This window comes from Helianthus annuus, chromosome 6 (assembly GCF_002127325.2).
Source record: "Helianthus annuus cultivar XRQ/B chromosome 6, HanXRQr2.0-SUNRISE, whole genome shotgun sequence".
NCBI classification, from domain to species: Eukaryota; Viridiplantae; Streptophyta; class Magnoliopsida; order Asterales; family Asteraceae; genus Helianthus; species Helianthus annuus.
Genome location: NC_035438.2, coordinates 61,335,288 through 61,407,376, shown reverse-complemented (window position 1 = coordinate 61,407,376; position 72,089 = coordinate 61,335,288). Strand labels below are relative to the sequence as shown.

The following is a 72,089-nucleotide window of genomic DNA, read 5'->3' as shown; positions in this document are numbered from 1 at the left end:
TGTAATTATTTTTTAGGTATTAACTTTTTTTTGAATATGTGATGAAGTTATTTATTTTTGCATACATGTGATATGTTTCGTTTTTATTAATTTCATAATTTTTATATGAATCTACTCATGTACATGCATAATATACTATATGTTGTTAATATACATATATGTAACCAATTTTGAATATAATACACAGATGTATAAAGACTATACACATGTGTATAAACTAATAACTATGTGTCTTGTATAAACTGATAGGTAACGAGACCTGTACACATATGTATAAACTAACAGTTGTGTATCTTTTATAAACTGATAGTTTTTGGCCCTGAGCCGTTGCCCACCCAGACCATTTCTGAAAGGGTAAATAATGGGTCCTAGGTTGTGTTGGTTTACAAAATATTTACAATATAAATAATATAGTTATGATATTATAAAGTGATAGATACGTATATTGTAAAAGTTCAATATGATGCACATTTATTGAAACAAAAGATACGATGTAAATATTAATTTTGTCCAACATGACATCAACTCAAACTCCAGCAAATAACCTTTAAAAAATACCAAATACAGTTCTACCAAGTAGTTGATAGATTTAAAACTTCAAGAGAGTAAAGTTTGGAGACCCCAATCTTCTATTCCTCAATCGTTCGTTCTGAGATGATGAAAGTTATAAATTAAAAATTTCCCCTTCTTCAATCTTCACGACCCACCAACATTTTATGACAAACATTACAAGTTATAAATTAAAAATTAAAGAATACCAGATAATTTAGTTTTAAAAATGCGCACATAGGACGCATAATGCGTAATGCAGTGTTGAGACTGTATCGTTGTAGTTGATGCATGTGATTCCATTATGCAGTCTTATATAAGCAGCAATTGAACATTTATAAAATCAAGTAATTGCTCCATCTGTTCATTAGCCCAACACCAAATGTATGTTTCCTGTAATTATTTAATTCAAAGCAACCATCACATTTGACTGCATTTATCTATCAACTGTAACCAGATGTTGACCATATTAGCCGCGACTCCAATATGATCACCTAGCCATCACTTTACAACATGTCGATTTGGAACAATTAAATGAAATTCCACAACCACTTCGACCATATCAACACAATCAAAATTGAAACAAATATAGGACTTAATTCTCACCTGGAAATTTCCCACCATCTATGCTCTCTCCATGACTTCCTGCAAATATATATCAGAAATGTTCTGCGATAATCCTATACAACTTTTTTTACCTGAAGGTAATAAAATAAGAACATGATAAAAAAAAGTCAAGAGGCAAAACGTACATACCATCACATTTAAAAATCACAACCCTGCAAAACAAATACTAGAAATTAGTGCAACTATATTAGAAATTCATTGCATAAAGCTAGACTTGTATGATATCTACAGAATTGTTGTCTGAGGATATTTAACCAAGTACCCAATAAGTACAACCTTAAAACTACATCACAAGAAAAGCAGTAGTGACCATCATTCCTGTATCCTACGCTGTAAACAAGCATAGCCGACTAAAAGACAGACCACCAAGACTTTTAGGAGAAGAAAGAATCAAAGAACTAAAAAAAGGGTAAATGCACGGTACCCCTGACCGCAGGAGGGATCCCCTCCCCAGTTTGATACCCGACCAAGCGCCCTGGCGGTGAATTCCCCAGTCTGCTCAGGGTAAGAATCGAACTTGCGACCTACCCCTTGCAGGTTTTAAGATGGGTGTCGGTGGCCACTGGGCTGACACCCAGTGGTTAAGAATAGGTAGAAAATAAACTAACAATGTATAATTTATTAAAGTAATTATGGTGTACATGAGTACATCTTACCCAGGGCCGTCCCTGAGAATCTTTAAAATTTCCGAGGCCAAGGAGAGTAAAAAGACGGCCCCTAATCACAACCGATCCAACTCGAGCTTGGCTCGTCAACAAATTTGAACTTGAAACTACTATTTATAGAGTATGAAAGCCATTAAAAACAAAGAAATGTATACATGATTCTAAATAAAGTTAAAAAAAGGCCATACCAATAATGAATATGTATATATTTTTATACTTTAGTTTACACTTATGGGCCAAATCTTAGTGAATCTATCCTCACTTAATAAGGAATCTACCATGCATAAAAATATAAAAACGCCACTGCTGGGTCTCGAAGCAAAGACCTATGCAGTGTTTCGAGATGGTATTTCCAACTAGACTACAGACATTTTATCGTATGGTATGCGGATGTATGAGTTAAATGGACATATATTTTTTTCATTACATCCCCGGCCCCTCGGGAGAGTGGGCCTTCGGCGATCGCCCACCCCGCCCCTCCATTGGGCCAGGCCTGATCTTTCCCGCACAAAGTGCCCGAAAATTCTCTGCGGTCTTGGGAACAGTATCTGAGAAGAGCTGCAAAACCATATAAAACATCCGAGTTTTCAGCAATATAATATAATAAGTGATGTGAACATCTACAGCAGATCCTTCCCTTCGTAGTAAGAATATATTTTATATCAATGCTATTTACAATACAAACCAGACATAAATATATACCTGCCAACAAGGTGTAACATAATGAGCATTTTTTTCATTTTCTTGGTGATCTCTTACATGCCACGTCCCTAAATCTAGTCAAATATGCGTTGTTAATTCATGTAAACTTGATTCTTTTAAGTACAATCATGAGCATTTTTGTCATTTTTAGAACTCTACATGTGTCAAGAGCTTTAACTAACAACATTTTGTCTAATTACGATTTCTTGGCAACAGAATTACAATAAACGAAAACAAACTGATACTTAGATGGCCTCTAAAACTATCATAATAGTTTGGTGACCTTGATGAAAGAAAACTTATACTTAAGTTACCTATATACTGTATCCTAAAAGAAGCGTTTTGAGTCAACTCGCCCTAACCGATTTTGTGCTGAGCCAAAGAATTGCTCATTGTGAGTTACAATAATATAATGTGCACAAATACCTGATGGTAGACTGAGAGCAACAATATGTTTATTAAGCGCATTTTGATTTTAAGCTAATATAATGCATTGTACTTCAATTAAGTCTTTTAGAATAGATTTATTTGCATTAAAAAATAATTAAATATATTCTTAAATCTTACGGTCAAGTCTGGTTTTCTTCCACCGGTTTTCAGTATAAACCATATACCAAACCGTTTGATACAGTTTGATATTTTTAAATAGATCGCGAACCAAACCAGTGACCGGTTTGAAACCAAACCATGAACACCCTACATCTAACAAGATCCTGAAACTGCATGAAAATTAAACACAACAAAATAATAATTCTCAGATTTTATATAGCTTAGGCAACAACGAAATTGAAAATTTCATAAACCAGGGTTTAGTTAAACAAGTAACATCATATCAATAGTGAGCCAAATCAAGCCCTAATTTTCAAACTTCAGAGTAATTCGACCAGGCGACACCAAATTCAGGAAAACCAACGTGACCACATACGAAGAACTAAATTCATAACCATAAATTTTGGTTATAAGATTTCTATAACCTAATTTTCTCAAAATTTTGGTGTAAATCACCTACCAAACCAAGATGAGCTTCAATCGATGTTGATGAACTGTGGAAATTATTATCAATTTTTTTCTCAAAGTTGGCTAAGCGCTGAAGCTTACGTATGGCAGAAAGATGATGGATTAGGGTTCCAATAGGGAGATGGAGGGTTATGTTCTATTTGTCAAGACCATTTGTAACTTTTAGCCACGTATAAAATTTTAGAAGTGGCTAACAAAATCTACTATTTGGTCACACAAATTCAGAAGTGACTATATATGTATATTGTATTTTTGCCCCATCAATAAAACTTACTATGGCAGTTAGTAATATTTAGTCACATTTTTTCAAAGTGACAAGTGATTGTCATTTTTTTTATTAAAAATGTGACTAAGAGTTTTGAAAGGATGTGTTTTCATTACATGAATTAAAAAAATTACACAAATACTGTGGCAGTAGTTCACATTTTTGCCATATTTTTGGGTTGTGGCTAGGCTTGTAAGTAAATGTCACATTTTTTTCAAAAAGTGTGGTTAAAGGTTTTGAACTGTTATACAATAGTCACATTAGTATATAAATGTGTGGCTAAAGGTGTTTTAAAGTATAATTAATGACTTTTCGCCACACGTTTTTCAAATGTGTGGCAGGCCGGTTTTGGAAAAAGTGTGGCCGTAGGCCATTTTTCACGTAGTGGATGTTGTTCGTATGAAACCCGTGGTCAGAGATAAGCAAATTGTTCTGGGTACTGGTACCAAATTTGCCGAACCGAAATATCTTAAGTACCAATTCGGTACCAACTTTTGGCATTCCTGGTACCAGTTCACTACCATTTTTTACCTTTATATACCGTAACCGTAACCGGTATTTTCGGTATCAGTACCAATTCTGTATCGGTTGGCACCGAGCTCATCCCTACCCCTGAAACTAAAAAAAGAAAAAATTTAAAGTTGAAGAAAATCAACAATAAAAAGTTGTACGATACCGTTGTTCGTACGGTAATCGTGATCAGGGATGAGCAAATTGTACCGGGTAGCAGCACTGAATTTCCCGAACCAAAAGATTTCCAATATCAATTCGGCACCAACTTTTACGTTTTCTGTATTAGTGCCGGATTTTACCTTCATGTACTGATATCGAACAGGACCGTCCCGGTATTTTCGATACCAATACCGGTTCGATACCAGTTGACACCAAGCTTATCCCAACCCCTGATATGAAAAAAAAAGATTAAAGTTAAAAAGTAAAGAAAATAACTATTATTATAATCATAATATTACAATAATAAAAGTATTAAAAAAGCTATATATTATTATAATATTAAAATCACGATTCATTTCCTTTATTAATATACAGTAATAGTAATTGTAATTGTGGCGGGTGCTTGTAACACCTCAAAATTTTGTGTCCAGTAATGTGTTAACACGTGTCATGAGTTTACACGTGGCATTTGATATTAAATAAAGGACTAAAATTGACAAACCTTGGAAGTATGTAAATTCGAGGGTTATAAATGTCAACAAAGGGTAAATATACTGTATAGTAACCCTAAACGATGCTCGTACCTTCAAACGAATAAATCATGGATCGTACGGAAGCGAAACGCGGAAGAAAGTGAGAGATTACAAGCTGCAAGGGTTAGCTGTGTCAACATGTTTAATTATACCTCTGAGTGACCCTTTGACAAACCCGAAGCTTTGTAACAGTAAAATACGCTCACTAGAATGTACTATATAAGTTTCGCGAAGTTCCGTTTTAAAACGAGAAAGTTATGATCAAATTCGTACGAGAGGGGTTAAAAGCGTCAACAATGAAAGTTAAGGCTTTTCGGATAGTAATTAAACTAACCGCGGGCTTGACAGTACGGGTAAATGGCACGAGGCCCTTAATTGTAATTAACCGAGGGCCATATCGCAAAGTTACCCCTTCGAACCCGAAAGGTCAGGATATTAATTACCAAAGATTTCTTTAGTCATTACAAAAGATTCAAAAATCCTGAAAATTAGACCTAACGCGGGCCGCGTAAAGGTCAGGGGTTAGTTGATGCGGGCCGCGAGCCACCTGTTAATCCGGTTTCTGACTTAAGGATCCAGGCGGCCCGCGAACAAGTCGCATGATTCTCCATGCAGGCCGCGTGGGATGCCGAGTAACAGAAAACATGGGCATATTCAATGATTTGGCTTGTAAAAGATCTTGTGAGCAATCCATGAAGCATGGGCGCCCTCTACCTGACCCCTAGCACCTTAGGACACTTGCTGATCATCCATGAGCAATGTAGGATGTGTTGTAATGATCTTGTGCACCAAACTTTACTATAAAAAGGCCTACATTGTGCATAAGTTCACCACACCTCAAACACTACTCTCAAGATCATTCCTGGAGCTCTCAAGTGTTCTTCTATCATCCTAAGTCGTGCACAAGCTTCTGTAAGTTGTCTAACCCTTTTATGGCTTAGTTTTTGCTTAGTTTAGCTTAAAAGTCAATCCGTCGTAGTTAACGATTGACTTTGTGATAAATCACGAATGGTCCAGTGATTTGTCGAATCAAAGATAGTTATGTGTTGGTATTTATGTGGGTAATAAACCCTTAAAAGGGTTCCCCCTGATCACCACTCTAACTAGGTCAAATGTCGAGTCAAACGTGTACTTAAAAAGTCAACAGAAAGCCATTTTGCGATTTTACGCATAATCTGTAATGTAGATGATATGCAACCTGTTTAAACACTCATAAAATATGATAATAAGTGTATTAACAGGTCTAAGCTTGTTTCATTCGGCCATTTGCTATATTGACCCGGTTCGGAGCCGAAAGTCGCAAAACTTTGACTTTTGCTTTGACTTCAGTTCTGACCCGTTTTAGTGCAATGTAGATATGCCTTAGGACTCTCTTAGGACCAGGTCACATGATGGTATCACCCTCTGTGACCGGTTCGTCGTTTGTCCAAGTCTTTTACACATTTCCGTTAAATGCTTAAAAGTTGACCGTAACGCCCTTTTTAAAATAAAACGAGAATTTCGGACATGTGAAAGGATCATAACCTTGATTACTGATTTCTAAGCATATCCCTAAAATTTCACGTCAATCCGAGGTCCAGAATATGAGTTATGCTAAATAGCGCATGTAAAGAAAACTTTTGTAATAAACGGCGCAATTAGCATAACGCCTATCCAAAACCGGATTTCGACACCAAACCTTTTACTCACTGTTGTAAAATTATATTTTGGGATTTTTAAAGATTTTTAATTATTTTTAACCTGCTCATAACCTGCGGTTATGGCAACGGTTCGGTAAATACCGAATATGCCCTTTTCGGCCATAACTTGAGTTCTACAAGATCTTTTAACCCGATTCTAGTTGCTACTGATTTTAAATAATAAATAAAGTATTTTAGACTTTATAAACTGTTCGGGAAACTCAGATTTCCTGTAGAACTCTAAAACCTCTTTTATAATCTTTAAAAGGACCGAAATACCCCTACGGGGCATAATAACAACTTAAACTCGTTACGGGCATTATGGAAGGTATCCTACTGATACCACAACCTCTTTAAGGCATATTGACTTAGGAAACAAGTGTAGGACTCTTACGGTTACCCGTTACGCCTTTTGCGCGCACGGTTCGGCTTATGTAACTAGTTTACATAAATTAGCCGAAACGGGTCAAACCATATTGTTTTGACCCCAAAATCCAGAGTATGATTATTATACCCATATAAAACAAGTCTTCAAACTTGTTGGGTCAAAATCACACTCCATTCATGGTTTTCACCTTTCACGCGATTAAACCGTAACTATACTTCAAAACTAACCGGTCTAGGCTACGGCAAATATAAAGACCCGTTAGGATTCTAATAGGTTATTTTAAAACCTTCGTTCCAGAATAGGAGACCAGTAAAAGCTATCTGTGATTTACTCAATTAAGGATTATACTTGCAAAGGTAAATACTTTTAACTTATTTTCCGTTATACGGGCTTGGGTTACGGTATCTAAAATACCGCTTGGTCGGGCAATTGACCCCAACTCATTAGTAGTTGGGTATTATCAATGTGGCCCGTTTAAAACTTGTTTTGTTGACTGAACGCCTTTGGGGGCTTAATGACCATGTCCCGGATATCCTTGGCAGCATTTATGAATGGCCACGACCTTGACATCCCGGTGTAGGCGTACACCCGGCATTATGTCTATAATTATAAAAGTGTAGCCGTTGGTTACCCGCCACGGTTTTATACTATGTGGTGTGTCTATTAAACTTTAACCCGATACAACTCGGGCGACCGAACGCATAGTGAACATGTAATTCTTTACAAGATTATATATTTAAATAATTCTCCCAAGTTATAAAAGAGTTTGTGCCTTGTGCATTCAAATCAATTTTTAATAAACATTTTATAAAAGTGTCGGTTGAATGTATTTAACAGTGTAAACTGACGTATTTTCCCAGAAAGATTAAATGCAGGTACTAAACGTAATCGGCTGGCTATAGCTCCTTAGCATCTTAAAGAGTCTCGTAAGCTTTTGATGCCTTGTCTGTTGAACAATACTTTTTATTATTTTGATCCCCCTGTGGATACCATTCGACTATTTGTGATACATTCGATATTACAATCAATGGTTGAATTATAATTATCTTTATACTTCCGCTGTGCATTCATATATTGTGTGGTTTGACTATAATGTTGCCAACTACGTCATGATAATCCCCCACCGGGCCCACCGGTGAGACACGTGGAAATCGGGGTGTGACAGGTTGGTATCAGAGCCAACACTGAGTGAATTAAACACTAGCCTTTGTGATTAATCTCAGTTACACAATTGCACATACTTGAGTCTAGACAAGAACATAGGACAAATTCGAATTTTGTTATTCCAGTTTGTCTTTTTATTGTTTATTGTTATTTAAAGTTTTAAAAGCAGGAAATATGCCACCTGCAATCAGACGAGGAAGAGGAGGAAGAGGCAGAGGAACGATCATTACTCACCATGATCACGAAGCTGGACCTTCGAACACGCGAGCTCCTTCCAGTACAAGGAGTGAAGAACCACAGAGACGAAGAAACCTTTTTGAACCTGCGAGATATTCTACCTCGCATAGCTCAACACCCTCATACCGTCATTCGTTTGGACCAGATTCGGAAAATAATCCCAATAACCCTCAACCATCCTTTTTACCTCTACAGCGATCTGCTTCGCACCATTCTTACGGCGATCCATCACCTTTCTTCGTAGGACAGTTTAACCCGGCGGATTATGTCCAAGAGCCTATAGGGTATAACCCTCTACGACCAGAGGATCACTTTTCTGAAGATAATGCAGTGGATATGGACGAGGATACAGACCCCGTCGAGCCTGCTAGGGGAACTCCCACACATCCAATCGAGATCTCGAACGGGTCATCCTTCCATGGAACGCCCTATCAAGGTCCCGATAGCTACCAGGCTAGGTTTGACCAATGTAATTAGTACTTTACACCTTCACATAATTACTCGCCCCATGAACAACAGCAACAACAAGATCCTTCTGAGGATTCGCGGTTTGTGGCCGTTATGCCACCACCACCGCCACAGGTTCAACCAGTAATCCCAGATCCGCCAAGGCGTAGAAGATCAGGAGCACGGATGTCTACCCGAGGAGGGGAATTCCATTTCAGCACCCCTCGCCACTCGAGTGCTAGTCACTTTCCGTCAGTACCTGAAGAAGGACCTTCCAGTCCAGTACAGTAGGCGAACTCCGCACCAGTTGCACCATCTTCGCCACCATTTGGGTATGACCACCCAATACCTGCGTACACGGGTCCAACGGCATACAACCCGTTCAAACCGTCGTCGCACGCGCATTACAATTACAACTATGAGCGCGACCCATATTTGATAGCGGCTAGGTATAATGCCCGCTATCCCGACGGAGCTTTTGGAAACATGGGGATACCGGACTACTCAGCTCATGGGTATCCAGCACCTCCTAGACCTCCAGTTCCGCAACTGGCGCCACAACCACGTTTCTCTCCTCCTGAGCAAGAAGAGATCCTCCACCGATTAAGTCGTGTGGAACAAGATTTCGAGGAAGAACGAAAGAACAACAAGGGATTCCTTAAGGGTCTAGCGAACCTGTTGAAAGGCAAGAAGAAGAAACGAGACCATTAGTCTCCTTATGTATTGTTGTATTAGCAATTTAGTCCCTGCGTGGACATTTATCGTATTTCAGTCCCTATGTGGACTTATCTTTTAGTCCCTGCGCGGACATCTATCTTGTATTGGTCCCTGTGTGGACTTGTTTTTCTATAAATCTCTGCGTAGGTTGTTATTTAAATTATAAAGTCCCGTTTAGGGCAGCGTGTAATCGTAATTAAAGTTTATGGAATGTTATGTTATGAATTTCATTTTTGTTATTACTGTATATGAAATAAATCAAAATCATTCCTTTTAAATTAAATTTGCCTAAACAAAGAATCTTAAGAGTGAAACCTAGCCATGTGTCTTTTTAGACCCGGCCAAGATGGTAAGACCTGATTAAAAGATTCAGTATTCCAGTTAACCTCTGTAATCATGTTAACGTTCGTGGCAGATGTGATTCGTTAAAATCGCACGCGTCATTCTTGTATAAGAATCCTTCTAAGGATTCCAAAGCCCAAATTAATGATATAATAAATCATGGGTTAAATCATCCATGAAGATGATCACTTATTAAACATCCATTAGAGGTGTAGCGCCTACGGGCCAAACTTGTTAAACATCCATTGGCGATGTAGTGCCTACGGGCCGAATGATCAAGCATCCATTAGAGATGTAGTGCCTATGGGCCATAACTATTGTCATATAAGACAAACGACATTGGTGGTTTATGACTCCCTGTCAGAAAGGGTAAAAGAACTACGGTTCAAACCTTTATACCTCGATTTTCTGTAATCTCGGCTAATATTATAATAACGTCCTCGTGACTAGGATTTTATGCCACTAGCAATATTAATTGTAATTAGGATAAGTATGTTCAAATCCTAAATAAAAGTGAGTAACAAATTAACCAGATATGGTCTCTGTTACCATGGTTAATGAATTGCCATAAAAGATAATTCCATAATAAACTCTTAAATAAAAATTTTCGTTATCTTCTGTAACAGATTCAAGTTACCATGGCTGACGCTACTGGAGAAAATAGCCACTCGAATGAAGACGAATACAATAACGCCCAAGTTAATTTGACGGGCGCTCAATTAAAAGCTCTTGTCGATAACGCTGTCAAGGCAGCTCTGGATCGACAATATGAAGAATATACTGAATCTCGGAGCCGAACTATATCCAAACCACCCTCAAAGCCGAAAACCCACTCAAAATCCCACAGCAAACCGCTGTCCAAGTCTAAAAAGGACGATGATAACCACTCGTCCAATGAAAACAGTGTCCGTAAAGAAAGGGTATATACTGATGCATCTCGCGCCAGGGGCTGCACCTACAAGTACTTTGTATCTTGCAAACCCCGAGACTTCACTGGGGAGAAAGGAGCGGTTGATTGTATGACGTGGCTTGACGAGATGGACACTGTGGTGGATATCAGCGGCTGTGCAGAGAAGGATGTGGTAAAGTATGTGTCACAATCATTCAAGGGCGAGGCCCTGGCTTGGTGGAGGGCGTTGGTTCAGGCCTCGGGAAAGGCTGTGCTATACAACATGAGATGGGAGGAATTCATTTCTCTCATCAAAGAGAATTACTGCCCTCAACATGAGGTTGAGAAGATTGAATCCGACTTCATATCGCTGGTGATGACAAATCTTGACTGCCAAGCTTACCTAACGAGCTTTAATACAATGTCCCGGTTGGTTCCATATCTAGTAACCCCGGAGCCGAAAAGAATCGCTCGTTTTATCGGGGGGTTAGAACCCGAAATAAAGGCAAGTGTGAAGGCCTCTCGGCCAACGACCTTCAGGTCTGTAACTGACCTCTCTTTGTCCCTCATGATGGACGCGGTCCGACTAAGATCGCTGAGGAATAAAGAGGCTGAAAAGAGAAAGCGTGAAGATGATACTTCACGGAGGTCGAGCAAGAAGCACCGTGGGATCGGTGATAACAAGAGAGGGTCGGAGTCAAGGAAGGATGGACAACAGTCTGGTGAGAAGCCCAAGTGCAAGAATTGCAAGAGACATCACTTTGGAAAGTGTAGGCTCGATTCAAACTCGCAGACTCAGTCGAGGTCGTGTACTTGCGGGTTGTGCAAGTCCAAGGACCACAAGACCGTGGACTGCAAGAAGATCAAAGATGCGACTTGCTATAACTGCAATGAGAAGGGGCACATTAAAAGTAACTGCCCTAAGTATGCCAAGAAGCCTGAAGAGGCCAAGAAGAACAATGCTAGAGTCTTCCGGATGGAGGCGAAAGAAGCAGTGCTGGATGACAACGTAATCACAGGTACTTTCCTCGTAAATGATATCTTTGCAAGAGTACTTTTTGATTCGGGCGCTGATAAGTCTTTCGTAGATCATAAATTTTGTAAATTGCTGAATATGCCTGTCAAAACCTTAAACGTGAAGTATGAGGTAGAGCTAGCAGATGGAACCATAGAAACCGTCTCCACTGTGTTAGATGGATGTGCGATATCCATTAGGAACCACTCTTTTCCTCTATCTCTACTTCCCTTTAATTTGGCTGGTTTTGACAGAGTTCTGGGTATGGACTGGTTATCTCACAACCAGGCCCAAATCGTCTGCAACAGGAAGCAGATTGTGATAAAGACTCCGGCTGGTGAATCGCTTACCATTCGGGGAGATACCCAGTACGGATTGCCTGAGCAAGTAACTATGCTCAAGGCCTCAAAATGTCTAAAGAAGGGTTGTGTCATTTACATGGCACAGGTGATTATTGAAGAGCCTAAACCGAAGATAGAAGACATCCCCGTCATTGCGGAGTATCCAGAAGTTTTCCCTGAAGATCTACCTGGCTTGCCACCAGATAGACAAGTGGAATTCAGGATTGATATCATCCCTGGAGCAGCACCTATTGCTAGAGCACCTTACAGGCTAGCGCCAACCGAAATGAAGGAGCTAAGGACCCAGCTGGATGAACTACTAGCTAAAGGTTTCATCAAACCTAGTTCGTCTCCATGGGGAGCCCCTGTCCTGTTTGTGAAGAAGAAGGACGGATCGATGCGTCTGTGCATCAACAATCGCGAGCTTAATAAGGTCACGATAAAGAATAGATATCCCTTGCCGAGGATCGACGATTTGTTCAATCAGTTACAAGGGGCAAGTTATTTTTCGAAGATCGATTTAAGGTCAGGCTACCATCAGCTGAAGGTCAGAGATGAAGACGTGCATAAAACAACATTCAGGACTCGCTACGGTCACTACGAGTTCCTAGTGATGCCTTTTGGGCTCACAAATGCACCGGCTGCGTTCATGGATCTCATGAATCGCGTCTGCAAGCCGTACTTGGACAAATTCGTCATCGTTTTCATCGACGACATTCTTATATATTCGAAGAACCAAGCTGACCATGAGAAACACCTTCGCTGTATTCTCAAGCTGCTATATCAGGGGAAACTCTATGCCAAATTCTCCAAGTGCGAATTCTGGCTACGAGCAGTCCAATTTCTAGGACACGTCGTCAGCGAGCGTGGTATCCAGGTGGATCCCGCTAAAGTAGAGGCTGTCATGAATTGGCAAGAGCCAAAGACGCCTACTGAGATTCATAGTTTCCTGGGTTAGCAGGATACTACAGGCGATTCATTGAAAATTTTTCAAGGATTGTTGCGCCCTTAACTTCCTTGACCAAGAAGAAGGAAAAGTTTGTTTGGGGCCCTAAGCAGCAAGAGTCCTTTGATATTTTAAAACAAAAGCTAAGTAACGCCCCTGTGTTGACACTACCGGAAGGTACCGAGGAGTTCGTAGTTTACTGCGACGCATCACACACTGGCATGGGGTGTGTGCTCATGCAAAAAGGCAAAGTTATTGCCTATGCTTCAAGACAGTTAAAGGTGCACGCAAAGAATTACACCACTCATGACTTAGAGCTGGGTGCCGTTGTGTTCGCACTAAAACTGTGGAGGCATTATCTATATGGTATCAAGTTTGTGATCTATTCTGATCACAAGAGCCTTCAACATCTGTTTAATCAGAAGGAGCTAAACATGAGGCAACGTCGTTGGATGGAGACTTTAAATGATTATGATTGTGAAATCAGATATCATCCCGGCAAAGCGAATGTAGTCGCTGATGCCCTGAGTAGAAAGGAATGGGTGAAACCCATCCGAATCAATGCCAAGAGCATTGAAGTGAAGAATAATTTGATTGAGAGGATACTAGCTGCACAGCGAGAGGCTGTGTTGGAAGCTAATTATCCTAAGGAAAAGTTAGGAGTAACTGAGAAGCAGTTAACTCTTAGCAAGGATGGAATTTTACGTTTGAATGGACAAATATGGGTTCCGATTAATGGAGGACTACGAGATGTTATCCTCCAGGAAGCCCATAGTTCCAAATATTCTGTTCACCCGGGAGCTGATAAGATGTATCAGGATCTAAAGGCAAATTATTGGTGGATAGGCTTGAAAAAGTCTGTAGCCGCTTATGTAGCGAAATGCTTAACTTGTGCGCAAGTCAAGGCTGAGCATCAAAAGCTATCTGGCTTGCTACAGCAGCCTGAACTTCCTGAATGGAAGTGGGAGTGTGTAACTATGGATTTTATTACCAAGTTACCCAAGACAAGGAAAGGAAATGACACAATATGGGTTATCGTTGATAGGCTGACTAAATCAGCGCATTTCTTACCCATCAAGGAGACTTATAGCTCCGACATGTTAGCCAAGTTATACGTAGATAAGATTGTAGCCTTGCATGGCATACCTGTGTCTATTATCTCTGATCGGGATACTAGATACACGTCGCATTTCTGGAAGAGTTTCCAGCAATCTTTGGGCACCCGTTTGAATTTTAGTATGGCTTATCATCCTCAGACAGACGGTCAGAGTGAGCGTACTATTCAAACGTTGGAAGACATGCTGCGTGCATGTGCTATCGATTTGGGAGGTAGTTGGGATAAGAACCTACCATTAATCGAATTCTCCTACAACAATAGCTACCATACCAGCATTAAGGTTGCGCCTTTCGAGACATTATACGGTAGAAAGTGTCGATCGCCTGTTTGTTGGGCGGAAGTTGGAGATGTCCAGCTGTCAGGACCAGAGATAGTCTTCGAGACGACGGACAAGATTGTCCAGATTCGAGACCATCTCAAAGCTGCCCGGGATAGGCAGAAGAGTTACGCAGATCCAAAGCGTAAAGATTTTCACTTCGAAGTAGGTGAAAAAGTGTTACTTAAAGTATCACCCTGGAAAGGGGTGATGCGTTTCGGTAAGAAAGGCAAACTAAGCCCGAGATACATAGGACCTTTCAAGGTTATCGAACGGGTCGGGTCAGTTGCCTATAAGCTAAACTTACTGGAGGAGCTCAATGGAATTCACAATGTGTTCCACATCTGCAATCTAAAGAAGTGATTCGCTGATGAATCAATGGTGATCCCACACACAGATGTGCATATAGATGAGAGCTTGAAATTTGTAGAGAAGCCTTTGTCGATTGAAGATGGACAGGTAAAGAAGCTTCGAAGGAAGCATGTACCTATAGTAAAGGTCAAGTGGGATGCCCGTAGAGGTCCCGAATTCACGTGGGAAGTTGAAGCCACGATGAAAGAGAAATACCCTTATTTGTTTGAGTAAATCTCGGGTCGAGATTTATTTTAAGGGGGTGAGGATGTAACACCTCGAAATTTTGTGTCCAGTAATGTGTTAACACGTGTCATGAGTTTACACGTGGCATTAGATATTAAATAAAGGACTAAAATTGACAAACCTTGGAAGTATGTAAATTCGAGGGTTATAAATGTCAACAAAGGGTAAATATACTGTATAGTAACCCTAAACGATGCTCGTACCTTCAAACGAATAAATCATGGATCGTACGGAAGCGAAACGAGGAAGAAAGTGAGAGATTACAAGCTGCAAGGGTTAACTGTGTCAACATGTTTAATTATACCTCTGAGTGACCCTTTGACAAACCCGAAGCTTTGTAACAGTAAAATACGCTCACTAGAATGTACTATATAAATTTCGCGAAGTTCCGTTTTAAAACGAGAAAGTTATGATCAAATTCGTACGAGAGGGGTTAAAAGCGTCAACAATGAAAGTTAAGGCTTTTCGGATAGTAATTAAACTAACCAGGGGCTTGACAGTACGGGTAAATGGCACGAGGCCCTTAATTGTAATTAACCGAGGGACATATCACAAAGTTACCCCTTCGAACCCGAAAGGTCAGGATATTAATTACCAAAGATTTCGTTAATCATTACAAAAGATTCAAAAATCCTGAAAATTAGACCTAACGCGGGCCGTGTAAAGGTCAGGGGTTAGTTGATGCGGGCCGTGAACCACCTGTTAATCCGGTTTCTGACTTAAGGATTCAGGCGGCCCGCGAACAAGTTGCATGATTCTCCATGCGGGCCGCGTGGGACGCCCAGTAACAGAAAACATGGGCAGATTCAATGATTTGGCTTGTAAACGATCTTGTGAGCAATCAATGAAGCATGGGCGCCCTCTACCTGACCCCTAGCACCTTAGGACACTTGCTGATCATCCATGAGCAATGTAGGATGTGTTGTAATGATCTTGTGCACCAAACTTTACTATAAAAAGGCCTACGTTGTGCATAAGTTCACCACACCTCAAACACTACTCTCAAGATCATTCCTGGAGCTCTCAAGTGTTCTTCTATCATCCTAAGTCGTGCACAAGCTTCTGTAAGTTGTCTAACCCTTTTATGGCTTAGTTTTTGCTTAGTTTAGCTTAAAAGTCAATCCGTCGTAGTTAACGATTGACTTTGTGATAAATCACGAATGGTCCAGTGATTTGTCGAATCAAAGATAGTTATGTGTTGGTATTTATGTGGGTAATAAACCCTTAAAAGGGTTCCCCCTGATCACCACTCTAACTAGGTCAAATGTCGAGTCAAACGTGTACTGAAAAAGTCAAAAGAAAGCCATTTTGCGATTTTACGCATAATCTGTAATGTAGATGATATGCAACCTGTTTAAACACTCATATAATATGATAATAAGTGTATTAACAAGTCTAAGCTTGTTTCATTCGGCCATTTGCTATATTGACCCGGTTCGGAGCCGAAAGTCGCAAAACTTTGACTTTTGCTTTGACTTCAGTTCTGACCCGTTTTAGTGCAATGTAGATATGCCTTAGGACTCTCTTAGGACCAGGTCACATGATGGTATCACCCTCTGTGACCGGTTCGTCGTTTGTCCAAGTCTTTTAAACATTTCCGTTAAATGCTTAAAAGTTGACCGTAACGCCCTTTTTAAAATAAAACGAGAATTTCGGACATGTGAAAGGATCATAACCTTGATTACTGATTTCTAAGGATATCCCTAAAATTTCACGTCAATCCGAGGTCCAGAATATGAGTTATGCTAAATAGCGCAATTAAAGAAAACTTTTGTAATAAACGGCACAATTAGCATAACGCCTATCCAAAACCGGATTTCGACACCAAACCTTTTACTCACTATTGTAAAATAATATTTTGGGATTTTTAAAGATTTTTAATTATTTTTAACCTGCTCATAAACTGCGGTTATGGCAACGGTTCGGTAAATACCGAATATGCCCTTTTCGGCCATAACTTGAGTTCTACAAGGTCTTTTGACCCGATTCCAGTTGCTACTGATTTTAAATAATAAATAAAGTATTTTAGACTTTATAAACTGTTCGAGAAACTCAGATTTCCTGTAGAACTCTAAAACCTCTTTTATAATCTTTAAAAGGACCAAAATACCCCTACGGGGCATAATAACAACTTAAACTCGTTACGGGCATCATGGAAGGTATCCTACTGATACCACAACCTCTTTAAGGCATATTGACTTAGGAAACAAGTGTAGGACTCTTACGGTTACCCGTTACGCCTTTTGCGCGCACGGTTCGGCTTATGTAACTAGTTTACATAAATTAGCCGAAACGGGTCAAACCATATTGTTTTGACCCCAAAATCCAGAGTATGATTATTATACCCATATAAAACAAGTCTTCAAACTTGTTGGGTCAAAATCACACTCCATTCACGGTTTTCGCCTTTCACGCGATTAAACCGTAACTATACTTAAAAACTAACCGGTCTAGGCTACGGCAAATATAAAGACCCGTTAGGATTCTAATAGGTTATTTTAAAACCTTCGTTACAGAATAGGAGACCAATAAAAGCTATCTGTGATTTACTCAATTAAGGATTATACTTGCAAAGGTAAATACTTTTAACTTATTTTCCGTTATACGGGCTTGTGTTACGATATCTAAAATACCGCTTGGTCGGACAATTGACCCCAACTCATTAGTAGTTGGGTATTATCAGTGTGACCCATTTAAAACTTGTTTTGTTGACTGAACGCCTTTGGGGGCTTAATGACCATGTCCCGGATATCCTTGGCAGCATTTATGAATGGCCACGACCTTAACATCCCGATGTAGGCGTACACCCGACATTATGTCTATAATTATAAAAGTGTAGCCGTTGGTTACCCGCCACGGTTTTATACTATGTGGTGTGTCTATTAAACTTTAACCCGATACGACTCGGGCGACCGAACGCATAGTGAACATGTAATTCTTTACAAGATTATATATTTAAATAATTCTCCCAAGTTATAAAAGAGTTTGTGCCTTGTGCATTCAAATCAATTTTTAATAAACATTTTACAAAAGTGTCGGTTGAATGTATTTACCAGTGTAAACTGACGTATTTTCCCAAAAAGATTAAATGCAGGTACTAAACGTAATCGGCTGGCTATAGCTCCTTAGCATCTTAAAGAGTCTCGCAAGCTTTTGATGCCTTGTCTGTTGAACAATACTTTTTATTATTTTGATCCCCTTGTGGATACCATTTGACTATTTGTGGTATATTCGATATTACAATCAATGGTTGAATTATAATTATCTTTATACTTCCGCTGTGCATTCATATATTGTGTGGTTTGACTATAATGTTGCCAACTACGTCACGATAATCCCCCACCGGGCCCACCGGTGAGACACGTGGAAATCGGGGTGTGACAGTGCAGCGGTGGGTGGTGGGGGCGACGGGTGGTAGCGGGTGGCGGCGATGGATGGTGACGGGTGCGGTGGTAGGTGGTGGGGGGTGGCGCGCGACGGTGCGGGGTGGCGGGTGTGATGGTTTAACATTATTCATAACAAAGAATTGATATTTATCTAACCAGAGATCTAAATATTAATCTGACAAGAGATCTAACATTACCTAACAAATCGATCTAACATCATCTAACAAGTAAATTGAACATTATATGGGCATATGTGTTATGAGTAAAAAAAAGGTATATATTCATTAATTTGTAGTACTGATCACAAGAAAATGCCAAGTGCTTAATACCCGGTAGATATCAATTGAGAAAACATAAATAAAGGGAAATGAGTTGCAGTCCTTAGATATCACTAGATATCTGCCTAATCAATAGTACAATGTTGAAGGATAATAATGCATGTCTTTAAACAATGTACCTAATGACCCCCCAATGCATTTAACAAAGCTAATAATGTTAAAAGGATACTCAAGTGCGTTATGGCATATACCATTAGCTATTTAGCTAGATAGATTATCATATCTAATGCCAAACAATAATTGATGGCAGTTGTAGCCTGTAGGGAACGTCTTCACAAAAAAACGAGGTGCTTAAAATAATTATGGTGGGATTAGTGGCCACCAAAATCATAATTAACCAATGTTAATTTTGCTGAAGGCATCTTATTAATAAGTTTCTGGATATCCCACTTAAGCATTTATCAAGATTTGTATTCTCAACTTTGATAATTAGCGTTTTAGTTGAAAAGGCATTTTATTAGTACAAATTTTATTATTAACTAGCAAAATTCCTTCCAATGTTGCGGCGGGAATTCGCTTGCTATTGGTACGGTATCGACATTCGGTATCGTACACAAAAAATAAAGGCACAATATGCTCTGGATGACATAGACACTTGCTTTCCTAAACCATAAACCGATACTAGTACTGATGTTGGTCGATCGGAATCGGCGTGGTACCAATATTGTTGGGAGGATATCAGTTTGGATCGTCATGATACCGGTACAATACCAACAATCGCTGTAATTTACGATATAATAAAATACTCTATTGCGAATAAAACTCTGTTTTAAAGAAACTAATATCAGACTCCTTCACAACGAGTTTTATTTAACAAAAGATAAAGCCATTAAACACGTGACCTTTGTTTTTATATATTACTTAGCAAAAATGATATTGTATTATGTAATATAGATATATCTAATAGTTTTAGTTCTGAATTTTACTTTGTATTCAATCATGTAATGTTGATAGTTTATAATTTATATTGATATAATGGATAAAATATTATATATTCTCATAGTGCTATGCATCTGATCATTATATATTCAACTAAGTGCTATGCATCTTAATGTCATAGCTTCAACTAGTAATGTTAATATCATAGCTTCAACTAGTAATAGTAACAATTTGACTGATTTGGAATTATGGCATGCTAGACTATTATAAAATAATTAAGGAAATGTCTAAAATGAGCTTAATTCCGCCTATTAACATAAACAATGATAAATTCCATATTTGCAAGTTGAATAAAATAACTAAAACGGCTTTCATGCAACATGTTCATATGGAAATATGGAAAGTAAAATGTTAGATTTGATACATAGCGATCTATGTGACTTTCATGCTACACCATCACTTGGTAATAAAAAGTATGTAGTAACATCTATAGATGATGTTACTAGATTCTGCTATGTTTATTTGTTGCATGCTAAGGATAAAGCTCTTGAAAAGTTTAAGATCTATAAACAAGAAGTAGAGCTTCATCGGAGTGGGTTGATCAAAACCCTACATACAGACAGAGGTGGTGAGTATTTTGATCTGATGTATTTCCAATCGATTGAATAATACACCATACCATAGCTCCTTACACACTGGAACAAAATGGAGTGGCGGAAAGGAAGAATATGACTCTAAAGGAAATGGTCAATACCATGTTGTCCTATTCGGGCCTAAGTGAGGGCTTTTGGGGTGAGGCTATGTTGACAGCATGCTATTTGCTAAATAGGGTTCCAAATAAAAGGAACTAGACCACCCATTTTGTGCTTTGGTATAAAAAAACCACCTGAGCTACATAAACTGAGAGTTTGGGGTTGTAGAGCCGTGGTAAGGCTCACTGATCCTAAGATAAGGAACATAGGGGAAAGAGATATAGACTGCATTTTCATTGGGTATGTTGAGCATTCATTTGCTCACAAGTTCTACGTTATAGAACCAAATGACTACGTGTCTGTGCATACAATAATTGAGGCAAGAACTGCAGACAATGATGAGAATAGATTCTCTTCAATACCAAGGCCTAGTGACATGGTTCGAAGCTCTAGTAACTCTCAAATGGCTGATCAAGTGATTGATACTCCTCTGGAACCTAGGAGGAGTGGTAGAGATAGAAAAGCTAAATCATTTGGTGATGATTTTTCAACTATATTTGGTTGAAGGATCTAGAGATGAAATTAAAATTCAATATCGATATTGTTTCAATATTGAGGAAGATCCTAGAACCTATAGTGAAGCCATGGCATCTCGGGATGTAGCTTTCTGGAAAGAAGCTATAAATGATGAGATGGACTCTATTATTTAAAACAACACTTGGAAATTGTGTGATCTACCCCTGGGTGTAAACCACTTGTTGTAAATGGATCTTCAAAAAGAAGATGAAAGTAGATGGTTCAACTGATAAGTTTAAAGCCCGATTGGTTCCCCGGTTAGCACTCCAATGGATCCTACTTTTAAGCTCTCACCTAATGAAGGTGTAGTTGTAAGCCAACTTGAATATTCAAGGGACATTGGATCTCTCATGTATGCCATGATTAGCACTAGACCGGATATAGCTTATGCTCTTGGAAAGCTTAGTAGGTATACTAGCAATTCAGGTGCAAGTTATGGGCAAGCTATGAATCCAGTATTTAGGTACTTGAAAGGAACCATGAAATATGGTTTGACTTATACTGGATTTCCTTCAGTTTTAGAAGGTTATTCGGATGCAAGCTGGATTAACAACAAGGAAGATCATTCTTCCACAAGTGGATGGACTTTTCTCCTTAGAGGGGGTGCCATATCTTCGGCATCTAAGAAACAGACTTGCATAACTGATTCGACGATGGAGTCTGAGTTTGTAGCATTAGCCGCAACTGGCAAAGAAGCTGAGTGTCTAAGAAACTTGATTTATGAGATTCCATTGTGGCCTAAACCTATATCACCAATATCTATTAAATGTGATAGTGCTGCTACCTTGGCTAAGGCCTACAACCAAGTGTATAATGGGAAGTCTAGATGCTTAGGTGTTAGACACAACATGATTCGTGAGCTCATTATGCATGGGGTGATATCGGTGGAGTTTGTTAGAACTCAACAAAATTTAGTTGACCACTTAACCAAAGAGTTATGTAGAGATCTTGTGCACAAGGCGACTGTAGGGATGGGATTAAAGTCCACATGAAATTTCTCGTGTTATGATAACCAATTCCCACCTAATATGACGTTAGGTGCTAAATTCAATGCGGAAAGCTTAACATCTAGAAATTGGAACATATTAATAGCGTCATCCCAATGTATGTGTTCAGACCTTCAAGTTAAAGGAGGTTGAAGGTTTTCTTCTTAATAGTTCTTCGAAAAATTGCATATGCAGTTGCAAGAATAAAGAGCTACCTATATGAGCATGAAGTTTAGCCACTTCAAGAAGCTAGGACTTGGCTTTGATATGCTCATTGAAGGATGGGACACATGCTAGTAAAAATAGTGTCAAGAAAGAACATTAGAGTATGTAAACTTGTGTGTATATTATCTTCATGTATTCATTGAATAGAAAGGGTACAATCCTTAGCGACACCCCTATATTCGAATATTTCGAATGTGTAATATACTAATGGGAAATTCAATCGCCGCGATATTTCATTTATGCATAAGTTTGATTGTTGTGAATTTGTTTAAGTTAATCAAGGATTACGCTAAAATGGGGGAGGGTTGTTAGATATTTTAGTGTAATTGGGATTAACCTGGTGATCAAAGTGAATAATAATGCACATCAAGCAAGTTAAGAGGTGCGGGAGTGCATGCTTGAGTTATTATAATTCAAAGTGTATAAGCAAAGCCCGTACACTACGGGGGTTCCAAGGGGGCAACGCCCCCTTGGCGGGGATCCGGGGGCAGCGCCCCTAGGAGAGGGTCTAAGGGGCAGAGCCCCTGGCTACCATTATTTTAATTAAATTTCTTTACTAAAACTGCATCAGAAAATTTATTTTCTAGAAAATGCAATTATTTTCGATACATTAAATAATGGTAGTTTAGTTGCGGTTTGTCTTAAAATTGAGATAACTGCCATTAGGCAGTTAATCATCCCCAACCCAAAATTCGTATACAGTTTTTTATCTTAATTTCCTGGTTCAGACAATTTCTATACACACATACCCTTGTTCAATTTCTCGAAAATCAGAGTTGCATCCGATTAAATTATTCGGGAGAACCACCGAAATAATTTGATCTAAGAGTGATTACACGCCTTTATGATCGTCTAGTTTTCTGAAAATTCCCTAACAGTTTTGTAGTATTTTGATTTTGAGTGAGGACTTTAGTAAGTGATCGCTCACAGGGTCTCTTTTCTCACGTTTAGTCTAGTTTTAACAAACAGAATGTAGATACAAGTTTTGGCCAATGAAAATGAAAAATATTTTTCATTTCCTATACAAGTCGTCGCAGGTAGTAAAGCTAGGTTAATTTTTTTGAATGACAAATTTGGATCATTGGCGTACCATCGTGCTCTCAGTGGAGCTGTCACACCCCCAAAATACCACATGCGGAATCACCGCGGGACATTGAACTACGCATAATATTTAAATAAAACATTCAATTCATTTCAAAATATAAATCCAAGTCATAAGTTTAAACCAAAGTAAATGTTCAGCGGAAGCATATTGTAATAGTTAATCAATTGTTTCAAAACAAGTGTTCAAGAGCCAATGTAACATGTATCCAAGAGTCTCGATCCATGACCACTCCAGCGCTCCCAGATAACAAGTCCATAATCAAGAATCTAACGACCTGCAAGCATGCAGACAAGTGTGTCAGACCACGCTGGTGAGTTCAAAGTTTGTTAACACGTTTTAGTTACCAAATTTGAATATAAGTCGATTCAATGATTTGATGTTGTAATAACTCGTTTACCGCTGATGGCTTAAAGTTGTTTTGCCCAAACCCTATTGCCTCTATCAAAGCAATGGTCAAGACTGGGATCATTAGTTCACTCCTGACCTCCCCGGTACGGTGTGAGGTTGCCAAACCTAAATAGCGCTATTAACTAATACCCCGTTGCCTCCGTGGCAACAATCGGTAGATGGGACTTCGGTGATAGATATGCGAGTATTAACAAACATCCCAATAACCCAGCATTCCTCCCCGGAACGTTTACCAGATGTCCCTCCCTGGGACGCATGCTTGGAAAAAGAGCAGTGAACTCACCTTGGTTTGCTCGGTTTGATTAGTTACTTGTTCACAGTTTATCACTCAAGCCTATGGTATTCATGTATACAAAAATCAGTTTATGTTCGCATAGTACACGTATAAGTTTATAGTCACAGTGTGCATTTAGAATCACAATAACTAAATAACACACAACAGTTATTCAAGCCTATGCAAAACCATACTTCACATATATGATCATAACAACACATATCAGTTACTTGTGCCATCCATCAAAGTTAATTCCATGTTTCTCAGTCTTTACTAGCATCATCAACAGACAGTGACATAATTATCCATTATGTTACATGCTCAAAACTACAGTCTGTTGTGCACTACTCCTGGGTGGCGAAACTTCCGATGACGAAACACCGAGGTGTTTCTTCGATATAATAGGTGGTGAAACTCTAAGGAGTTTCGTCGATAATGCGAGTGATGAAACATCCAGCGTTTCGTCTGCAGGGTAGTTTCGTCATGTTGCCAGATAACCATGTTCACACAGAAACCCTAACTGTCGTCGTTTCGTTCATGCCAAAACGATCAGTTGCAATCATCGCTTAATCATTCCAAATCCTTAATTAGTTGTGAAATCTATAATACCAAATCATCATCATGTACAAATCCAAATCACATATTCACTTATCATTCATAAACAACTGATAACACATAATACAAACATCAAACAGAAGCATGGACTCTGATTAGTGGACATGAATGATTACAGTTCATTGAGTTATCATCCTGTAGTTTCTAGACTAATTGATTTGCAACAGAACATCAAAACCCTAATTGACAAACTATGAGAGCACAGTCTTTTCAAGACCCTAAGTCCACAATATTTCTCAAACATCACACAAAACAATCGAATAGTGAAACAAGCAGGCCTTAATCAGATGTTCGTATACTAACCGGTTACGGGATGAAACTAGCAAGGGCTTCGAGAGGGATGGTGATTGTCGTCGAGTGCAAGGGAGAGGAAAAGAGTGTTAGGGTTTCGCCGTTTGGGATCCTACGTGATGTTATGAGGTCATTATAACTGGTTCGCATCTGGGCCTCATCTGGGCCACAGGCCTATATGGCGAAACACCCTAGTTTCGTCGTAATGTGCATGACAAAACCCCTAGGTTTCGTCGAGTGAGGGTTGTGGCGAAACTTCTATGTTTCGTGGGCATAGTTTATAACTCAAACTGTTCATAACTTCATAAGTTTATTACATACTAAACTATAATACAATACACCAACATATATCAAACATGAATAAGTTACTGTGCAAACGGATTACGAAAACACTTTGTGAAACGAGTAACGTGCCAAATAAGGATCTTGAAAACTTGAGTTGTCACAGGAGCCATCAGATCATATCCATCTACACTAGGCTATAATGCTTATACACCAATTCAGGAAAAACCCAATAAATCTGAAAAAAACCTCTTGTGGAAATCAAATCCAAGATCTAATGGTCCTTAAGCCTTATTTCACCTACAACATACCACTAGGTTATAATGCCACTAGCTAGCTTAGTGGATTTAAAATTTGTTACACCCCTACATTCACTCGTGTTGACTATCAACAATACAAACTTCTATACAGTTCCCTATGTATAGGATTTGTAAGATTAAATATATCATGTATTAATATTTAATCTATAGCCATTATAATCATTTACATAATATAGATCAAAATATATAATAACCTATTATTTAATTAGTTGGTAATTGTTGATGGACCATATTACCCTTATTAACTAATTAGGGTTTCCTCCTGGGTGCTTATATGAGGAGAATTATGTAGAGGTCATTAGGTTACACACTTAATCAGACAACCTAATCATAACATCGTCATCATCATCATCGACTTCTCTCTCCCATAACCGATTCCCTTGTCGGTTTTCTTAGTCCCCATCATCAGTCAGCACCCTAAGGAGGAACCAGATCACACTGACAATTATGTCGAACACGATGGGATCATCTCTGACTGGATTCTCCATTGCACTGTCTGCTGTAACAGGTATGTTTATATGTTTTCCATTATGATTAAACAGAACTGAACCAACATGTGGTATCAGAGCATATGTTGATTAGTCAGTTCTGTTTTCTATCCGTAAATCTGGATTAAAACTGGAAAACAGGTTTTAAAACGATAATTAAAATTCGTTTTCATCATCCGAAATCATTACTGTTCGATTTCTGTCATCCGGAATGGCATCTCGGATGACATGTTCATTCATAATTGCCATTCCAGATCCATCTCGGATCATAGGCTCATTCTTATGTTACTGTTCCAAAATCTGAATGTTCAAAATATGTTTAAATGTGTATAATGATTCCAGATTTCGGATGAATGTTTGAGTAATTTTATTTAGGGTTCATCATGTTCTTAGTTAAAATTCAAATTTTCCTTTATGTTTTGGAATATGATTTGAATTGTGGAATGTTTTCTTAATTTTGATCTAATTTTATCTAATAAGTTTTCGAAATCTGTTAATAGGATAAACAGATTATGATTTTCGAAATTTACTGATAAAATTAGATATATGATAAAATAGGAAACTCTATCACAATCCCAAATTTTTCGAATTTTCAGTTATGATTTCGCATTTAACAGCTTGCAGAACACATTTCGGATGATCATTACGGATAAACATTGTTCACCCATTACGGATCAACAACTGACCATTTCGGACTAAGCATTATGGATGATCAAATAACTGACCATTTCGGATGAATTTCGGACTAAACATTACCTGAAATCATCCGAAATCCATCACAGATCATCAAGAACTGTCCATTTCGGATGAATCTCAGACTAAGTATCATTATCCGAAATCATCCGAAATGACTTGACTTACGCGTCTTGGACACATCTGAAATCATTCGAAATCATCCATTTCGGATAATCCGAAATGATTTGAAATTATTCATTTCGGATGAATCCAAGACATCACCTATCCGAAATCATAAGTGTTCATAAATCACTTATCCGCGCTAACGGGTGGTTTGCTATTAAATAGTTGGTTTTGTAATTACTTAATTAGTTAATCAGAATCAGATAATGCTTTACAAACCAAAATGGCTTAACTTTAATGAGTTTTTTGATGTATCACCTCTGGCCAAAACTGACTTGATACATCTACTTATCATCCAAGTATTACGAAAGCTATGTTAAGTGTGCATCATAAACATGAATGTCTTAATATCTAGCCAAAGCTGATTTAATTCTTTCATAGATGGCATACTCAACAAGTGCATAACTAAAGTGATTGTCTCAATTTCTGGCCAAAGCTGATTTGTTACAACCACTTTGCACATATACTTAAATGATTACACTTCTGTCCAAAGCTGATTTGTCTTCGTTTAAGTAGAATTTTAACTAAGTCTATTATTTTGATGTTAGTAATAGACATTATCACAGCTTCATAATGTAAAATGGTCATTATTTATGCCTGCCTTAGTTTAACATGCCCTTAGATCACATTAGAACTTCTTCCCAAGTATCATAACTTGCTCATCTTATTTCCACTATCAGCACCAAATCAGGGGATTCCACCTTTGACTGGTGATAACTTTGCTGCATGGAAGGATGCCCTCATGCTCATACTTGGATTGCTGGACTTTGATTATGCTCTAAGAGAGAATAAGCTAGCAGACCTTACCACTCAAAGTACTGCTGCTGAGCAGATAGTTCATGAAAAATGGACTAGGTGTAACCGCATGTTCATGAAGCAGTCCATCAGTAATGCAATCAGAGGATCTATTCCTGATTCTGAAGATGCTAAAACCTACTTGGCTTCTGTGGAGGCGCAGTTCAAAGGGACGTCTAAAGCACACGCTAGTACCCTTATCCTCAAGTTGCTGACAACTAAGTATGATGGGAGGAGTGGCATTCGCGAGCACATCATGATGATGAATGACATGGCCAATAAGCTGAAGGGGCTGGAAATGGAAATCAGTGATGGTTTTCTTGTTCATTTTATCATCACTTCGCTTCCTTCATCTTTTGAAGCATTCAAGATCAATTACAACACTCAGAAGGACAAATGGACGATGAGTGAGCTGGTCGCTAGGTGCGTACAGGAGGAAGAGCGTATGAGGATGGATCGCACTACCGATGTTGCTAACTTCACTACTTCCAACTCTAAGAAGCGGAAGAACAATCATCAGAGGAAGGATGCTTCAAAAATCCAAAGGCCTAATCCTAATACAAGTGCACCCTCCAGCTCTAAGAACTCCTTAGGCAGAATCCGCTGCAAGTTCTGTAAAAAGACAGGACATATGCAGAAGGAATGCCCTGACTTTAAGGAGTGGCTGGCTAAGAAAGGTAACGATTATTTTATGATACTTGAGTCCTATAATTTAAGTGTTCCTGCTAATTCTTGGTGGTTTGATTCTGGTTCGATGGTTCATGTTACCAATTCAACTTAGGGATTCCTTTCAATCCGGAAGCTAGAAAGAAACCAAAGAACGCTTAAGGTTAGGGATGATCGAGAATTAGAAGTGAAGGCCATTGGAACATTACAATTGGTTATGAAAACTGGTTTATGTATTAAACTTTATGATACCTTATATGTTCCTGAGGTAACTCGGAACCTTGTATCAGGACCAAAGTTAGACATGGACGGTTTTATTGTTTCCCATGGTCATTGCAAACTCTCTATCCTCTATGATTCTGTTCTTTATGGTACTGGTATTCTGGATGGTGGTCTCTATAGATTAGAACTAGATGATGGCTTTTCCAAATCTTTGTTGTCATATAACATTAATGAATCATTCACAAAGATGAAAGAGAAACGAGACTTAGAGACTTCATCCATGTTGTGGCATCAGCGTTTAGGCCACATTTCAAAAGAACGATTAAATCGTCTTGTAAAGGATGAAGTCTTACCTCCTCTCGATTTCTCTGATTTTGGAACATGTGTCAAATGTCTTAAAGGTAAAATGATATTAGCGAATAAGAAAGGTGCCACTAGGAGCTCTAATTTATTAGAACTCATTCATACTGATATTAGTGGCCCCTACCAAATCGCTGGCATAACAGGACATACTTCATTTATCACTTTCATTGATGATTATTCTCGTTACATGTACTTGTATCTTATTAAGGAGAAATCTGAATCTCTAACAACTTTTAAAGATTATAAGGCTGAAGTTGAAAAGCAATTAGATCGTCAGATTAAAGTTGTAAGATCAGATAGAGGCGGTGAATATTATGGAAGACATACTGATGTGGGTCAAGCTCCTGGTCCATTTTATGAGTTTTGTAAGGGCCAGGGGATTGTGAACCAATACACCATGCCTGGTACACCTCAGCAGAATGGTGTCGCTGAAAGAAGAAACCGTACCCTTATGAACATGGTACGCAGTATGTTAGCCAACACTAATTTACCATTATTCCTCTGGACTGAAGTGTTAAAAGCAGTTGTTCATATACTCAATTGTAACACCCCGAAAATACAAAACTTTATATTATAATTATAAAGTATAAATAAACAAGAACTTACTAACTAGGAAAATTATAACCTAGTTAACTACAAGTCTAAAAATAACTTGAAATAGGGTTAAATAACCAAAACTATATGTTAAACAAAAGTGGAGGGGCCAATGATGTTAAAATTGTAACTTATGTTACTAATTTTAATAAAAACAAAAACCAAACACCCCATTTGGGGGTCTGGTCGATCAAGAACAAGCAGGGGGCGACACCCCCACTCTCAAACCCTAACATCCACAAAATCTCATAAAAGGTGCAAATCTGGTCCAAAACGAAATCCGAGCTTAGAATTGTGATCCTCATCGCAAGAGGATTATAAGGTATGTAAAATTTGATGAGAATTCTCTATTTGAAATTCTCATGAATTTAGGAAATCTGAAATTTGTGGTTGCATGTTTGTCTTATGAAGAATTAAGAACAATATAGTGTCTAGGGACAAACCCTAGACAAATACAAGTAGAAATCATGTGAAATTTTAGTGAAATCTATGAACACCATTGTAGGTGTGATTAGTGGGTTATGTATAAATTGATAAACAATAGGGAATTAAGTGTTGTTCTAGTGTAAATTGACAATTGTGAAGTGATTTCTAAATTTTAGAGGATAAAGTTCATGTAAAATGGTTGCTTTATGTGAAACTAGGGCAAAGTGATAAGCTAGAGACTTGATATTTAATCATGTAAAAATCTGCCCATAAAGTGTTTGTGAAAATGCCTCAAAGAAGGCTTAAAACTGAAATTCAAAGTTAAAACGCATAATTATGATGTTTCGGCGTATTATGCAAATTATGATTTAAAGAGAGTTCTAAATATGTCATAAATGAACTCTATAGGAAAGGACGTAGGAGCGTCAAGCGGACAAGCGAGTGGCGAACCACGTTTGAAGGGCCTACTTTGAAGGTATGTAACTTGACCCGTTACATTAAGCAATTATGGTTAAATTATGTGTAGTTACATTGTAGATGAGTTTTGGTGTTGATTGTAGCGATCATGATCGTTACTTGAATTAATAGGCATTAGAGTGACAAGAAGCAGTTAGGTAATCATCACATTGGAGGATTCCGTAAGATGAGCCAACGGGTCGAATAATAGTGTAAATTGTAATATTAGTGTTCTAAATTAGTTAGCTATGGCGATGTAAATCACAAGAGCATTAAGTGACTTTTATTCGTTCGACCCGAAAGCCTAACTTTTGGTATTGAAATCATTATAGTTACGTCGGTATTTAATTTACAGACGCATAGGAAAAAGAATCACTAAAAACGGACTCACGGGTCAAAAGTTATGGTCGTTTTAAGTTGAAAATCTGAAATTCCGGAACTGGCAGCAAGTGTAGGATTCAGAACTGAACCTGCTGGAAAACCGTTCCTCCCACGCCACGCGACAGGATCTCATGATCCTGCCGCGACACGCGACAGCTGCCGCGCCACGCGACAGCTGCCGCGCCACGCGACAGGACGATCAGAACCTGCCGCGACACGCGACATGATGAGTTCTGAATTTTTATTTTGTTTTTCATGCTTGAATGCTAGGACTTGTTTGTATGATCTAATCCAATGTCAAAACTAACATTTTAGTGGTTTTGACCCTAGGTGACTACGAAGATCTTACGGATTACGGTCAAGCAAGGGTTGAAGAACCGAACACGACTTTTTGAAGCTTCCGCATCATTTTATCTTCTAATAGTCTATGTTTAAGGGATGTAAACAATTGTTAAACAACTTTTGAATGTTTTAACTTAGTCGTTAGTTGACTAAGGGTTAACTACTTTTAAACTTTGTCTATGGTATCTATATTATAACTAGATATCTTTTATATAAAATGGCATGAATAACTATTATATTCAAGTAAAAAAAAAAAAATTTAGACGGGTGTAACATCAATAGAGTCCCTTCTAAGTCTGTCCCTAAAACTCCTTATGAACTTTGGACAGGAAGGAAACCGAGTCTTAAATATATGAAAGTATGGGGCTGCATTGCTGAAGCAAAACTTTACAATCCTTTCCTAAGGAAACTTGACCCTAAAACAGTTACCTGTTTCTTTATCGGGTATCCTGATAATTCAAAGGGTTATCGTTTCTATTGTCCTTCTCAACCCATATTGTTGAAACCAAGCGTGTCGCGTTCCTGGAGGATTTCAAGGTCAGTGGGAGCAGTACCAACCCTTACGAAGAATTGCAAGAAGTACAAGACGTGGGGGGGGGGACTCGTCGCTTACCAATACTCCGATTACTCCTCTTGTACCCAATGCAACTACTGTACCTGAAGCTACTGCACCAACTCCAAATTTACCTCTACAATCAGAACCTATTATACCTCATGACGAAGGCACATCAAAGAAGGCTTACTAATTGCGATGATTATACAACGCTGAACCTATTATACAACGCTGAACCCGATAATCCACTCAGGAGGTCATCTAGGCAAAGAAGGCTTACTAATTGCGATGATTATGTTACCTACCTAACTGAAATGGATCCCGGAAAGCTCAATGATCCTATCTCTTACAACAAAGCCATTAGCAGTGATCAGTCTTCTGAATGGAATAAAGCAATGATTGATGAGCTTGAATCCATGAAGAAAAAGGACGTTTGGGATTTGGTAGAATTACCCAACGGTGTCAAACCAGTAGGATGGAAATGGGTGTTCAAAACAAAACTGGATCCGAATGGGAACGTTGAACGCTACAAAGCGAGATTAGTTGCAAAGGGCTACACTCAGAAAGAGGGAATTGATTATCAAGAGACGTTTTCACCTGTCTCTCGTAAAGATTTATTAAGGATCGTCATGGCCCAAGTAGCTCATTTCGATTTAGAGTTACATCAGATGGACGTTAAAACCGCTTTCCTTAACGGAGACTTGGACGAAGATGTTTATATGAAGCAACCTGAAGGCTTTAAACCTGAAGGTCAGGAGCATCTAGTCTGTAAGTTGAAGAAATCCATTTACGGGTTAAAACAAGCATCACGTCAATGGTACCTCAAGTTTGATGAAGTCATGAAGAAACAAGGTTTTATGAAGAATCAAGTGGATCATGCACCTACATCAAGATGAGTGGGAGCAACTTTACTATACTTGTCCTTTACGTAGATGATATTCTATTGGCAAGTAATAGTTTAGACATGTTGCATGAGTCGAAGCGGTTACTCTCGCATAACTTTGACATGAAGGATCTCGGAGATGCTTCTTACGTCATTGGCATCGAAATCCACCGAGATAGACACAAGGGGATCTTAGGATTGTCCCAGAAGGCTTATATAGATCGTGTTCTTACATGTTATAACATGCAACAGTGCAAACCCTCCGTCGCTCCAGTAGTTAAAGGAGATGTTTTCGGTTCATTCCAGTGTCCGACAACAGAGGTTGAGAAGGAGCAAATGAGCCAGATACCTTACGCGTCAGTAGTCGGGAGCTTGATGTATGCTCAAGTCTGTACTCGCCCAGATATCGCTTATATTGCTGGAATGCTAGGCCGTTATCAGACTAATCCTGGCCTAGATCACTGGAAAGCAGCTAAGAAGGTACTTCGATATCTGCAAGGGACGAAAGACTATAAACTGACTTATAGAAGAAGTGATCATTTAGAAGTGGTGGGCTATTCTGATTCTGACTTTGCCAAATGCAAAGATGACAAGAAATCCACCTCGGGCTATATCTTTATGTTAGCAGGCGGCCCTATCTCATGGAAGAGTCATAAACAACAGTTGACCACAACTTCCACAATGATGGCAGAGTACATTGCTATTTATAACGCAACCTGTCATGGAATGTTGCTTAGAAATCTGATCACTGGACTCAAAATCGTTAATTCCATTTCTAGACTATTGAAGCTTTATTGTGATAATTCAGCTGCCGTTAGTTTCTCGAATAGTGACGTGATGTCGTGGTCACGCAAATTTAATCCCAATAACAACTATGTAGATAGTGGCAAGTGGGTATCGAACACAGGGAGTTTGTGGAAAATGTGTTATTTAGAAGTGTATCTAAGTTAACTAAAATTAAACTAATTGCAAGAAAAAGTAAAATTCAAGAGTTGGTTTGATTTGATTGGTTTTAAAAACTAAGATTAATTAATCTATTTGCGAATTGAAAATTAGATTGTAAACAATTGAGAGACAAATGACTATCTTGTGTATCCGGTTTGTTTCAACTTTTGTGTTAACATTCAACTAGAAAGAACTACATAGACATAGTTCATGTATAAACAATTGCAGTGATGAAAGGGGACTAAGTACTCAGATTCCGAGAACGTGAGGTTATCACCCGATGATCAATCAACCCTTACCCAAACCTAACTATACCCATGATATCCCGATTGCCAACGGCACCAAGAACGTATGGTTTCTAATTAGTTCAACATAAGAATCAACAAGTTACTAACAATCAATCATACACCATAACAATCAATTCAAATAAAAAGCAATTGTTATTCTAGAAATATGAAATGAAAACACATAGTCTTACTCAAACCTTCAACACAAGATAGTCACCCAAATATCTAGCCACTCATGGCTTTAACTAACATAATGCAAGAAATGGAAGATATTGTTCACCAACAAAAACTAGACAAGAATTTAGTGAAAAGATAGTTCCAATATGTGTTTCTTAGCTTCCAAGTGCTCTTCATATACTTCCCAACTCGTTCTAACCAAGTAGTAACCGAAATTGCATGATTAGGCATCATAAATCTCCTTAAAATGGCCAATAAATGCGAATGTTACAAGATGGGATCAGTCGGAGCCGTAAGCTACGGCAGACCACCGTAGCTTACGGCAGTCAGTGTGTTCCAATCATTCAGCATATCGCCGTAAGCTACGCCAGGTACCGTAGCTTACGGCAAGCATTGTTCCTTTACGTTAACCAGCCCCTGTCTTACGGTGATCACTTTTCGCTTGGATGGGAGCGGTAACCTACGGCTGGGAGCCGTAGGTTACGGTGCTGAGTGGCTTTCTACTCCTTGTTTCTTCATTAATTTGCCATTTCCTCACTTCTAGATTTCGCCAACTTCCGCCATCCTTCTAATCTTCATAAATCCCTCATCTTGAGTACTTTAACACCTGCATCATTAAACATAAAGTGGTTACCAAGTTCAAACAATTAACCGAATAAAACATGGAATGTGCATTATATTAAGCCTTTTAAGGGTTGTCCTATGGACCACCCGTCACATCCCCACACTTACCCGTTGCTTGTCCCAAGCAACCACTTCAAAAACTATTCTCAACCATAAGCGACCAACCATGCGAACCAAACTAAAGTTCCGTCCTTTTACTAACTTTTTATCATACCACAAAACACACCCCTCACAAAAACTCTCGGTGACAAGAAAAATTAGCACGTTATGCTAATCCACTCAATGCGTATGTGTGTGTGTGCGACAATAAGCTTGTATGAAAATCAAGTTTCCTCCCAACCAATATCTAGCATGCTTTTGAATCAAAGGAACTTATGGGTTGTAATGGGGCTAGGTACAAAGGTAGGAAAATGGTGGAACATATATATAAGAGCTAATTTGATTTGACCCGGTTTTATTTCCAAAGCAAACGACTATGTACCAAAACATCATAAACTTCTAACTGCTATTGCACTAATAACTTCTTTTTTTATTTTTCTCATATTTCTCTTTTTTTTTTCATAACACAAAGAACTCAACAATATATACACAGACATCACAATCACAACTAAATTCCTAAACCGGGTCATCTCAATAGGGTATAATTTATATAGGAAGTAGGCTTTGGGTTTCAATCGAATAGCTTAAGGCTCAAACATAGTTTTCTATGGACCAAACCCCCACCCCTCACAATACCAAGCTCATATATGTAACGTATGAGGTCCAACCCACCAATCCCGCACTCTCACACATCTAGACGAGGCTTCCTAAAAATCCCTTATCATTTCCAAAAGCATGCTAACTCTAGGATTTAACAAGTATTCACACACAAGTTCTATTTACACACTACACACACCGCCACTCAAGCAAAGAATTAATTCTCATATGTGGTTCAATTCTCACCAAGAAAAAACTAAAAACGGGTGTCGGTGCGTTAAATGGTACAATATCAAGTTTTCAATTTTTTACACTTTTCGCTTGGATTTGCAAAAATTTTTGAATTTCTCAAAAATTTCCCCCATCCCCACACTTGGGATACATTGTCCCAATGTATGGTTTTGAGGGAAAGATCGCTTTCAACAAGAACACCCACATTTGCTTCGCATCTTGAACCCCAATTTTTTTTATTTTTTTTTTATTTTTTTTTATTTTATTTCTAAAAACACCACCAACTTTCACAACCCAACAAACACATCAACATCAAAACACCACCCTACCTCCCAACCATAAACTAAAGCAAACAACTAACTAACTATATTTCAAAGCTAAAGAACACAACAAGACTAAGGAAAGAGTACATCGACCTGGTGAAGTTTGATACAACAAATGTTGTAAAAAATCTGACTTCCTCTCACTACCTTCACACCAATCTCCGCACATCTTCCCCACACTTGAGTGTTACCATGGCCCTGAAACATAGAAAAATAAAAATAGCAAGATCAATATAAAACCCCGGGTTGCCTCCCGAGCAGCGCTAAGTTTCGAGGTCTTCAGCCAGACCGTGCCACCCCCATTTATGGTGGCTCAAAGAACCGGTTCCTATCACTTCCATCAATTCCTTGTGCCATTGAGCAAAATGCATCCATCTTGTTTTGACTCAGTGGGTAATCAAATACGCTCTTGCTTGACCCCATATGTGTTTCTTCACGGTCCGGTGGGTGCTTTTTTCTCATTCTTTGAAACACATTTTTCATACAATCACTAGACTCACCACCCTTCCCCTCAATGGACTCATAACTAATCACTCTAGTTTGAACATCAAAAGACAACTTACGGTTCTTTTCGGTCATGGTAATAATCTCGTCTCTACAATTAATTTGAGTATTTGCCGTGTATAGAAACGGTCGACCTAAAATTACCCTTTGTTGTGATGCCATGTTGGTAGAAGCATAGTCCAAAACTAGGAAATCCACCGGGTATTCAAACTCTCCCAATTGAATCTTAACATTCCTAACCATTCCCCGTGGACGCCTCCAACTTTCATCCGCCAAGCTCACCATAGTGTCTATATCTTCAAGCGGACCAAAGTCGTACATATCGTATAGATTGCTTGGTAGCACACTCATGCTTGCCCCGTAGTCCAACAATGCGTGAGGGATTTTTAATTTTCCCACGCGGATAGGCACGATTGGTACTCCATATTCTTTATCATTCTCGACTTCGGCGTCTTTTTCCAAACCTGCATTCATTTGACACGAAGAAGTTAGACATTTTTCATTAAATTCGGTACTAGGAACGGTGCTTACCACATTGATATTAACGCTTTTTGTATTCTTGGGATTTGTCACCGTATCACTTGGTAGCTGGCCTTTTGCTTTCTTCAAAATTGCCACTTCACTCGCAAGTTGACCCATTTGAGTAGTCAAAGTTTGAATAGCTTTATCACGGGCCTCGTCCTTTTGCATCCGAACCTCATCACGTTGATTCATTCGTTGCATTTCAACTTGCATCGCTTTCAACATCTCCATCACTTCGTTTCCACCCGAAGAGCTTTGACCCGTTTGATATTGCCTTTGAAATCCTTGGTTTCCTTTGAAATTCGGGTTAGCTTGATTTGACGGGTTCCCATACCGAAAGTTTGGGTGGTTTCTCAACCCGGGGTGGTAAGTGTTAGAATTCATATTATAGTTTCTACCACCCCCTCCTTGACCTTGCACAGCATGAACCTCTTCATATTGCCCATCACTTCCTTGGCAATTTTCAGCCGCATGACCTATTTCATTGCAAATAGCACAAACATCATAAATTTGATTAGTAGTTTGAACATTACCATCGTCAACTGCATGAACTTGCGATCTCGTGACAGCCAGTCGTGCTCTCCTTGATGCTTGGGCTTTCCTCTTTGAGGTAATGGCCATTTGTTCCAAGAACTCCCAATCCTCATCTTCATAATTTGTGCCAAAAGTCCCATTTGTGATGGACATTAGATCACGTGCATCCTCGGCACACAACCCCTCGTGGAAGGCATTCATCAACTCCCAAAGTTCAATCCCATGATGAGGACAATTTTTGATCATCATATTAAAGCGTTCGAAGGCTTCATGGAACATTTCGCCTTGTTGTTGTTGAAAGCTCCTCAACCCTTTTCTCGCATCATTGGTCTTTTGGGCGGTATAAAATTCGTCTAAAAATGTTTGTTGCATCTCCGCCCAAGTATAAATAGATGCCGAAGGCAAAGTGTAGAACCACTTCTTTGCCTTGTCCTCCAAAGAAAATTGAAATAATACCAACTTGATATCATCGGCCGAAAATCCTTGACTCCCAAGAGTATTGCAAATTGAGTCATACGCCTCCAAATGGAAATAAGGCTCCTCCGTTGCTAGCCCCTTGTATTTCGGCAAACTTTGTAAAGAATTGGTTCTTACTTCAAAAGTTCTCCCTTGGTTGTTATGAGGAATAACCACCGGTGAAGGATTGTGAGTAATCACCGGTCTAAAATGTGCTTCAATTCCCCTTTCATTTTCCCTAAGATGCCTCCTTGGCACACCAAATCGACCTCGTGGACGAACTTGACCCATTGGTCTTTGCATGGGCCCTTGTGGTACCATTGGTTGTTGAATTGGCCTTTGAATTTGCGGTTGCACCTGTTGTGGTCGAACTTGTTGCAAAGGAACCGGACGTTGCAATTGCGGCCCTTGTGGCCTTGGCCTAATATGTTGAGGTATGAGTTGTTGTTGTTGTACCCCACCAACATTTGGAATCACTTGTACTTGGCCTTGCATATAACCGTACTCCCCTTGCTCTCCATCACCCCCATAACCGTACCCATCTTCATCAAAACCTTCAAACTCCTCATAACCTTCATCATACCCATCTCCTTGAATTCCCGATGATTGCCCAAATGGAATAGTCGAGTATTGGAAACCCGATTGATTTGGTGGTCGATACGGTGTAGCATGGACAATAGACGAAATTGGTGCTATAGTATGGCTCGAATATGAAGGACCCGCACCCGGGAAAAAATGGGATAATGGTGGTATAGTAGTGGAAGGGTTAAATGTGACGGTTGGTTCTTCTTGGGTAGTAATGGGCTGTGTGGTGTTGGTTGGTGTAACATTTTGAAGTATGGTGGGTTCGGTAGTATTTGGTGGAATGGTAGTATTTGGTGAAATTTGAGTGGATGTTGGTATAAATGATGAGGTGGATTCACCCGTAGTGGGTGGTGGTGGTGGTGGATCCATGTATCGAAGTGGTGTAATTGGTGTAATTGGTGTTGTTGGTGAACTACTGATTGTATTTTCCCTTAGCAAAATTCTGTTTGCTCGCAAAGTTCGCTCGATTTCCGGATCAAACGCCAATGGTGATAGCTTGTGAGAGCTCCTAGTACGCATGCACCTGTAAATACCTACACACTAACACACCCAGCGTAAACCAGAAAAATAACAAACTCAAAACAAGAACAAAAATAACACACGTTGCGCACTACTCCCCGGAAACGGCGCCAAAATTTGACGTGATGTCGTGGTCACGCAAATTTAATCCCAATAACAACTATGTAGATAGTGGCAAGTGGGTATCGAACACAGGGAGTTTGTGGAAAATGTGTTATTTAGAAGTGTATCTAAGTTAACTAAAATTAAACTAATTGCAAGAAAAAGTAAAATTCAAGAGTTGGTTTGATTTGATTGGTTTTAAAAACTAAGATTAATTAATCTATTTGCGAATTGAAAATTAGATTGTAAACAATTGAGAGACAAATGACTATCTTGTGTATCCGGTTTGTTTCAACTTTTGTGTTAACATTCAACTAGAAAGAACTACATAGACATAGTTCATGTATAAACAATTGCAGTGATGAAAGGGGACTAAGTACTCAGATTCCGAGAACGTGAGGTTATCACCCGATGATCAATCAACCCTTACCCAAACCTAACTATACCCATGATATCCCGATTGCCAACGGCACCAAGAACGTATGGTTTCTAATTAGTTCAACATAAGAATCAACAAGTTACTAACAATCAATCATACACCATAACAATCAATTCAAATAAAAAGCAATTGTTATTCTAGAAATATGAAATGAAAACACATAGTCTTACTCAAACCTTCAACACAAGATAGTCACCCAAATATCTAGCCACTCATGGCTTTAACTAACATAATGCAAGAAATGGAAGATATTGTTCACCAACAAAAACTAGACAAGAATTTAGTGAAAAGATAGTTCCAAGATGTGTTTCTTAGCTTCCAAGTGCTCTTCATATACTTCCCAACTCGTTCTAACCAAGTAGTAACCGAAATTGCATGATTAGGCATCATAAATCTCCTTAAAATGGCCAATAAATGCGAATGTTACAAGATGGGATCAGTCGGAGCCGTAAGCTACGGCAGACCACCATAGCTTACGGCAGTCAGTGTGTTCCAATCATTCAGCATATCGCCGTAAGCTACGCCAGGTACCGTAGCTTACGGCAAGCATTGTTCCTTTACGTTAACCAGCCCCTGTCTTACGGTGATCACTTTTGGCTTGGATGGGAGCCGTAACCTACGGCTGGGAGCCGTAGGTTACGGTGCTGAGTGGCTTTCTACTCCTTGTTTCTTCATTAATTTGCCATTTCCTCACTTCTAGATTTCGCCAACTTCCGCCATCCTTCTAATCTTCATAAATCCCTCATCTTGAGTACTTTAACACCTGCATCATTAAGCATAAAGTGGTTACCAAGTTCAAACAATTAACCGAATAAAACATGGAATGTGCATTATATTAAGCCTTTTAAGGGTTGTCCTATGGACCACCCGTCAAATAGTAATAGTTCGACTGGAGCTGGTTTATATCTCGATACAAAATATCTGTTCGTACGTGAACGAGTTGAGGAAAATAATCTTTGTATCGAGTATATTAGTACTAAAGATATGCTTGCGGATCCGATGACTAAAGGTCTCCCTCCTAAGGTTTATGAAGAACATGTTCGGAATATGGGATTTAGCAACGACCTTATATGAGCATATTGTACTAGCTTATGTTTTTTATGATTAATGAAATTTCCTCAGTTTGATTTTGTATGTCTCTTAGAATATGTTCAACCGGTATAATGGCATATAGACAAATAAAGTTACAAATCAAACAAAGGGCTTATGCGTATTTTGATCATGACAATTAGGTTTTAAATTAAGGCTATAGTATGACTAATGGGGGTCCTGAGTCGCATAATGATTCAACGGCTGTATTTCTCTGCTATAGTACGTGTTTAAGGCTAAAATGAGTGTTCACTCCTGATCAGGCTTATCTAATACTCATAGTAAATGATTACTCGGCTAAGTGGGAGAATATAAGATTAAATATATTATGTATTAATATTTAATCTATAGCCATTATAATCATTTGCATAATATAGATCAAAATATATAATAACCTATTATTTAATTAGTTGGTAATTGTTGATGGACCATATTACCCTTATTAACTAATTAGGGTTTCCTCCTGTGTGCTTATATAAGGAGAATTATGTAGAGGTCATTAGGTTACACACTTAATCAGACAACCTAATCATAACATCATCATCATCGTCAACTTCTCTCTCCCATAACCGATTCCCTTATCGGTTTTCTTAGTCCCCATCATCAGTCAGCACCCTAAGGAAGAACCAGATCACACTGACAATTATGTCGAAAACGATGGGATCATCTCTGACTGGATTCTCCACTGCATTGTCTGCTGTAACAAGTATGTTTATATGTTTTCCATTATAATTAAACAGAACTGAACCAACAGGATTGTCATGTCGTCATGGCGGTCCTATTTTAAAATATCATTACAAATATTTGCAATTCATTTGTTTTTGTAAATTCTTATATTTTTAGTTGGGTCTTACTTTTAATATTTTTTACACTGTTTATGTGAAACTTTACGCAAATCTTGTGTTGTTGCATCCAAATTAAAAGAGAGGTGATACGCCGACACGTCTCGCCTCGAATATCGGTCGACGAATATGAAAAACTCCACACTTAGTTTGCTTGGTGAGAGTAAATACCATTTGCGCTACTATTGAGCTAAGCATGCATATGAGTGAGAGTGATATAGTTGTGCTAAGAAAAACAAAGTCATGACCTCTTCGGGGCAACCTAGACTATATCTTAGTTGGTATGAGGAATCGACATATCTTACAAATGATATAAAAATCACTTATGTTTAGTCACATTGGTGTAGCAAACGTCATTGAGAACGATAAGCCATAGGGTTTTTTTTTGACACCTTAGAAGATCACAAATTGTTACTTCTGTAGAATTAGTAACAGATCCTAATAAAATTCGCGTCTCAAACACCAACAATTAGTTATGAGTGATTTCATGGGAAGTCTCTATCCGAACAACCAAAACAATAGTTAACTACTTGCTAGCAAAACATATATAATATTAGTTCGTATGAGAATTTGGATATTACTGGAATCAATTTTATAGTATTTATGTTAGGAATACGTATAGAACCATAAATAAATCTCTAGAAAAATTGAGGTGACATGTATCCATCCATCCTTGGATGTTCTTTAATTATAAAGAATACCATCTTTCACCTTAACTAATCTTGGTGCTCTTGAAAAGATATTCGGATAGATGGTTCCAAGACTTTAACGTATGTTTTCCTTTTGATATATTAAATTGACACCGACACTACAATAATCACTACAAATTACAAAGAATAATATCTGCTTTAATATACATTTATATACAACAGAATCTTACAACTCATTGTGTTGTAATCTAATTTCTTGTTGCTTTCTAAAATGGTTTTGAAAAAGTTGAACAGAGAAACGCACTCAAGCACTTATATTATACTTGTACGAATAGGAACATATATTCCATTAACGAAAATACCGTATCCATTATTAATTAAATATATAACTAGTGTTTAATACTAGTGGGGGACCCGCGCGTTGCCGCGAAATCGACAATTTACAGTTTCGTGCTCGTTTTCTGTTAGTTTCTCATTCATTTTATGTTTGGTAACGGTTCATGGATCAGTTGATGACATGTTCAATGTTTCACTAATCAGTCAAAATGTGTCCACCCAATAGTTAAGAGCAGTGCAGTTGTGTAAATTTCAGAAAAAAAAATTGTACGATGATACGTACTCATCGGATGGAAGCCGCCGTTCTTTTATTACATATAAATATAGACTTCATTCAAGCACACGTTACATATATATGAACTGTTATGGCAAACATACTTATTGTTAGGCTAGAGGGTATGGTGATGGTCCTCCCTTGGAGGATGATCCGCCACATAGACGGCACATCATAGTCCTCCCAAGGATGGTCCATCACGTAGACGGCACATCATAGTTCGATCGGACGGCCTGTTCGATCTGATGGCCCATCTGATCGGCTGGCCTGTCCGTTCGGACGGCCCATTCGATTGGCTAGGCCATCCGTTCGGACAGCCTGTCCGTTCGGAGGTGCCTTGGCCAGTTTCGTCAGGCGTTTTGCGTTGCGATAGCTTCGGGCATTTATTTCGTTCATATTTATTTATTATTTATTTATCTATTATAATAAATCACAAGAGGGTCGTATATACGTATCTATATGTCCAATATTCGGTGCGATTGTCGAGTTACGCGTGCCTTCGGGTGCGTTCTTCGACGTGATGTGCCACAATGATTATCGGGGTACTACTTGCTCGTATTGCCATCATCGTCACGATGGTTGGAGGCATGGTACTCACCCGAAAGTCCTTGTTAGCGTTAATTGTTTAAGAAAATAGTTTTGTAAGTGTGATAGAATATGCGTAAATATTCGATTATACTTCGATGTAGCGATGTATCTGATATAGTTACATTATGATCTGAATCTTTGGTGCTAGGCGTAACGAGTGAAGCGAGCAGTAACAGCGCACGAAAGTGCGGGTTGTTACAGTCTCCCCTGCTTTAGGAAATTTCGTCCCGAAATTACTCCATTAGTAGGGTCGCGAGAGTTGATGCGATAGAGTATGGCGATTAAAAGCGTCTAGATGAGCGAGCAATCGATTAAGACTCGACGAGCGAGAGCGGTGAGAAGATACGATTCGAACAACCAAAGCGATAACACAACAAAAGCGATTCCATAGCGTTTTAAACTTACCGATAATCGATTAATCTTCGAAGATATTTAGGAAAATCTCCCCACGGTACGTCGTTTACTGCTTCGATGTCCATACCAGCGCTATGGGAAGGGTTTTTGTTAATTTAGTAAAAGACTTACACATTTTAAAGGATTTAGCGGTAAAATTTGTTTTAAGAAAAGCTCTCACATAACGGGAGTTCGAGCTGAAACTCGATTTTCGAACCATCGTTTTCGAGAAGATTTCTTTTTGTCATTGCAAAAGTTTTAAGGAAGACTGGACTTATGAAATTTCCATTGGGCACGGAGCTAAACTGATTCGATGTTTCCTCCATGTTGTAAGGAAATTTCACTCGTCCAATGGTTTTAATAAAATTTTATAAAAATTGGTTTTCTTTAACAGTACGGAAAAATAATTTACATCGAGCCCCACGTGGCACTTTCCCACGAAAGTTTGTTAATATGATTAAAACGCTTATATATAGGAAGTACCAGCGGCGTATTCATCATGTTTTTTTTTTGCCCGTATTACCTCTGTTTCGTGAGGCGGTGTCACGCGTGCCGATAAGATACAAATAGAATTTCGTTCCGTCGGTCCAAGAGATAGGATGCTAAACCGAGTCGTGAATAGGAGCGAATTGGATGCAGACAAGTGTTGGTAGCGAGTGCGAGTAGTTCGATGACACGAAAACATCAATACGATGATCGTTAAATGATGGCCAATGACGCGATTTCAATTGCGAATAATGTGATTTTCGATTCAATTCCACATAAAACCCACATGGCATGTTTCCACGAGAGTTGCTATTACAACAAACGCCACGTTTTCCCATATTAGTTTCGTCTCGTGAAGCGATGTCATGTGCCCTAATACTACACAAACTGTGGTGATTCCCAAGCGATAATCGATGATCAGAATAGCGATAAGCAATAGACTCTAATAAATGATAAGTGACAATTGTTGCGTTGCGAGCGATATGCGATTCGATTGAGTTGAACATACCACAAAAAGTAACTAATGCTAGCCCACATGGCCTTTTTCCACGAAAGTCGGCTAATATGGTTAAAACACCACCATGTTTCAACCCTATTAGTTTTGTCTCGTGAAGCGAGGTCGTGCATGCTAACATAGCACAGATAACACGAATATCGATGAGTGATAGCGACACGTGATAAGAGTATCGAGTTGATGAAATAGGCGCGAAATGCGTTAAAGCGAAAAGCAGTGAGTGATTTTCGATACTCGTCTAGCGATCCACGATAAGCGATCCACACCAAGCGGTAGAGGTTTACACAATGGTTGATAACCAGCGATAGAGATTGCGAGATAACACGAGATGCAATTGCGATTTCGAGCCACATAATGAGTGATTTCGATTGCGAGATTGATATATTAAAACTGCGATTGAGTTGCGATGTAGACTTACGACCAGTCTTGCGTTGCTCCAATTGCTCTTCGGGGTGAACTTTCCCTAGTCCATCGATATGGCAATTGCGTTGCGTATGTAGACTTACGAGAAGTCTCGCAGTGATGCGATTTGGTTTTGTTACGCCTTGCGATCGATTTGATATTGTGTCGAAAATAACCATAATATTATAATAGGTCTAATAACGTCCAACTCTTCATGACACTTTCTTCACGAACTTTGGTAGTATGGTAAAGCACACCTTGCGTTACCCCTACTACTTATGCCCCGTGATTTGGTGTCACGCTTTGTTGACATGGCCAAGACGCTTATACATAGGAAGCACCAGCGGCGTATCCACCACGCCTGACCATGCTTTTAAACGTTATGGCACCATTAGAATTTCACTACGGTCTCCGTGCACTGACCAAGATAATCCTGTGTGCACCCACGATTAGTTGTTCCTTGCACGTCTATCGTACCTCGTTCTAAGAGTGTTGTAGGGGTAAAATACATTATATAGTACATAGTGCTAGCGTTTAGATGGTGCGCGAGTATAAGAGAAATAGAATCCACATGCGACGGTAGATAAAATTAGTTCCACACATAAAGAAATAACGGCGATAAGTCGTATTATTACAACAACATTAGAAGCAAAATAACGTTGCTGTGGAGGCCTTCTGGGGACTGCGGTCGTTGCTGAAATTCCTCAAGGTTGCGGCCCTGCGCGACAGTTCTGCGTATGATGACCATACCAGTGGCAATTTGTGCAATAACGACAATTTGCTTCTGGCGGGTGATGATATATGCACGCGAAACACAGGGGATAGGGTCCATTGTAAGCACGCTTCAGTTGGACCGGGAATGTTCGAAGAGGTTCTGGTTGTGACAGCCCAGTTTTTGCAGAGTCTGGGCTCATTGTCTTTTGCTTGCGGCTAGGTTGTGCTTCCTGAGATGATGCAGTGTCGCCTGCGGATTCGTCTAGTGATTCGATGGAGACATTGTCGGAGCAATCCTTAGAAGAACCTTTAGAGGAGTTATCAGATGAACCATCGACCGATTCGCCAGAGGAATCGTCGGATGAGTTGATGATGATTGCTTGATGAGCTTGTTTGACAGGCTTCTTGGAGAAGAACCCGTCCAAGACTCCTTTGCTGTTGATCTCTGCGGCTAAACGGTAGGCTTCTTCGATGGTAGCAGGTCTTGCAGCTTCGACAAAATCACCCACACACTCAGGTAAGCCGCGGATGTACTTTGAAATGGCTTTTTCTGAAGTGTTGACTTGACTTGGGCAGATCGTACTAAGCTGTTTGAACCTTGCGGTATAGCCAACATTGTCACCTTCGATTTGCTTGATTTCCCAAAATTCGTTTTCTAGCTTCTGGACTTCGTAAGGAGGACAATATTCTTCCTTCATGAGTTCTTTCAGCTCATCCCAAGGGAGGGCGTAAGCAGCGGAGATTCCACGTTTGTTGCGTTTGGCGGTCCACCAGTCGAGTGCTCGCGATTGAAATACTCCGGTAGCACAAGTAGTACGGAAACTATCGGGACACCCACTTTGACGAAGGGTAACTTCAATAGAATCGAACCACTGGAGTAGTTGGGTCACACCCCCTTCACCTGTGAATTCCATCGGGTCACAGGCTTTGAAGTGTTTGTAGAGAAAAGGAGATTGCGGCGCTTCCGTCTTAGAGTCCTTCGAGGCTCGAGAGTTGTTGAGAGAGTGTACTTGAGCGACAATTTGAGGAATGAGCTTGACCACTTCCTTGGTCACAAGCGAGGCAATCCTCTTATCGGCGCTTCGTTTGGCTCTTCTTCTAGCTGTTCGTTTCGAGGTAGAGTTGTTGGAAGGCATCTAGACAGAGAGGGATTTGGAATGAGATTCGATCACAATGATTTTGAGTTTACGATGCGATTGAGCGCGAGCGAAACTTGTAATGTGAAATATAAATAGACTTCACATAGGAGCCACATAGGAGGCACGAAACTTCCTAGACTCTCACACAATAATTTGGTTGTACGTAGATATAGCTAGTTGTAGTTTATACTTACACACATATATTATGGCTTAGAATACGCGAGGACGCGTTGAGAGAGAGAATGCGAGAGAACAGCGGGCAATTAGACATTATTTTTGTTGCGAACATTCGATCTTTGTTTTGGATTGTGATGGCTGTGCGAGTTGCGTGTCTTGTAAAACAGGGAGCGAAAATCAATAATCGTAGTTAAACACATAAAACGTAACTAAGTCCATCAAAACGTAAAATCTGGCGAGTCATAGGCTTAGTAAAGTACTCGGAGTGCCTCGGGTGTTTAGGCGTCGACTACCCAAGGTAACCCAATCACACCCAACAAGTTCGTGCACGCGCGTTGACTTTGGAGACTTATGCTTCCACTGGGATGCAGCTCATGGCATTCGTCCTCTTAGTCATCGCGTGGTTTGAGTCATTGTGGTGGTCAAGTCCTTGGTGAGAGCTTTTTGAAAACTATTTTTAGGGAGTGGAACGGTTCGTTAAGGTACGGGTTTCACACCTGACTTAACAGTTTCGTTCCCAATTGTGGTTGTGCTCATCGAACGAATCCGAGAGCTCCACTAGAATTTCGAAATGGAGGTCTTCGTCGAGGTATGGATGTCACTCCTAACTCGACGAAAGATTCTCGTGCTAGAAAAATGCGTTGAGTGAGCAATCCTACCGAGAGTTATTGGTTTTCACACCTGGTCTCGACTGGATTACTCGGTTGTGAGATGCGAGTATTTTCGAAAACATGTGTATTGTGTCAGCCTTAGGAAAGGCTAGGTAGTATTCCAGCCTTAGGAAAGGATTCTTCGTGTGAAGTTGTAGTATGCGGGGTTCACACAAAGTCGTAGTTTTTGCAATTTCGATCGAAAGCATCAGGTAGGCGCAATACAAACCCTACTGGGTTCGTACGAGTCAGCCTGTGGGTGCTTAGACTATAGACTAGGTCAATCTCTAAGACGTCGACCCGGACTAGATCGAGTCTTGCCTAATTCCCTATAGTTATGGCTCTGATATCAATCTGTCACACCCCAACCAATGGCGGAATCATCGGGGCGCGGCACTAGGCGAATCAGATTGCTCAAGAGAATCCATAAAAACTATATGGCGATAATATGTATTACATTCGTTATCCCATACTAACAAATAATACAGTCACATAAGTCATCACAGATTTCTTGTCCTCTCGAACAATTCCAATCCGACAACCTAGATTTTTAGGTGAGTTTCTAGACTTCTTAGCTTGATTTGATGAAGACTTCAACTAACCTGCAACATACGTTAAAATATTGTCAATACAAAAGTATTGGCGAGTATACAGGTTTGATATGTAGTAGTATAATAGATTAAAAGTGCTGCGAATTTCCACATGCATAGACGTATACACGACATATATACTCACAAAACTGATACTACCAGCTAAGTCGTCGATGCTCGATTCTTCGATGGCATAATTAGACCCCGTCGGGCGCAATAGTACTATACTAGTCGTGGTGGGACGTCACGAGTATAAGTCCTAGCACATATGTAACTAGCATCACGTATATCTATGCAAACAGTTATTCGTAAGTGATAAATTGACTGATTAAATGATTCGTTGATGAGTTCGATTTATAAGGAACGTATGTTACACCCAAAATTCGATAAAAAGGGGTCAAGTATACTCACAGTGCTTAATTGACGAGTAACACAGCTTGATTTGGATCGATTGAGATTGCGTTTGATTTAACCTGGTTACAGACCGATTACATGAGCGTTTGATGGCGCGTTAAACGATAACGAAGTTCCCAAAGTTTGGTCGGATGGATGGTTTGATCGAATGGGCTATTTGATCGAATGGGCTGTTCGATCGAATGGGTTGTTCGATCGAATGGGCTGTTCGATCGACCAGCCTGTTCGATTGAACGGACTGTTCGATCAACTGGCCTGTACCACTGTTTTCGACAATTTGCATGCTTTGACGGTTTTGATCGTGGCGGTGTTTCTTCATGCTAAACAACTGGAATCCCATCAAGTCCGACCCGTTCTACGACCGGGAACCACCCGTTCCATCAGATCTGGCCGTTCTTGACTGCTTTTCCCACGTTTAACCCGAAAACACACACACACACTTTGGCTAGGTAACATAGATTTAGGTGAGATTCGTTATTAAACAGGTGGAAATACTTAGATTTGAGTCGTTTATTGGTGAAAATGAGGTCACTCTTTGAAGTTCTTGTGAACTTATGATAACATCATCTTTAAAACTCCTCAAATCCTTGGGATCACACAACTTCTTGATTAGAAAACATAGATTTAGACTAGATCTGAGTAAAAACGTATGGAAATCTCCCAGATCCAGGTCGTTCTTTCATGGGATGACATTATCCTTGGAGTTCATAAGAACTTCAAGGTGACATCACCCTAGAATGCCCAAAATCCAGAGATTTCACGGTTAAAAGTGGAGATTTGAGAGGTTGAAAGGTGTAGAATTGAGTTTAGATCAAAGAAGTACAAGATTTAGGTTAGAAACTTACAAGAATCACGAGGAATCGAGAGAAAATAGCCCAAGAGCATGCTGGTCGAGTGGGAGCTTCTCACCAGGGTGAAAGGTGAGTGAAATGGGGTATTTATAGGCAAGAGAGGGAAGGAGAGGGAAGAGAAGCATTTGGGTAGAATGGCCCGTTCAATCGGACGGCCTGTTCGATCGGATGGCCCATCTGATCGGCTGGCCTGTCCGTCCGGACGGCCCATTCGATTGGCTAGGCCATCCGTTCGGACAGCCTGTCCATTCGGAGGTGCCTTGGCCAGTTTCGTCAGGCGTTTTGCATTGCGATAGCTTCGGGCATTTATTTCGTTCATATTTATTTATTATTTATTTATCTATTATAATAAATCACAAGAGGGTCATATATACGTATCTATATATCCAATATTCGGTGCGATGGTCGAGTTACGCGTGCCTTCGGGTGCGTTCTTCGACGTGATGTGCCACAATGATTATCGGGGTACTACTTGCTCGTATTGCCATCATCATCACGATGGTTGGAGGCATGGTACTCACCCGAAAGTCCTTGTTAGCGTTAATTGTTTAAGAAAATAGTTTTGTAATTGTGATAGAATATGCGTAAATATTCGATTATACTTCGATGTAGCGATGTATCTGATATAGTTACATTATGATCCGAATCTTTGGTGCTAGGCGTAACGAGTGAAGCGAGCAGTAACAGCGCACGAAAGTGCGGGTTGTTACAGTTTTACATTTACGTTTTACGTTTTTACGTTGTACCTTAAACTTTTTAAACTTTTTACGTTTTACGTTTTACGATAAACTTTTTACGTTTTACGCTTTACGTAAAACTTTTTACGTTTTACATTAAACTTTTTATGTTTTAAGTTTTACGTAAAACTTTTTACGTTTTACGTAAAACTTTTTACGTTTTACTTTTTACGTTTTACGTAAAACTTTTTACGTTTTGCGTAAAACTTTTTACATTTTACGTTAAAACGAACGCACCCATAAATCGCAAACTCGGTAGGTGTCTCAGATAGATTGTTATCATCATCGACTGGGGGGAGAAATAAAAAAACCAACAACATCAAAACAATATGTATCTCGAAAAAAAATGGGGCTTGGCTCAGATTTTCCGATAATCAAAATGGCTACAAAAGTGGTGTTGCAGGTTCAAAAACCTACCCTCCACCATCTTTGCCGCGCCATCGTCATCAAAATCTACGTTTGTTTTTTTCGTCATCGCCGCCCAATTTAAACAGATCTAAACCCATGAGAATCAAAGAATACAAATGCAACAATACCCACCAAAACTGAAACATTGATAACAAATGCAACAAAACCCATCAAAAATTAACAAAACCCACCAAAACTGAATCATTGATAACAAATGCAACAAAACCCACCAAAACTGAAACACTGATAACAAATGCAACAAAACCTCAACCGTCTTTTGTCTGTGCCAAGAATCAACAAATGCAACAAAACCCACCAACTAGAACAATGAACACCAAACAGAACAATGAACACCAAACAGAACAATGAACATCTTGAACCGATGACCACCGGCACCGTCTCCCCACCAACCACCTGCCCTACCACCGGCTTCCGAACACACCACCTGCCCCACCACCGTCTCCTGACACCGACTCCACATAAACCACTGGTCACCCACCTCTGCCACACACCACCAAAAACTCCCACCGCCACCAACCCTAACGCCACCACCACCAACACCGACGCCCACCTCTACCCCACACCCCCACTATCGCCGATATATGCTTACCACCACCACCAGATTTACGGTGGTGAACAAGGAGAGAAAGATCTGAGAAAATCTTACCGACAACGTCTAACACGGAGGAGAGAGGGGTATTCCATCAAAGGTTTAGCACTGGCGAATATGCAGATCTTTGTGACAGATGCGGCGGCGGAGGGGTAGCTGTGGGGTGGCGGCGACGGCGGAGAGGAATGGAGACCGGAGAGAGAAAAACAGGGATGACCGAGAGCTTAAAAGGAAAGCTGCAGTTTGATTTTGAATGAGGGTTTTTTTGAGAGAAATGAAGAAGGTGATTTTGAATGCAGATCTTGCCATCCTTCTCTCTCATGAAGATGAAGGTGGTTTTTGAGAGAAATGAAGAAGACAGGGGATTTAAAAAGGAAGAGAGAGAGAGAGATGGTGTGAATTAAATGAAGAGAGAGAGTGAGATTAGACATTTAGGGTAAATGACCAAACTACCCTTTTCGTTGGCTGATATGATTGGTGGAGAGTGGTTCTCATGGTTCTTACAACTGGAGGTGGTTTTCATTTTAGCGGCTCCCTATATATATATATATATATATATATATATATATATATATATATATATGTAAAAAATTGAATAGTAAACTATACTCACAAAAGAATTTTAGCAAAACTATATAGGGGAATATATATATATATATATATATATATATATATATATATATATATATATATATTCCCCTATATAGTTTTGCTAAAATTCTTTTGTGAGTATAGTTTACTATTCAATTTTTTACATATTTTTTAGCATATGATACAAGTCTTGCAACTAAAGTCCATCATTCTTTTACTTCATTGTTTATTCTCTTAGTCTTTGGTATCCCTTTTTCTTTTAATTTAGTATTTGTATCTTTGAGTCTACAACAAAAATAAAAACATTTTGTAAAATTATTTAGTGTGTTGGTGGTGAAATCAACTATGATCCATTCTTGAGGATAATTTAAAAAGATAAATATAAACAATGTATCAAAGGTATAACAAATATACTTGACTTCATTTGTTTAGTTTAATTTTTATTAACCCAGCTTTAATAGCAAGTTGGTACTTAGTGGTTACATTAAAACATGGAAATGGGTTCAACACAGATAAAAACCAGTGTTCGGAGGTGTAATACATGGATGTGTTGATTTTTTTAGTAAACACCGTAACGTAACGTGCGTGCGTGATTTAATGAACTCCTGAAATAATTTAACGGTGAGACTTTGGTAACCAAAACAACATCACATCTTACATAGATTTTTTACTTGGATCAAATCGGGCAACATGGGCTGCATTCTCCTGTCATCACATCGAAGCACGGACACATCCTCCTCCTCACCACGTTCATCGTTGGGTTTGAAAACGCTTTCGGATACGTATGTCTCGTTCAAATCTTCGTCAAAAATATAACTAACGTCCCAAGACGACATAAGGGTTTAAACAGACGAAACAAATTAATTTTGGTGTGAAATTTCGTTTGATTCAAAATCCATCTGATTGCAATGCTTTAAAGGAAATTTCAAGACCTTGTGTATAGGTTTCACTTTTACACCTATCAGCCCTAAGATTCCTAGACAATACACATCAATCAAGCCCTACACGACATGTATAACGTAATACGCATCGCATAGAGTTTACTTTTGCAGCATTGTTCCTGGACATCAGACACATCAATCAACCCTCTATACGACACCTATAACAATATATGCGTTGCATAGAAGGATTATATAATGCATTTGAAACCGTAATTTCCAAATAACGAAACACATTAATAATCATAAATATATAAATATTAAATAGAAACATGTTTATGTCTTTCTGGCATCATGATGATCAGCTACAATAAAATCTTATCCAACCAAGAATCATTGTAATATTTTTTTCATATTAAATTTGTCGTGCCCAAAAATAAAAGGCTTAATTGAAAACTGAAAAGAGAAATCCACTCATCTAATTTTTACTTCATATTCTATTCTAAACATTTTAAAAATTATAGAATAAAAATGACGCCGTTTATTCCAATTAATAAAAAAATAAGAAAAGTTCCACCATGTTTTGTGTATAAATAACATACAACAAATTCCTAATCCACTCATCCACTCTAATCATCTTCTTTTCTTTCACTTCCAATCCTCCTGAACGTAAACAAATCATGACTATTCAAGCAACTTCTTCAATGGCTCCATCGTCGCAGATTGCCGTACAACGATCACCGTGGCACTCACCAGTTCCTTACCTATTTGGAGGTCTTGTTGCTATGTTGGGCCTCGTTGCTTTTGCTCTCTTGATCCTCGCTTGCTCTTACTGGAACATCTCCCCAAATGACGAAGGAGACCTTGAGTCCGGAAACCATAACCACAACGAACCCTCCAAACCCGTTAAACAAAAAGAGTCCCCTGTGTTAGAAGAGAAGTATCTCGTAATCATGGCTGGACAAGTGAACCCAACGTTTTTGGCAACTCCCATTTCTAGCCCAGCGTCGTCTTTTGGTAGTTGTAGTTGTGGGGGTAACTCGACTGTCGCGAGGGACAAGTCTTCCATGCCCGATGAGGAGAAAGAGAGTTGTGATCAGCTACAAATATCGAATATGGAGAACCATGAGACTGTGTAACTCCCTTAGTGATTTTGATTACATAAGTTTTGTTTCTTTTTTCGTATGAATCATTGTAGACTAGAAATGATTGAAGATTAAGCACCCGAGATTGCGGATGCATAGGAGATAGCGTACGGGCACTTGTATAGATTACCAACTCAACTTTTTTGGCAAATAAATGAAAATTTTCCAACTTTTCAGCGTATAATTAACTCTATTGTTTTAACATATTGCTTTTGGTAAATTAATATGACGTTATAATACTTCAATTCTATTCCATCACATTTTTACATCGATAATAATAATATATTTATTTGTGTAGAAAGTATGTTCCTTTTTCTTAAAATATATAATTAAAATTTGTGTAGGAAGTACGTTCCTTTTTCTTAAAATATATAATTAAAAAAAATATAACAACACTACCTTTGTTATTCATGAGAAATACAACCAGTACAATATCATAAACAACAACGAATAAACTAAAAATTTATGTAATAAATGATTCAACCAATGCAGTTAGCCTATATGTTATAGGGCTAAGTTGAAAAAAAAAACAAAAGTATTATCACGTAGCTGACACGTAGACGCACTTTTATCGCACCCAGAAATACCTAAAATGAGTGTAATGTGAGACGCTTGGTTGGTAATTAGGCAATCCTTATTAAATTACTATTAGAGTGAGCGTCAGTTTACAACCTTGTGTTTAGACCCCCTGACACTTTGGGCCACTTCAAGAAACATTTGAACATCTACATCCACATTGTTTCCAACTTTCTATACGTTACATTCTTCAGTCAAGTTGACCGTTATGTTGACTAGTACAAAGACTATTTTACCTTTTTTTTCATATCAATACACGTACCTATGGTTTTAAATGTATTCTCATATTACAACCCTGTGTTTTACAAAAAAATATTTTACTTCAAATTTAAATCCGTATAACCTTACGAACACCCGAACAATATACAAACACACGAACAATATATATTAGCCGTATAACCATACAGACACCCGAAAAAATATATATACGAAACCGTATAACCATACGAACACCCGAAAATATATATACACAACCCGTATAACTATATGAATACTCGAACTATATATATATATATATATATATATATATATATATATATATAGGGTAGGGATCCTAAGAGAAGTACATCCTATTTGATAAACTTGAGAAGCATTTTGGACCACACATTTCCCTAAACTTTTTGTAATATACACATATGTATAGTTTAAAATCAACTATATACATATATGTATATTGTCAAATCATGAATTATACATATATGTATAGTCAATTATAAACTATACATATGTGTATATTACGATAAGCTTAAGGAAAATGTGTGTTTCAGAATGCTTCTCAAGTTTCTCAATTAATTTAGTGGTTCTCACACGATCCTACTCCTATATATATAGGTAAAGGGTACTGTACAAATTCCCTTATCGTACATTACGTACGCTACAATCTCAGCCGTCAGATCATTTTCCCGCAATGAAAATCGCATGTTGTTTTTTTTTTTGTAATAATTTCGCATGTGATAAATTTGATGAAATAGCATGTGTTTTTTTTTGTAACAATTTCGCATGTGTTAATTCAATTTCGCATGTGATAATTTTGATGAAATAGAAGGTTGTTTTTTTGTAACAATTTCGCATGTGGTAATTCAATTTCGCATGTGATAATTTTGATGAAATAGTAGGTTGTTTTTTTGTAATAATTTCGCATGTGGTAATTCAATTTCGCATGTGATAATTTTGATGAAATAGCATGTTGGTTTTTGTAACAATTTCGCATGTGGTAATTTTGAAGAAATCGCATGTGAAAAAACCAACATGCGAAATTGTTACAAAAAAACAACATGCGATTTTCAATGCGGGAAGATGATCTGACGGCTGAGATTGTAGCGTACGTAATGTACGATAAGCGCATTTGTACGTTACCCAGCCCCTATATATATATATATATATATATATATATATATATATATATATATATATATATATACCCCTTATGACCATACAAACACCCAAAAAATATATATACAAACCCGTATAACCGTACGAACACCCGAACAATACATTTACATAACCCGTATAACAATACAAACACCCGAACAATATATATATATATATATATATATATATATATATATATATATATATAGGGAGCCGCTAGAATGAAAACCACCTCGAGTTGTAAGAACCGCGAGAACTACACCCCACGGAGCGCCGTTCGCCATGATTTTTTTTTACAAGTAGATGTGTATATTATAAACACAGCCGTAAAAAATCATGGCGAACGGCGCTCCGTAGGGTGTAGGTTTTTACACCACAAGTTTGGTGAAAAAAAAAGAAAAAAGAAAAAAAATTAAAAAACACCAAACTTGTGGTGTAAAAACCTACACCCCACGGAGCGCCGTTCGCCATGATTTTTTACGGCTGTGTTTATAATACACACATCTACTTGTAAAAAAAATCATGGCGAACGGCGCTCCGTGGGGTGTAGTTCTCACGGTTCTTACAACTCGGGGTGGTTTTCATTCTAGCAGCCCCCTATATATCTATACTACTTTATAAAGCATATTAGAAGGATAGAATGGTCTTTTGCCACTTTACAAGTCTTTAAAGCCCAATGTACACACCTGTTAAGCACAAGTGTTGAAAACTTGTTTTCCATGTTGAAAACTTGTTTTCCACCTGGTACCCACGCGGATCATATAATGGTTACCTTGACCCGTTTTTAGTTTATGGATCCTATATAAAGTTTCATTCAATCTATCTATCCACATATTTCGTTTCATCCATCCAGACACTCACGTTTCTCTACAAACCCTAACCCTAACCTTCATTTCCTCCACCGCTCCTCCACCGCTCCTCCACAACTCCTCCATTGTTGACGACATCAGATCCGACACCAGATCCGACACAACATCGATTTCTATGGCTTCTTTCCCGGTGGCTTTACAAGATCCAACACTATCTCAAGAGATCCGACACTATTTCAGGGTAATGTTTCAGATCTTTCTTTATTGTTACCATATCTTATTTATTTTTTTGTTATTTGAATCTTCAATGGGTAATGTTTCAGATCTTTCTTTTGGTTGTGGGTTCGTCAACGATGGTGCTTGTGGTAGATCTGTTATTTGTAGTAGATTTGTTCTTTGTAGTAGATCTGTTCTCGGTTAACGAATTTGACTGTGGTTAACGAGGTTTAACGAGGGTTATTTGTAGTAGATCTGTTCTTTGTAGTAGATCTGTTCTTTGTAGTAGATCTGTTATTTGTAGTAGATCTGTTATTTGTAGTAGATCTGTTTTTTGTGGTAGATCTGTTCTTTGTAGTAGATCTGTTCTTTGTAGTAGATCTGTTCTTTGTAAGTAGATCTGTTCTTGATTTTTTGTTTAAATTTATAGAATTTGACTGTGGTTAACGAGGGTTTATTTTTTTGTTTAATTGTTTAAATTTTTTGTAGTAGATCTGTTCTTTGTAGTAGATCTGTTGTTTGTAGTAGATCTGTTCTTTGTAAGTAGATCTGTTCTTGATTTTTTGTTTAAATTTATAGAATTTGACTGTGGTTAACGAGGGTTTATTTTTTTTGTTTAAATTTTTTGTTTATTAACCAGGGTTTATTTTTTTTGTTTAAATTTTTTGTTTATTTACTAGGGTTTATTTGACTGTGGTTTAATTTTTTTGGTTACTGGTTTGGATATTTTGTCTGTGATTGTTAGGGAGTTCATTAAAAATGTTTTTTAGTTGGATAAGTCCAAACTAGGGTTACTGGTTTAGTTGTTGAAAAAATTATTTGAATGTTATTTAAATTTTTTATTAATATTTATATTTATTTGAATGTTGTCTATGAGGGACACGGTGGACCGGAGACGTCAAGATTCGTTAACGAGAATCTGTTTGCTAATCTCAAGAGTAAGTTCGGTTAAACGGTTTCAAGAATTCGATTCGATTGTGCAAGTGTGAAACTTTATAAAGTATTTGTTTATTTTGGTTCAGGATTTGCGTCTGAGGATCAAGATATGTCTGCGAATGTTATCAAGATATAGCGTAACCGGTCTGACATTCAAGAGGTAGGGTTTAAATGCACTTATAATATTAGTTCACTTGAATGTGTTTTGATGATAATTTTTAATTGGATTTCCAGGTGTATTACAGTGAAGAGACACATAAGTTTTCAGTGTCAGCAATAGAGGAAAGTGTGAAGTTAGAAGGAAGAATGACCTTTCCTCTTTGGACAGCACTTACATAGTTGATCATGTGTTTTTCTGTGAACGGTTTTATGATCCCGATAAGGGATCTCTCAAGCAGGTAGTTTCACCTGTCCATTCTATGTCCATTCTGAAAGTGTTTGAGGCTGTGATGCAAAAGCTGAGCTTGTGTTCTTAATCTGTCTGAACTGAAAGTGTCGACTCTATGATGCATAAGCTGAGCTTGTGTTCTTAATATGTCTGAACTGAAACTGTTAAGGCTATGATGCATAAGCTGAGCCTGTGAGGTTACATATGTGTTTCTTGTGCTTAAAACACTTTTACATCATGCTTTAAAGGTTGTTTAAGTTTAGTGGAAAATTACTCTTGTACATCATGCTTTAAAGCGGGGTTACATAACACAATAGACTGTGATGATGATTGTATTTTGAGGGTACATAGAAGATCCGAGTAGCATCTTGGCGGGGCAATATCCAGGTTGCATAGTTCTCACTTTGCAACCGTGTGTTGCAGCCATGGCTTTACCCGTAGTTGTGTTCATCTCTCAATTACATGTCTGAGTCTTCCAGTTGTAAAAGTATTATCACAGATTCACAGATCTAAAAGTATTCTTCCAGATCTATCTATACTTACTACTTTATAAAGCAGATCTACTACAAATAACAGATCTACTTGTTTTCCACCTGGTACCCACGCGGATCATGTAATGGTTAACTTGACCCGTTTTTAGTTTAATGGATCCTATATAAAGTTTCATTCAATCTATCTATCCACAATTTCGTTTCATCCATCCAGACACTCCACGTTTCTCTACAAACCCTAACCCTAACCTTCATTTCATCCACCGCTCCTCCACCGCTCCTCCACGACTCCTCCATCGTTGACGACATCAGATCCGACACCAGATCCGACACCAGATCCGACACCAGATCCGACACCAGATCCGACACAACATCGATTTCTTTGGCTTCTTTCCCGGTGGCTTTACAAGATCCAACACTATCTCAAGAGATCCGACACTATTTCAGGGTAATGTTTCAGATCTTTCTTTATTGTTACCATATCTTATTTATTTTTTTGTTATTTGAATCTTCAATGGGTAATGTTTCAGATCTTTCTTTTGGTTGTGGGTTCGTCAACGATGGTGCTTGTGGTAGATCTGTTATTTGTAGTAGATCTGTTCTTTGTAGTAGATATGTTCTCGGTTAACGAATTTGACTGTGGTTAACGAGGGTTAACGAGGGTTATTTGTTTATAAAGTATTTGTTTATTTTGGTTCAGGATTTGCGTCTGAGGATCAAGCAGATAGTTTCACCTGTCCATTCTATGTCCATTCTGAAAGTGTTTGAGGCTGTGATGCAAAAGCTGAGCTTGTGTTCTTAATCTGTCTGAACTGAAAGTGTCGACTCTATGATGCATAGGCTGAGCTTGTGTTCTTAATATGTCTGAACTGAAACTGTTAAGGCTATGATGCATAAGCTGAGCCTGTGAGGTTACATATGTGTTTCTTGTGCTTAAAACACTTTTACATATGTGTTTCTTGTGCTTAAAATTACTCTTGTACATCATGCTTTAAAGCGGGGTTACATAACACAATAGACTGTGATGATGATTGTATTTTGAGGGTACATAGAAGATCCGAGTAGCATCTTGGCGGGGCAATATCCAGGTTGCATAGTTCTCACTTTGCAACCGTGTGTTGCAGCCATGGCTTTACCCTTAGTTGTGTTCACACTTTCCTCAATTACATGTCTGAGTCTTCAGGTGTTGATAGATAGATTGAATGAAACTTTATATAGGATCCATTAAACTAAAAACGGGTCAAGTTAACCATTATATGATCCGCGTGGGTACCAGGTGGAAAACAAGTTTTCAACATGGAAAACAAGTTTTCAACACTTGTGCTTAACAGGTTTGTACAATGGGCTTTAAAGACTTGTAAGTTTATCTCTTTTGAACTAAATCCTACTTTCAAAACATGAACCTAACAACTATTTTACTTCGATTTCAGAATATATCGACTCTTTGCATCTGGATCTTGCGTTGTTTCTCGTATTGCTTTTACGTCTACAGCTGTAAAAGCAACATTTTACTGTTGTCTGAAAGACAGCTTGCTTGCTGCAGTCTCTATAAACATAAGCTGAGCTTGTGTTCTTAATATGTCTGAACTGAAAGTGTTTGAGGCTATGATGCATAAGCTGAGCCTGTGAGGTTACATATTTGTTTCTTGTGCTTAAAACACGTGTACATCATGCTTTAAAGGTTGTTTAAGTTTAGTGGCAAATTACTCTTGTTGTGTACTCCGGATTTTGTGTTCTTAATCTGTCTGAACTGAAAGTGTTTGAGGCTGTGATGCAAAAGCTGAGCTTGTGTTCTTAATCTGTCTGAACTAAAAGTGTTGAGTCTATGATGCATAAGTTGAGCTTGTGTTCTTAATCTGTCTGAACTAAAAGTGTTTTGAGGCTGTGATGCAAAAACTGAGCCTGTGTAATCTATCTGAACTGAAAGTGTTTGAGGCTGTGATGCAAAAACTGAGCCTGTGTAATCTATCCAACAACTCAAGCAAATGTTTTCTTTGCATTTTAGGGGGAACATGGGTGCTTCTCTCCCAGGGCATACAAAACATAGGTTATTGGCGGCAGCTCGCCATATTTAACATATAAAAAAACTTTATATGTTAAATTTGGCGGGCTTCCGCCAATGACCTGTGTCTTGTATGCCCTGTGGAGAGATCCACCCATTTTCCCCCTAAAAAACATAGAAAACATTTGCTTGAGTTGTTGGACCGAGCGAACCTTGCATAATGCGTCAAGGGAAACTATTGGTCAAGCGAGACATTTGTTCAGGTATCCTTATTTCATGATAAAATGATTATGAATAGCTGTGCATAAACTAATCGCAAGTTTGTTTGGTATATGCAGGGTAATAGGGAACAGAGGTTGAACCTGTGGTTTGACGCAACAAAGAACTTCCGATACATAATTCTAATATCTTAATAAGTCTATGTATTTTGATTAGGTGTAGCCAAATGGTGCTGGTGTACACTTTAATGATTAATGTTTATTCCATTTGTTTTTTTTTTTTTGAACAAGATAGTTCTCTGTAAAGAAATGAGTGGCGCAATCTTATCTAATCAAATGCATCATCAAGCTGTTGCGAGTATCAAAAGGGTTTTGGGTGTTTGGGCATTTAAATTAATTTTTTGTTGTTTTTTTATCAATTAGATGATAGGGTATTCGTATTAGAAAGTTTTGGGTATATACATTTTAACCCCCCACCCCCACCCCCCATAAAAAACGTCAAGCTTCGCCACTGCCGAAGGCCTCACACAATTTTCTTTGTTTTTTTTCTGAAGCCGGTAACCGGCCGTCACATAATAACCACCAAACGCCATCACAAAACCACCAATCGCCGTACACCGCTGTTTCTCCGCCGCTGAAGAAGGCCGCAACCGACCCTCACGTTCTGCTACACTGCCACCGTCGTCGTCGAACGCCACAACGGAAACTACATCCTCGTATAGGCCTAAACTCACCAACCTAAGTTATATGTTTCCCGCCGCATCGCGCGGGTAAACGACTAGTATATATATATATATATATATATATATATATATATATATATATATATATATATATATATATATATAGGGCCAGGATCATTTCAGAACAATAAATATTTACAGAACTCGAAGAACTCCTAATAAAAAATCTTTTTATTTATATATTTTTATGTTTAGGATAATTTTATCATTTATTATGTGTATTTTTACGATTACAAGAGTAATTTTATCATTTTTATATGTAATTTTATAATTACACATATGTAAACTAGTTTTTTATATATATGTAATTAGTTATGACACATGTATATAATTTTGGCAATTAAACATATGTAAACTATTTTTAACATGTATGTAATCAAAGAAATACATGTAATAGATGATAAAAAGATCCTAATTAATACAAAAACTTATATATAAAATGATTGTTTATTAGGAGTTCTAAAAGTTCTTTAGTTATTTAGAGTTCTGAAATGAACTTAACCCTATATATATATATATGTATATATAACTCGTTTAACCATACGAACACCCGGACAATATATATCCATATCACCATATGAACGCCATGACAAAATGTATATATAACCTGTATAACCACACAACACTCAATATATATATATATATATATACATATATATATATATATATAGGGATTATTTCACAAAATAGTAACCAAGTTTTATAAATGTTCTTATCAGATCACTCATAAAAAAATGTTCTATTTAAGTCATTAAAATTTATATTATGTGCTAATCCTATATAATTTACCTGAATACAAGGTAAACTATCTTATATGATATTTATTTATTCAATTAATTTTTATAAACATGCTAAAATAATTAATTAATAAAAGAGAACAAATAAACAAATCAAAACAACACCTACCAATCGTGCATTGATGCTCCACTCAAAAAAAAAAAAAAAAAAAAAAAACTGCGTCATTAACCTACCATTCGACATTGATGGAGCAATTAGTCTGCAAGTTTTAGACATAAGAAAAAATTGAGGATTTTCAAAAATAGGTAGCCAAAATATTAATATATGATTTGTTATCATCAATTTGGAAATTTGGATGACGCAAAGTTGCAGGTATGATTAATATGTTAAGGATTTTGGTATGAGCTTTTTGTTGTATTTTTATTTAATAAATAATTATTTTTAATCACATCAGCATATGTTAATATTATTATTAAATAAATAAATAATAATACCCCAATAAATATAAAAATATCTTTTTCGTAATTTTTAAATTCTTTTAACCATTTTATAAAAATGTTTTAATCTATGTAGGCATTTATAAATCATATTAACATATTTAAAAAAAAGAAAAACCTAAATAAATGTTATTTAGGATAGATAACCTTGTATTTAAGTAAAATATCTAGGATTGAAACATCAAAGTGAACTTTAGTGACTTAGTTGGAACAAAAAAAAAATTATGAATGACCTAATTGAAACACTCATGAAACTTGGTTACTATTTAACAAAGTTACCCCATATATATATATATATATATATATATATATATATATATATATATATATATATATATATATATATATATAATGTAAGTATCTATAGAAAACCCACTTTAATTTAGAAAACCCGGGAAACTCAAAGCTCCCGTGTTTTTTTTTCTTGAAAAAATTTACACATGTTATATACATGTTTTTAAGGGTTTTGGGCAAAAAAAATCAAAAAAGCGCCGAATAGATATTTAAAAAAAAAATAAACAAGTTTTGGTGTAACACATGTTACAAATATGTCAGATGAATGTAACATATGTTACACCAAAACTTTTTTATTTTTTTTTAAATATCTACTCGGCGCTTTTTTGATTTTTTTTGCCCAAAACCCTTAAAAACATGTATATAACATGTGTAAATTTTTTAAAGAAAAAAAAAATCGGGAGCTTTGAGTTTCCCGGGTTTTCTAAATTAAAGTGGGTTTTCTATACATCCTTCCCCTATATATATATATATATATAGGGTGTGTAAAAAGGGCCTAAAGTGTGAGAAGTGTATTATAACACTATATATAATACTATATAACACCACATAAACACCATATAACAATATGTAACACCATATAATACCATATAACACTATGTAACACTATATATCATTATATAACAAATATAACACTATACATCTATCATAGACATGCTATCAGACAACCTATAGTGTTATATTTGTTATATAATGATATATAGTGTTACATAGTGTTATATGGTATTATATGGTGTTATATATTGTTATACGGTGTTTATATGGTGTTATGTAGTATTATATATAGTGTTATAATACACTTCTCACACTTCTCACACTTCTCACACTTTTGTCACACCCCGATTTCCACGTGTATCACCGGTGGGCCCGGTGGGGGATTAGCGTGACGTAGTTGGCAACAATATAGTCAAACCACACAATATATAAATGCACAGCGGAAGCATAAAGATAAATATATTTCAACTATCGAATGTAATATCCAAGTATCACAATCGTCGAAATATAATCCACAGGGGATCAAAATAAGATAGAAAAATAATTGTTCAACAGATATTGGCATCCCAAGCTTGCGAGACTCTAACGATGCTAAGGAGTGGCCAGCCTATTATGTGTAGAACCTGCATTAATCTTTTTGGGGAAAATACGTCAGTTTACACTGGTAAATACATTCAACCGACACTTTTATAAAATGTTTAATAAAATTGATTTGAATGCACAAGGCACAAACTCTTTATAACTTGGGATAATTTATAAATCAAATCTTGTAAAAGAATTACATGTTCACTATGCGTTCGGTCGCCCGGTTCGTGCCGGGTTAAAGGTTAATAGACACACCACATAACATAAAACCGTGGTGTGAAAACCAACGGCTATACCTTTATAATTATGGACACATTGTCGGGTGTACGCCTACACCCGCGTGTCAAGGTCGTGGCCATTTCGTAAAATGCTGCCAAGGATATCCGGGACATGGTCATTAAGCTCCCAAAGGCGTAAAGCCAACAAAACCAATTTTTAAATGGGTCACATTGATAATACCCAACTACTAATGAGTTGGGGTCAATTGCCCTACCAAGCGGTATTTTAAATACCGTAACCCAAGCCCGTATAACGGAAAATAAGTTAAAAGTATTTACCTGAGCAAGTAATAACCTCAATCAAATAATTGCAAGTATCTTTTACTGGTCTCGTATTCTTGAACGAAGGTTTAAAATAACCTATTAGAATCCTAACGGGTCTTTAATTTAGCCTTAGCTTAGACCGGTTAGTTTCAAGGGATAATTACGGTTTAATCGCGTGAAAGGCGAAAACCGGGAAATGGAATGTGGTTTGGACCCAACAAGTTTGAAGACTTGTTTTATATGGGTAATATAACCACACTCTGGATTTTGAGGTCAAAACAATAAGGTTTGACCCGTTTCGGCTAGTTTATGTAAACTAGTTACATAAACCGAACCGTACGCGCAAAAGGCGTAACGGGTAACCGTAAGAGTCCTACACAGGTTTCCTAAGTCAATATGATTTAAAGAGGTTGTGGTATCAGTAGGATACCTTCCATAATGCCCGTAACGAGTTTAAATCCATTATATGCCCCGTACGGGTATTTCGGTCACTTTTAAAGATTATAAAAGAGGTTTCTGAGTTCTACAGGAAATCTGAGTTTTCCGAACAGTTTATAAAGTCCAAAATACTCTATTTATTATTTAAAATCATTAGCAACTGGAATCGGGTCAAAATACCATGTAGAACTCAAGTTATGCCCGAAAAGGGTATATTCGGTATTTACCGAACCGATGCCATAACCGCAGGTTATGAGCAGGTTAAAAATAATTAAAAACCTTTAAAAATCCCAAAATATTATTTTACATCAGTGTGTAAAAGGTTTGGTGTCGAAATTTGGGTTTAGATAGGCTTTATGCTAATTGTGCCGTTTAATTACTAAAGTTTCCGTAATTGCGCTATTTAGCATAACTCCCATTCTAGATCTCGGATTGACGTGAAATTTTAGGGACATGCTTAGAAATTAGTAACTAAGTTCATTGTCCTTTCACGTGTCCAAAACTCTCGTTTTAAAGTAAAAAGGGCGTTACGGTCAACTTTTAAGCATTTAACGGAAATGTGCTAAAGACTCGGACAAACAACGAACCGGTCACAGAGGGTTATACCATCATGTAACCTGGTCCTAAGGGAGTCCTAAGGCATATCTAAATCATACCATAATGGGTCAGAACTGAAGTTAAAGCAAAAGTCAAAGTTTTGTGACTTTCGGCTCCGAACCGGGTCAAAACAGTAAATGGTCGGATCAAACAAGCTTAGACTAGTTAGTATACTTATTTTCGTGTTAAAACAAGTTACACGCTACCTACATTACTGATTATGCATAAAATCGCAAAATAGCATTCTGTTGACTTTTTCTAAGCAAGTTTGACTCGACACTCGGACTAGTTAGAGTGGGAATCAGAGGGTGCCCTTTTTGGGGTTTAATGCCCACATGATTACAAACATATAACTACCTTTGATTCGGCAAACCACTGGACCATTTGTGATTTACCGTTAAGTCAATCGTTAATTACGACGGATTGACTTTTAAGCTATAACTATGTAAAAACTAAACCACAAAGGGTTAGGCACACTTACAGAAGTTTGGTACACGACCAGAGATGCTAGAAGAGTGTTCTTGAGCTCCAGATGTGATTAAGAAAACAGATTGAGGTGTGTTTCTAAAGTGTGTACAACAAGGCCTTTTATAGTGAAATTTGGAGCTTAGGATCATTACAACTAAGGCTACAAGGGTTCCTTGATCATCAACATGTGTCCCTAAGTTCTAGGGGTCGTTTAGGGGGCGCCCATACTTCCATAATTGCATTCCAAGTTGGTTAAAACAGAAAACAGTGAACCTGTCCACGTTTTCTGCAACTGGGGCCTTGACGCGGCCCGCGTAAGAGGCCAGGTAACCTTTACGCGGGCCGCCTGAATCTCAATGTCAGAGCCCGGATCTATACAAGGCTCGCGGCCCGCGTAAGATCCATCAATACTCTAACGCGGCCCGCCTGAAAGCTAATTTTCAAGATTTTCAAATCTTTTGTAATCATTGGTCTGGCCTTTCGGTTTCGAAGGGGTAACTTTGCGTTTTGGGCCTCGTTTATTTATGAATAAGGGCCTCGTGACTTTTACCCGCGCCGTTAAGTCCCCGGTTAGTTTAATTACTACCCGAAAAGCCTTAACTTTCATTATTGACACATTTGACCCCTGTAGTTTGTAATCTCTTACCTTCTTCCACATTTTGTTCCGTACGATCCATGATTCATTCGTTTGAAGGTACGAGCATCATTTAGGGTTACTGTACAGTATATTTATCCCTCGTTGATATTTTTAACCCTCGAATTCACATACTTTCAATGTTTGTCAACTTTAGTCCTTTACTTAGTATTTAATACCATGTGTAAACTTATGACACGTGTCAATACATTATTGGACGCAAACTTTCGAGGTGTTACATCCTCACCCCCTTAAAAGAAATCTCGACCTCGAGATTTATTGAAATAAATGAGGGTACTTTTCTTGCATCGTGGACTCTACCTCCCACGTGTATTCGTGACCTCTTCGGGCATCCCATTTCACCTTCACAATCGGTATATACTTCTTGCGAAGTTTCTTAACATGTCGATCCTCGATCGACACAGGTTTCTCAACGAACTTTAAGCTCTCGTCGATGTGTACATCTGTATGCGGTATAACCAGTGATTCATCAGCGAAACACTTCTTTAGGTTACAGATGTGGAACACATTGTGGATACCACTGAGCTCTTCCGGTAAGTTTAATTTGTAGGCAACTGATCCGACACGTTCGATTACCCCGAAGGGTCCGATATATCTCGGGCTTAGCTTGCCTTTCTTACCGAATCGCATCACCCCCTTCCAGGGTGATACCTTAAGTAATACCTTGTCGCCTACTTCGAAATTGAAAGGCTTACGCTTCAAATCTGCGTAGCTCTTCTGCCTATCTCGGGCATCTTTCAATCGATCGCGAATTTGGACAATCTTGTCCGTTGTCTCAAATATTATATCAGGTCCTGTCATCTGGACATCTCCAACTTCTGCCCAACAAACGGGCGTTCTACACTTTCTACCATATAGGGCTTCAAAAGGTGCAGCCTTAATGCTTGTATGGTAGCTGTTGTTGTAGGAGAATTCGACCAAGAGTAGGTGGTTATCCCAACTACCACCTAAGTCGATCGAACATGCGCGAAGCATGTCTTCTAACGTTTGGATTGTACGCTTACTTTGTCCATCTGTCTGAGGGTGGTAAGCCGTACTGAAGTTCAAACGTGTGCCCAAAGATTGTTGGAAGCTTTTCCAAAAGTGTGACGTGTATTTGGTATCTCTATCGGAGATGATAGACACAGGCACGCCATGAAGGGCTACAATCTTGTCTACAAACAACTGGGCTAATATATCGGAGCTATGAGTCTCCTTTATGGGTAGGAAATGTGCTGACTTAGTCAGTCTATCAAGTATTACCCATATTGTATCGTTTCCATTCTTTGTCTTTGCCAACTTGGTGATGAAGTCCATCGTCACCATTTCCCATTTCCACTCGGGAAGTTCAGGCTATTGTAGCAAGCCCGACGGCTTTTGATGTTCTGCCTTTACTTGCGCACAAGTCAAACATTTCGCTACATAGGTGGCTATAGACTTCTTCAAGCCTATCCACCAGAAATTTGCCTTTAAGTCCTGGTACATTTTATCAGCACCAGGATGAACGGAATATCGGGAACTGTGGGCTTCCTGAAGGATAACGTCACGAAGACCTCCATAAACAGGAACCCATATCCTTCCATTTAATCTCAGAATTCCATCCTTGCCATAGGATAACTGCTCTTTAGTTACCCCTAGCTTTTCGTTTGGATAGTTAGCTTCTGACACAGCTTCCTTCTGTGCAACTAACAATCTCTCGTTTAGACTGTTCTTGATTTCAATGCTCTTGGCATTGATCCTTATCGGTTTCACACTCTCTTTTCTGCTCAAGGCATCTGCGACTACGTTGGCCTTGCCTGGATGGTATCTTATTTCACAGTCATAGTCGTTCAGAGTTTCCATCCAACGTCGCTGCCTCATATTCAAATCTTTCTGATTGAACAGATGCTGAAGGCTTTTGTGATCAGAATAGATCACAAATTTAATGCCATAAAGGTAATGCCTCCAAAGCTTTAGTGCAAATACAACGGCACCCAACTCCAAGTCATGGGTGGTGTAATTCTTTTCGTGCACTTTCAATTGTCGCGAAGCATAGGCAATCACCTTGCCCCTCTGCATAAGCACACAAACCATACCGGTGTGCGATGCATCACAATATACGACAAATTCTTCCATTCCTTCCGGCAATGTCAACACTAGAGCATTGCTCAGCTTTTGTTTGAGGATATCAAAAGCTTCTTGCTGCTTAGGGGCCCAATTGAACTTTATACTCTTTCTAGTTAAAGAAGTTAGGGGTGCAGCAATTCTTGAGAAATTTTCGAAGAAGCGTCTGTAGTATCCTGCTAGACCTAGGAAACTGCGAATTTCCGTAGGTGTCTTCGGCTCCTGCCAATTCATGACGGCTTCAACTTTGGCGGGATCCACCTGGATACCACGCTCGCTGACTACATGTCCAAGGAACTGAACTTCTCGTAGCCAAAATTCACATTTAGAGAATTTGGCATAAAGCTTTTCTTGATGAAGCAGTTTCAGAATACATCGAAGATGTTTCTCATGGCCAGCTTGACTCTTGGAGTAGATGAGGATGTCATCGATGAAGACAATGACAAATTTATCCAAATAAGGCTTACAAACGCGATTCATGAGATCCATGAATGCGGCAGGTGCATTTGTGAGCCCGAAAGGCATCACTAGGAACTCGAAATGACCATATCGAGTCCTAAATGCAGTTTTGTGCACATCTTCATCCTTGACCTTCAATTGATGGTACCCTGACCTTAGGTCAATCTTGGAAAAGTAGCTCGCTCCTTGCAACTGATCGAACAAATCGTCGATCCTAGGCAAAGGATACCTATTCTTGATTGTAACCTTATTCAGCTCACGGTAATCGATGCATAGACGCATCGAACCATCTTTCTTCTTGACGAACAGGATTGGTGCTCCCCAAGGAGATGAACTTGGTCTAACAAGACCTTTGGCTAGCAGATCATCTAGCTGCGTCCTCAATTCTTTCATTTCCGTGGGTGCCAATCTATAAGGTGCTCTTGCAATAGGCGCGGCTCCTGGGATGATGTCGATACTGAATTCCACTTGCCTATCTGGTGGCAAACCAGGCAGTTCTTCCGGGAAAACTTCAGGATAGTCAGAGATGACTGGGATGTCTTCAATTTTGGGTTTCTCCTCACCGATAGTCACCTGTGCCATATAAATGACACATCCTTTCTTCAAACATCTGGATGCCTTTAGCATAGTCACTTGCGCAGGCAATCCATGTCGAGTATCTCCTTGGATGGTAAGTGGTTCTCCAGACGAAGTCTTGATTACCACTTGTTTCTTGTTGCATACAATCTGGGCTTGTTATGCGATAACCAATCCATACCCAATACTACGTCGAAACCAGCTAGTTTAAAGGGTAACAGGGATAAAGGAAATGAGTGATTCCTAATGGATATAACACATCCATCTAAAACAGTTGAAACTGTCCCCATAGTCCCATCAGCTAGTTCTACTTCATATTTCACATTCAAGGTTTTAACAGGTAATTTTAATAACTCGCAGAACTTATCATCCACAAAGGATTTATCTGCTCCAGAATCAAATAACACTCTTGCGAATACATCATTGATAAGGAACGTACCGGTTATGACGTTGTCATTCTGGATAGCCTCTTTAACATCCATCTGAAAGACCCTATCATTGGTCTTTTTCCCATCTTCAGCCTTTTTCACTATCTTCGGGCAGTTAGTCTTGATGTGCCCTTTCTCATTGCAACTATAACAAGTTACATCCTTGAGTTTCTTGCACTCAAGAGTCCTATGCTCAGAGGACTTGCATATCCCAAACGCCTTCGGTTGGGATTTCTTTTCAAACCTGCACCTTCCGAAATGGTGCTTCTGACAGACCTTGCACATGGGCTTGTCGCCCGACTATCGATCATTCCTTTTATTCTCTGACCCCTTCTTGTGGTCACGATTTCCCTGGTGCTTCTTGCTAGACCTCCGTGAATCATCATCTTCACGCTTCATCTTCTCACTATCAGCATTTCTCAACGATCTCTGTCTCACTGCATCTAGTGTGAGAGAAAGAGATATATCTGTCACGGATCTGAAGGTAGCAGGCCTAGAAGCCTTCACGCTAGCTTTTATTTCTGGGGCCAAACCCCCAATGAAGCGCGCGATCTGTTTGGATTCCGGTGTTACAAGGTACGGACCCAATCTCAACAGAGTGTTGAAACTCGTGAGATAAGCCTGGCAGTCCAGGTTCTTCATGACCAGCGATAGGAAATCAGACTCGATCTTTTCAACCTCGTGCTGAGGGCAGTAATTTTCCTTGATGAGAGCAATAAATTCCTCCCATGTCATGCTATACAAAACTGCCTTCCCTGAGGCTTGAACCAGAGATCTCCACCACGCTAGGGCTTCACCCTTGAACGACTGTGATACAAACTTCACCACATCTCTCTCAGCACAACCACTGATGTCCACGACAGTGTCCATTTCGTCTAACCAGGTCATACAATCCACCGCACCCTTTTCCCCAGTAAAATCTCGGGGTTTGCAGGAAACAAAGTACTTATACGTGCAACCCTTGGCGCGAGATGCATTATCGAACACTTTCTCCTTAGGACGGACACTATTCTCATTGGATGAGTGCCTATCGTCGTCCTTCTTAGGCTTAGACGGAGTCGAGGGTGGTTTGCTGTGAGATTTAGAGTGGGTTTTTGGCTTTGAGTGTGGTGTAGATAAGGTCCTGCTTCGAGACTCGCTGTATTCTTCATACTGACGATCTAAGGCCGTCTTCACAGCGTTGTCTACCAAAGCTTTCAATTTAGCGCCCGTTATATGAATCTGGGCGTTATCGTTGTCATCCTCCTTTGATTGACTATTAACTCCACTTGGGTCAGCCATTGCAACTTGAATCTGCTACAGAAGATAATGACAATGTTTTATTTAGGAGTTTATTATGAAATTGTCTTTTATGGCAATTCATTAACCATGGTAAACATAGACCATATTTGGTTAATTTGTTACACACTTTTATTTAGGATTTGAATATAACTT

The 72,089-nt window shown here is 38.6% G+C and overlaps 1 protein-coding gene, 2 long non-coding RNA genes and 1 other non-coding gene across 6 annotated transcripts; 3 read left to right on the top strand and 1 right to left on the bottom strand.

Annotated features, from left to right (window-relative positions):
- Positions 1-470: 470 nt before the first annotated feature.
- Positions 471-3,754, bottom strand: LOC110865525. Of its 3 annotated transcripts, XR_002550767.2 has the most exons (3): positions 3,553-3,753; positions 759-2,399; positions 471-649 (listed from the first exon to the last, which is right to left on the bottom strand). It is a non-coding gene; the product is annotated as an uncharacterized LOC110865525 (long non-coding RNA). The 3 variants fall into 3 exon arrangements; XR_002550771.2 differs by lacking the exon at positions 471-649 and having other exon boundaries at positions 737-2,399; positions 2,544-3,754; XR_002550766.2 differs by lacking the exon at positions 471-649 and having other exon boundaries at positions 737-2,399; positions 3,553-3,750.
- Positions 3,755-37,689: 33,935 nt separating this feature from the next.
- LOC118480048 lies at positions 37,690-37,795 on the top strand. The gene has a single exon (XR_004861688.1). It is a non-coding gene; the product is annotated as a small nucleolar RNA R71 (small nucleolar RNA).
- A 15,757-nt stretch (positions 37,796-53,552) lies between these two features.
- LOC110864013 (protein GLUTAMINE DUMPER 2) lies at positions 53,553-54,232 on the top strand. Its single transcript, XM_022113174.2, has one exon. It carries the CDS (start codon positions 53,587-53,589, stop codon positions 54,043-54,045), a length of 459 nt encoding a protein of 152 aa, XP_021968866.1. The 5' UTR covers positions 53,553-53,586; the 3' UTR covers positions 54,046-54,232.
- A 2,364-nt stretch (positions 54,233-56,596) lies between these two features.
- On the top strand, positions 56,597-58,572 carry LOC110864014. The gene is made up of 4 exons (XR_002549550.2): positions 56,597-57,048; positions 57,131-57,961; positions 58,046-58,119; positions 58,194-58,572. It is a non-coding gene; the product is annotated as an uncharacterized LOC110864014 (long non-coding RNA).
- Positions 58,573-72,089: the final 13,517 nt, after the last annotated feature.

Excerpts from the sequence above, each read along its gene's own strand:
- LOC110864013 (XM_022113174.2), top strand. The coding sequence starts at position 53,587 with ATGACTATTCAAGCAACTTCTTCAATGGCTCCATCGTCGCAGATTGCC.